This window comes from Chrysemys picta, chromosome 10 (genome assembly GCF_011386835.1).
Source record: "Chrysemys picta bellii isolate R12L10 chromosome 10, ASM1138683v2, whole genome shotgun sequence".
In the NCBI taxonomy this organism is placed as follows: Eukaryota; Metazoa; Chordata; order Testudines; family Emydidae; genus Chrysemys; species Chrysemys picta.
Window position 1 is genome coordinate 1,143,481 of NC_088800.1, and position 53,113 is coordinate 1,196,593.

Sequence of the window (53,113 nt, forward strand, 5' to 3'; positions counted from 1 at the left end):
GTGTATGAGTTATTACCAGTCCACCACTTCCCCAAAGGAAAGTGGACGTGCACCAACTCCTGTTCGTGAGCTGAGATCTGTCCCCCAAGCACTTCCCTTGAACTGCACTGTTTTAGGTTAAATATAAAACAGATTTACTAACTACAGAAAGACGGATTTCAAGTGATGACAAGTGATAGCAAACAGATCAAAGATGGTTACCTAAGAAATAAACAAAATTGCAATCTAAATCTTATAGACTAGATAGGATTTGAATCAAGCAGTGTCTCACTGTTAGATAGTATAAACAGTCCCTCAAGCGTCCTTACACAGGCAGGTTTCTTTCTTCCCTGCCTGGGACCCCCCTTCCCCCGTTCAGTCTTTGTTCCTCTGGTGTTTCCAGGTGTTCTCTTGTGCAGGGAGCGAGGCCCAGACATGATGTCACTTCCCCTTTTATAACTTCTTCCCACTTGCTGGAAAGCTCTTTTGCTGTGACCTGGGTCAAACTGTTCCCATTGTGTAGGGCTCTCTCTGAGAGGTTTCTGTTGCACACAGTTCCCGCGGTAACCCTTGTGAGTGTGTGTATTTCCTCAATGAGCCAGTAACATTGTTTGGCCTTTTATTGTTGTACCTGAAAGGCTGCTTGTGGGTGTTCCCACCCTCACATGTTTCAGTAACACATACATAGCCAAACTTCATAACTTCACATACGCCGATAGCACGTACAACTCAGCAGGATATGAATGTTCAACAGATTAAGACTTTTAGAACGACACCTCCCAAGGCATACTTTGTACAAAGCACATCATCATCATCTCACCATGGTGAATATGGGGTGCAGAGTGTCTCTTTGGGGCACAGAGGGTCACACTCCACTCTACTGCCACCTGCCTGGTGGAGATCAGGAGAGCAATACCTGCGCGGACGCAGAGGCTATGATGTGGGTAGGGTTAAGGCGTCTGTAATATAGCGGCAGGCGGCGTTAAGTACAGGGTCTAGGGTCTTTGCGTGAGGGGATTGTGCCCACACCGCGCTGGCGTATTCAGCAGAGAAGTAGCAAAGTGCCAGTGCTGTTGATCGCAGAGTGGACGGGTCTGCACCCCACGTTGATGTCACTAGCTTGCTGAGAATGTTGTTTAATCTGCTAACTTGGCTTTAGTCATCTCAGTGTGCAGTCGAGAGTAATGCCACAGTGTGCAGGATTTATGGAATGAGGATGTTTCGTCCCAAGCCAGCTGATGTTGAGTTTGCATTTGGCCGCTCAGCGTTTGAGACGGAACGTGCTCGCCTACATCTTTGCTGGGTTTGCGTGCAGTTGGCTGGCTGCATAGTAATTGTCTAGGGTCTTGAGTGCAGTCACCAGGGTAATACGCCAAACTCCTTGTGCTGTGTTGATGCAGAGATCGTCTGCGTAGATAAAGCAGCTTGTGCCGGGACAGCTTGGCTGGTTGTTTGTGTAGATGTTGAATAACGTAGGTGCTAAAACATTACCTTGAGGGAGGCCATCCTTTGGTCCAGCTCCATTTGCTACAAAAGTTCACGAAGACGCTTCTGTTCTCCAGGATGGTCATATTAGCGTCAGGAAGTGGTGGTTCTTTGTTACCAGTAGTGCCTTGGCGAGGAGCCCAGGACGACTGACTCTACCAGGGGTCGGCAACGTTTGGCACGCGGCTCGCCAGGGTAAGCACCCTGGCGGGCTGGGCCAGTTTATTACCTGCTGACGCGGCAGGTTCAGCCGATCGCGGCCCCCACTGGCCGCGGATCACTGCTCCAGGCCAATGGGGGTGGCGGGAAGCGGTGGCCAGCACATCCCTTGCCCGCGCCGCTTCCCGCCGCCCCCATTGGTCCAGGACGGTGAACCGTGGCCAGTGGGGGCCGCGATAGGCCGAACCTGCTGCGTCAGCAGGTAAATAAACTGGCCCGGCCCGCCAGGGTAGGTTGCTGACCCCTGGACTATACCATAGGCAGCTAAGAGATGAACAAACACTGCTCCCGGCCGTATCAGTCTCCTTTCGTACCCAGCTCGGGGGTCTTGGGTGGTGTTCAGAATCTGTGCGGTGCGTGCCCGACCCGGCGAAAGCCAGCCTGTAACAGGGATGGGGGAAACAGAGAAAAGGTCACAGTTTGTGGTTTTGTGCTTATTTTAGGAGAGGGGATGGCACGAGAGAGGGAAATGATTCAGCGAGGAACGTTGTCCAAGGTGACTAAGCAGCCATTTGAGCAGTTTGCCCAGAACACGGCTGAACCGCTGCCGGGGAAACGGGAGAGGAAGTGCTCATGGAGCAAGATACATCACATGCCGAGCAGCCACCCCCCTGGGGAAGAGATGCGGGTGTGGGGCATGCAGGCCCGGGGCGGCCAGCCTGGCACCGGCTCAGCAAAGCAGCTATTCAGCTGGTGCTGGCCAGGTTGGAGCTGGCAGAAGTGGGGAAACGGGCAGAGGGAAGGAGCAGGGGCTCGCGGCGCCCAGGGCGAAGTGCCTGTGTGGCTGGGGAGGGTTTCCACGGCTGGGCGCAGGCAGAGCAGCTTCCCGCTGCGAGCAGGTGGGAGTGACTTGCCCCAGACCCCTGGGGTCACCCCGGAAAGGGTCAGCCAGGGCCACGGGCTTGCGAAGGGGCTGCACTGGGAATGGCCTCCTGGCCGGAAGCTATGGCAGATCCCACCGCCGCCAGTGGGGGCGCTAGAACATGGGGCAACGCTGTGTAATGGGCTCTAATTCTGCACGTGCCTCGGAGCGCCCCATGGGACTGGGTCCCGAGCTGTGGGTCTGTGTTTGGGGCAGGGCCTAGAGCGGAGCCCCCATTCCCGTGCCCACCAGCCAGTGCCGCTCTGTGAGAGGGCCTGAGGAGATGGCGGGGCTGGGCCTGGGGCAGGTGCTGTCCTGACCCCCCCAGCACGCACAGCGCAGTGACGCGGGCTCAGCTGCTCTGACGGCAGCATGGGGGCAGGACGATGCGCGTGTCCAGCTCTCCCCACACTGACTGCTCCCAGGGCGAGGTGTGGGGCGGGGGGTGCAGCTTGGCGTTCACATAAGCGGGCTGGGCAGATCCTGTCCAGGCAGGGCGACAGGGGTGGTAGCGTCCAGGATGCTGGGCAGGGGCCAGGGACTTTCCCACCAGCTCTGCCTGGAGCCTGGGGCTTGGTGCCATCGGTGGCACAGGCAGCATGGGGCACAGGCAGTGGATGTGAGGGTGTTGGCGAGGGTTTCTCGCTCTCCCATCTGCTCCATTCCCCCGGGCCTGGCTGCCCCGATGCCGCGGCATCTCCAGCCCAGCCCCCCTGGCTCCAGCCCCATGGAGGGGGAGCGGGTCTCTGTCCCCAGTGAGGTCCCCACGGCCGGGTACTGCCTCTCCTTGGGGGCAGGGGCTGGAGTGGACGTGTGCTGGCAGGGCCACTCGGTCCCTCCCCCAGGCGGGGCCCAGCTCCCCTCCGGGCTCTGCCTCCATTTCCCTCAGGCAGGGAAGAGATGACTCTGTTTGGAAGGAATTTTCCTGCGGTTTCCTCCTCCGCTGCCTGCCCCTCACTTCTCAGCCAGGCTTAACCCTTCCAGCGCCAGCCTGGACAGAGCCACTCGAGCGCTGCAGGGGCTGGGCCGGGAAGGGCCATGGTGACACCAAGCCCTCGTGCTGCGAGGACAGGGACCTGCCCCTGGCCCCGGGGTTGGCAGGGAGCTCGGCCCACATGAAGGCAGAGGAAGGGCTAGCAGGGGCGGGGGGCAGAGGGCGCTTGGCACCAGCCCCAGGGTGTCCCCACGTGCTCCCCGTCCCTCGCGGCAGAGAGCAGCGCCCGGCCTAGCCGCACGGAGCTGCCCACAGCTGCACGTGCGGGAAACGGGAGGCGTGTGCGTGGACACGGGCGGTGTGGGCAGCTGATGGGAGATGGGCAGAGGTGTGGGAGGGGTGTGGGGGGGGATACAGATGCAGCACAGCTGCAGTGGGCGGGCTGCTGGCCCGGCGCCCTTGGCTCTTTGCCATTCACATGACCGGCTTTTCCTTCAGGGCTCAGCTCCCCCCGCTGGGCCGTCTGTGAGAGTCTGGCTGGGCGTGGGGGGGGCCCACGTTGGCAGAGCGTCCCCACCCGTCTCCTCCTGGTGCCCCGCTCGCAGCAGCTGGCTCCTGCGCTCCCTGGCCGTGCGGACACATGGGGGTCGCTGACATGGCAGCAGGCTCCTCCCTGGGGCAGCAGCTTGCCCAGGCGGGGCCTTTGGGAGCTGGCTGCAGGGTGGAAGTCAGCGAGCCAGGGCACTGCCCGCTGGGTGCTCTGTGCCAGGGCAGGCAAGCCGGATCCCGCACGGGCTGCCTGGGGCAGGGGGGTCCTCGGTGGAGGGTGGTTTGCTAACAACTGGGGGGTCCCAGCCCTGCTCTGTGCAGCCGGCTCAGGCTTCGTGTGGGCAGAAAGACCCCTCCCCCCCCCCCGCCCGCCCTGCTTTGTCTTCATTCCCATCGAGGATTCTCCGGCCTGCTCTTGGCCAGGCCCGTCTCCAGCAGAGACAAATAATTGTGCAACCCAGCCGCAGCGAGCCGTGCGTTAACCCCTCGGCACCCAGGCTGCGCCCAGTGAGCAGCAGGCGGTGCCCCCACACGCTGCCCCATGCAGCCGGCAGGGCCCTGCAGTGGGCAGGCCCCCAAAGGGCAGCGAGGCTGGGCAGGCCCTGGCAGTGACGGCCCTGCCCCGGGGCACTCTCTGGATGGCACAAGGTGCCTGGCTGAACGATGCTTTTCTCCAGCCCTCCTCGTCCCAGACCGTGAGCCTGGGGGTCCCCCACTGCCCCCCGTGGCCAGTGCAGGAATCAAGGGCCATGAGCCAGCAGCTCCCACCATGGGCCAGGGAGGGGCCGCGCTGAGGGGAGGATCCGGAGCCGCTCCTCAGAGCCAGCTTCGGGCACCGCTCCCTCCGGCCCCGGCTCTGCGAGGAGAAGCCAACGCACTGGGCTGCCTTTGCCGCCCGCTGCCTGTGCCCTGCAGCCGGAGCCCCGGGGTGGGCAGCGTGAGCCCCGCGGCAGGGCTGGTTCCCAGCCGCGGCTCCGGCGCTGGTGGCAGCTCTGTGGGGATGCAGGTGGGGCTCAGGCCAGGTTCCGGGAGCATAAGCCAGGCCCCCTGTGCTGCCCGCTCTGCTCCCAGGGGTGCAGGGAGGGCAAGGCAGTTGGCGGGGTCCCTGGGCAGGGCAGAGTGAGAACTCAGGGGAATTCACCTGCTTGTCCAGGGCTGGGGCGATCTCATCCTCAAGCCTACATGGCTAGAAGCTGTGCTCTAGGCAGGGCCGGCTCTGGCTTTTTTGCCGCCCCAGGCTAAAAAGCCTCCCGCCGCCCCCCCCAGCGCGGCAGGGGAGGGCGCCGAGCCCGGCCGCGGGCCGCTCTCCCCAATCAGCCGGAGCGTCGGCGGGAGGGTGGCGAGCCCGCCGCGGCTCCGCTCTCCCCGGCGTCCAGAGCCCGGCCGGGCTCTCCACCCTCCTCCCGGGGCTCCGGCCGCCAGCGGAGCTGCGGCGGGCTCCCCTGGCAGCCGGGGCCGGAGTGCCGCGCCGCGCCGCGCCGTCCCCCTCCAGGTGCCGCCCCAAGCACAAGCTTGGTGGACTGGTGCCTGGAGCCGGCCCTGGCTCTAGGCAGAGGGGAGCAGGCCGGGGCAGTCCCTGGCTGTGCTCTGCAGGTCAGGCTCTGCCCGGCTTGGACTCTATAAGGGTGTGGGGCCATGGGGCTGAGCAGGGCCCAAGCACAGATCCATGCTGCACAGGGGCTGCCCTGGGAGCCGAGACTCATAGACTCATAGACTCATAGACTTTAAGGTCAGAAGGGACCATTATGATCATCTGGTCTGACCCCCTGCATGCTGCAGGCCATAAAACCGTCCCTACCCCTTCCCTGGACTCTGCTGTTGAAGTCCCCAATCCTGTGTTTTAGTGACTGCAATCGGCAGAGACCCTCCTGCTAGAGATCCCTGCCCCATGCTGTGGAGGAAGGCGAAAAACCTCCAGAGGCTCAGCCAATCTGCCCTGGAGGAAAATTCCTTCCCGACCCCAAATATGGCGATCAGTAAGACCCCGAGCATGTAGGCAAGAGTCTCCAGCCCGACCCCGTTTGCCATTATACTATTTACTCACCATTGCTTGGCTTTCCTTGACTACTATGTTTTACCATTAAACCATTCCCTCCATAAACTTATCTAACTTTATCTTAAAACCAGACAGGTCCGTCGCCCCCACCGTTTCCCTCGGTAGGCCGTTCCAATATTTCACCCAGAGACCCACCCTGCGGCCCGAGGAGACCCCTCTGAGCGCACCTTGGTGCTGGCGTGGGTCCGCTGCAGTCCCCAGGCCCTGCATGGGGCAGGGCTGGTGGTGCATTACTGTGGGGCGGCATGTGGGGCAGGGCTGGTGGCGCATTGCTGTGGGGCGGTGTGTGGGGTGGGGCTGGTGGCGCATTGCTGTGGGGCGGCGTGCGGGGCAGGGCTGGTGACAAGGCCGGCTCCAGGCACCAGTTTACCAAGCAGGTGCTTGGGGCGGCCACTTCAGAGAGGGGCGGCACGTCCCGCTGTTCAGTGGCAATTCGACAGACAGACCCTCACTCCTGCTTGGAGCGAAGGACCTTCAGCCGAATCGCCGCCGCAGATCGCGATCGCGGTTTTGTTTTGTTTTGTTAGTTTGGCTGCTTGGGGCGGCCAAAACCCTGGAGCCGGCCCTGGCTGGTGACACATTGCTGTGGGGCAATGCATGGGGCAGGGCTGCTGGGAAGCTCTGCAGGGAGTCGGTGCTAATGCCAGCAACATGTCCTGGCATCACCCACTGCAGCGTCTGGGTAGGTGTGTGCATCTGCTGGTCTTTGCCAGGCGAATGACCTGCTCCAGGGTCCCCTGCCTTGGGAGAACTCCCCGTGCTGCCCCACGGACCAAACTGCAGATGGATCAGGCCATGGGGGGCTCCCTCCTGATGGGCAGCCGTAGAGTGACCCGACAGCAAGTGTGAAAAATCATGACGGGGGTGGGGGGTAATAGGAGCCAATATAAAAAAAGCCCCAAATATCGGGACTGTCCCGATAAAATCGGGACATCTGGTCACCCTAGGCAGCCGCCTCATGGTATCCCCGCTGGCCGCAGGCTGTGACAGGGTGACCGGTGCTGGCTGGGGCTCGGTCCCTCCTGGGGTTGGCCCAGCCTCTCTCGCGGCTCCCCCTGCGGCCTGGCTCCGCCCACGGCCGCAGTGCCCAGCGCTGCCCTCCCTGCCACGGCCTGGCTCCGCCCGCGGCCCCGGTGCCCAGCGCTGCCCTCCCTGCCATGGCCTGGCTCCGCCCACGGCCCCGGTGCCCAGCGCTGCCCTCCCTGCCACGGCCTGGCTCCGCCCGCGGCCCCGGTGCCCAGCGCGGCCCTCCCTGCCGCGGCCTGGCTCCGCTCGCGGCCCCGGGTGCCCAGCGCTGCCCTCCCTGCCGCGGCCTGGCTCCGCCCGCGGCCCCGGTGCCCAGCGCTGCCCTCCCTGTGCGGCCTGGCTCCGCCCGCGGCCCCGGTGCCCAGCGCTGCCCTCCCTGCCACGGCCTGGCTCCGCCCGCGGCCCCGGTGCCCAGCGCTGCCCTCCCTGTGCGGCCTGGCTCCGCCCACGGCCCCGGTGCCCAGCGCTGCCCTCCCTGCCGCGGCCTGGCTCCGCTCGTGGCCCCGGTGCCCAGCGCTGCCCTCCCTGCCGCGGCCTGGCTCCGCCCGCGGCCCCGGTGCCCAGCGCTGCCCTCCCTGCCGCGGCCTGGCTCCGCCCGTGGCCCCGGTGCCCAGCGCTGCCCTCCCTGCCGCGGCCTGGCTCCGCCCGCGGCCCCGGTGCCCAGCGCTGCCCTCCCTGCCACGGCCTGGCTCCGCCCGCGGCCCCGGTGCCCAGCGCGGCCCTCCCTGTGCGGCCTGGCTCCGCCCGCGGCCCCCGTGCCCAGCGCTGCCCTCCCTGCCACGGCCTGGCTCCGCCCGCGGCCCCGGTGCCTAGCGCTGTCCTCCCTGCGTGGCCTGGCTCCCAGTGTGTCCGTGAGCGAGCTGGGGCGAAGGCCTGTCTCGCCTGTCCCCAGCCAGTGCCTGCACTCCCGGGGAGCTGCTTGGCGTGAGGCCGGCCCCAGGCCTGGGCCGTGGCCCCTCTGCTGTGCGTCGCTGGACCCTGGGGGGCTCCTCCGGGCACTGGCTCTGTTGCTCTGCCAGCCCCTGCTCAGTGCGACAGGTGCAGGCTTGTGCTCCCTCCAGCTCTCGCTGTCCCCTGCCGGGAGCTGACCTTGGCCCAGCGCTGAGCCCCGAGGCGGCTTGGCCGCCTGCCCTGGCTGCAGTCCCCTTTCACGGCTCCCCTGGGGTTTCCATGAGCCCAGCAGGGCCCGTGGGATCAGTCACTGCCCTTGTTTCCATGATGATTGTTTATGCAGGAGGCTAGTTCCACGCCGGGGAGACCAGAAATGCCTGATTCAGCCAAGGGCCAAATGCTCTCGTTGCTTGAAACCTGCCGGAAAGGCCTAAATGAGTGAGACTACCCCAGTGAGTGAGACTACCCCAGAGTGAGACTACCCCAGTGAGTGAGACTACCCCAGAGCGCAACAAACCTTCTAGCCTGTGACCAAGATCCGGCCCAAGCGGCTAACCCAGGAGCACCCTCTTGGGGGGCTCCAGCATGGGAAGCAAAGGACCCTTTCCGCGTTTGCTTCGTCTGGCCCCGCTGGAGCCGAGGGCCGATCATTGGCAATGACCCACTTGTTCGTTACAGGTTATGAAAAAGGAGTTCCTTATGCAGCCAGTGATTGACCACACCCGTGTTTTAGTTCTGTTACGTCAGCCCACAGCCCAGCCAGCAGTGGTGTTTCACAGGGTCACTCCACGCTAACACAATAACTCGGTGTGCATCCTGTTCGGTCGTGTGCTTTGGGCCCGTTCCTCGTGCCGTAACGTGACCTATATTCTTCCAGCCCTCCTCGCTGGGCCCAGAGTCCCGGTGACTGGGCTCTTTGATGTGGGGGTGGGGCGCGGGCCTGTGTCCTGGCCTCTGGGGCATCTCCGGCATTGGCCCTCTGGTTCTCTGATGTGAAATCCCCTGGCGCCGGTGGCTGACGGGCGCCAGGGCTGGGCCCGGGGCAGCAGAGGTGGAGGGTATGTTGTTAAATCCATCCAAGCAGCAGCTCTGGCTGGGTTCTGGGATCTGCCCCAAGGCCCAGGAGAGCTGGAATCACTTTAAAGAGCCTGGAACAGCGAGTTGAGCAGATCTGGAAAGGCCCCTGGTCCCCCAGTGCCGTACCCCCCTTGGCAGCAGTGCTGAGTCGGCCCGGCCTGGCCACGCAGGGGCAGGGCCGCTGGAATACAGGCACGGGGGCAGGGCCCATCAGAGTCCCATGGAGCCGTGCAGGGCATGCCTGGGGAGAGGGGCCCATGTGGGGTTCTGTGAGCAGCCGACTGCTCCCGGTGCAGTTGGGGGTCCCCGGCTGGGCACTAATCTCCAGGAAGTACCTGTGCCAAGGTCATCAGCGCTGGCACAAACGGCTGTGGCTGGAGACTGAGGCAGTGGGGTGGGGGAGCCTGGCCACTGGGATGGGACTCGCTCCCACAGCCATTTCACACTAGACCTGGGGTCGCAAGAGACAGATCCTGGCAGAGCCCAGTCCCCCGGCCTGGCTCCCAAGCAAGCCCAGTTCCCACGGATCCCAGCTCCGTACAGCGCCCTGGCCCCAGCCCCCGTACGGCACGCTGCACTGTGCGCACGAGCGTGAGCCACGGGTCTCGGCTGCAGTGCTCTGCACAGGCAAGACAACAGCCCAGCAGCCTTTGGGATGGAGGAGCTGGGATCCATCCCACGACGCTGCATGTGCACGGAGCCCCGCTGACGCCTCCTGCTGGCGGCCGGGGGCGTGTTGCTCCAGGGAGTTTCTCCGGCACAGTGCCGTACGTTTCCAGAAAGCCCCTGGCATTGCCAGGAACGGGGTAAGGGCTGGCTGGGCCGGCAGGGACTGGAACACGCTGAGGCTGGAGCGGTGACTGACGCTGTGGCGGGGCCCATGGCCCCAGATGTAGCAACCAGGGCCGGCTCCAGGCACCAGCTTGTCAAGCAGGTGCCTGGGGCGGCCACTCCGGAGAGAGGCGGCACGTCCAGCTATTCGGCGGACGGTCCCTGGGGAGCAGCGGGGGGGAGGCACCGTCCCTGGGCAGGGGGACTCCAGCACCACAAGGTCTGTGTGTCAGAATCCGATGTCCAGCCTCCATCTCGGGCCCCCGCTCAGCAACATGGGCACTGCCCAGGCCGTGGAGCCGATGCATGGCACATCCCTCAGTGCAGGGCTCTGCCAGCCGTGCCAGGCCCGCTCACGCTGTGAGCTTCCCCAGGGCAGTGCCCTGTTGGCAGCCGAGCCTGCCTGGGGCTGGCCAGCAGTGCAGGGGTTAAGGTGGTGAGTGTGGTTCAGGTCCTTACTTCCCCTGGAGCACTGGGAGGAAACTTTCTTTTGCTGCTGGTTTGGGGCCAGCTGAGGGGAGGAGGCAGATTCTGCAGCCCTGTGGATCCACATCCCTGCTTGGGCCAGGACTGGAGGCAGCAGCCCCTGTGAAGCTTGGAGCGCGCACCCTGGGGATGAAGCCCCAAAGGTGAGTGGGAGCCTCCTGCTATGGCTGTCCCTGCTTCTCCACACCCCCTGCACCCTCCTATGCACCCCACCCCCTGCGCCCCCCCAATCCATATCCCCTGCACAGCCCCTATGCACACCCCTCCCACCCCCTGTGCCCCCCCACAATCCATATCCCCTGCACAACCCCTATGCATCCCACACCCTGCGCCCCCCCACAATCCGTATCCCCTGCACAGCCCCTATGCACACCCCTCCCACCCCCTGCACTCCCCCACAATCCATATCCCCTGCACAGCCCCTATGCACACCCCTCCCACATCCTGCACACCCCCACAATCCATACCCCCTGCACACCCCCTATGCACCCCACACCCTGTGCCCCCCCACAATCCATATCCCTTGCACACCCCCTATGCACCCCACACCCACAGCCTGCACTTCCTCCTACACACACCATGCACCCTGCACAGCCTGTAAATCCCCTACACCCCCCCGAACACCCTCTTACGCACACGTCATACCCCCTGTACAGCCTGTACACCCCCTATATACACCATATACCCTGTGCACACACCCTACACCCCTGTACGCACACCCTGTACATCCCCAGGCACACCCCTGCATACCCCTTACAGACATACACCCGGCATACCCTGTCCATTTCTCTTTCACACACACCATATACCTTGCACACCCCACATGCCCCTTGCCACACATACATCCCCTTACACCCACCCACTCACACATCCCATACCTTCCTCTCCACCCTACCCACTCCTACACCCTGCGCACCCATACACACCATAACCCTGCACAGCCCCTACACATACACACACCCTATACACACCTTGTACACCCCCTACATGCTGGACACACGCTTACACCCCATCCATCCTGCACACCACATAGGCACCCCCTACACACACACAGCCTACACAGCTCCAACCCCTGCACACGAGCGCTTTCACCCAGCGCCTTCTCCCTTGGAAAGGGTGGGGCAGAATAGGGTCAAGTGTTTGGGGCTGATGGGGGGGGGCAACCCACAAACAGCAAGTGATCCGTGGGTGGGGGGGGGTGTCCTTGCCCCTGACACAGACCAGTGGGTTAGGCTTTTCCCTGCACTTTGGCAACACTTGTTGAATTCATCCTGCCAGTAAAGTTTCTTTGAATGGAACTGTGCGGGGTGGGGAGCAAGGGTGTGTGTGACAGAGGGGTGGGGATTGTTCTGTGTCAACAAGTTGTTGGAGGTGTTTGTGTGAGCTGGCTGGGAGGGCTGGGGGTGGTGTGAGCTGAGGGGGATGGGGGGCTGGCCTGGGTGTGCGAGCTGGGGGTGGGGGGGCTGGACTGAGCGTGCGAGCTGGGAGAATGTGGGGGGCTGGCCTGGGCGTGGGAGCTGGAGGGGTGGGAATCTGGACTGGGTGTGCAAGCTGGGGGTGGGGGGCTAGCCTGGGTGTGCGAGCTGGGAGAATGTGGGGGGCTGGCCTGGGCGTGTGAGTTGGGGGGGGGGCTGGACTGAGTGTGTGAGTTGGAGGGTGGGCCTGTGGGTCCTCACCCTTCCCAGCCCCAAGGATCGACTCCAGAGATCGCTCCGGCCAGGGCTATTTGCAGCCTAACCTTGCTTCTGTCCCCACAGCTAATCTGTGGCGTGAGCTCCATGCCTGCGGAAACATCTGGGGCTGGTCCCCGGGCTGGGGGAGCTGGGGCTGCGGCAAGGGGGCAGAGAGCTGCTTCCCAGCTGGTGGGGGGTCGTGATATTTTGCATCTGGAAACTGTCAGTGTCTTTTGCCAAAGCAAATCTCCCCCCCGTCTGAACACGTCTTTCCAGCCTGCGCTCGGCTCCCGGCTCCCGGCGTGGGAACCGCTGCAGGGGCCCTTCGCGTCCAGCCCGGCTGCTGGGAATGGCCACACTGCGCCAGGCTGGGCAGCGGGCTCCGGGAGAGCCTGGCGGAGGGGCAGGCCATGGGTGTGGCTCCGCCATGCAGCAGATAGCCAGGGGAAGCTGGGAATGTCCCCCCTCCCCCCCCCCCAGCATCGGTTGGTTCATTCACAGAGCTGCCGTCTGCCCAAGCCAAGCTGCAGGCTGGGGGCTGGCCCAGGAGTGCCGGGGCTGCATGCGTTTGCCCTGCTCTTCAAAGTGCAATGTTTGCTCCACACAACGTCCTCTCCAAAGTCCTGCTGGCCCTGCACTGAGGTCTGGGCCCACTCGCTCCCCACTGCCAGCTGCCCCAGGACCTCAGTGCACTCTCTGGGGTGGCTCCAGCAGGGCCCAGAATGGAGGGGCGCCCCCGGCTGCCTGGCCCCACGCCCTGCACTGTTCTGAAGGCTGGGTCGTGCTGCTGTCCTAGAGCTCAGACAGGGTCGCTAAGCACCCCGGCTTCCCAGTGAGAGCTGCCTCGCAGACACGCCCCACACGACTTCCCAGCTCCCACACCTGGGCCCCATGCTGCAGGCTCAGGCTGTGGGGCACCGGGAACCGAGCGGTTTCCGCTGAGGAGGTGGACAGCGCATTGCTCCATGGCGTGGGTGCTTGGCCTGTCTCTGCAGGTCCAGCAGCAGCCACTCAAGTTCCTTCACCTACAGACCTGCCTAGGCCTGCTCTGGGCACTCTGGGCGCTGAGGCTGGGAGCGTGCTCCTTGGCTTGGCTTCTCTCTGCCCGGGCCCCTGGCTGGCACTGAAATGTGGGAACTGAGAACGCACTTCCGGGAGCCCTCGTTCAGGGCCTCTGCAAGTTATTCGCTCCCCCGATAAGCTGATAAAGTTTATTACACGATGCAGCAGATCATGGACTTTGTAAGCCTGGCAGGTGGCTGGCAGATCCCGCAGCCCCCACACCTGTCAGCTCCACTGCAGCCGGCAGAGGCTGTACCCCCAGGATCCCCCATGTCAGGCTCCCAGAGCAGGCCAGGGCTCCTGGCGTCATGGTGGGTGAGACGCTGGCCTGAGCCCGCCCATTCAGTGTGGGCAGGTGTGCACACCCAAATGCACACCAGCCAGGGAGGTGCACACACCAACATCCTGACAATGCCTTGTGCTTTTCCTGTGCCTCCCACCCCGCGAGCGCGAGGTGCTTTGCAAACAGCCGGGCGGTGGCCTGAGCGCTGCTGAGGTAGGTGGCTGTAGAATCCCAGGGCTGGAAAGCCCTCGAGAAGCCACCAAGTACATCTCCCTGCGCTGAGGCTGGCCCAAGAAAACCTAGACCAGCCCTGACAGGGGTTTGTCCAACCTGCTCTTCAAACCTTCCCGGGATGGGGATTGCACAACCTCCATTGGCAGCCTGTTCCGGAGCACAATGATCCCTGTCCTCTTTAGAACAGCCCTTTGCAGATGGGCAGGCTGTTCTTAGCTCCCCTCGCAGCTAAACATGCCCAGTTTTTAACCACTCCTCACAGGGCAGATTTCCCAAACCTTGTGCCATTTTCGTTGCTCTCCTCTGGGCGTGCTCCACTTTCTCCACATCTTTCCTAAAGCTTGGTTCCCAGACCTGGACACAGCTTCACTAGTGCTGAGTAGAGTGGGCCAGTGACCTCCTGTGTCTTATATATGGCACTGTGGATGTGCCTGTGAACATGTCACATAGGGGAAACTGAGGCACAGAGAGGCTAACGGGACCCTGGAATGGGGTTACCTCAGGAGGTGGTGGAATCTCCATCCTTAGAGGTTTTTAAGGTCAGGCTTGACAGAGCCCTGGCTGGGATGATATACTTGGGGATTGGTCCTGCTTTGAGCAGGGGGTTGGACTGGATGCAGGGCTGGCTCCAGGCACCAGCTTGACAAGCAGGTGCTTGGGGTGGCCGCTCCGGAGGGGGGCGGCACGTCCAGCTATCCGGCGGAGGGTCCCTCATTCCGACTCAGAGTGAAGGACCTCCCGCCGAATTGCTGCCGCAGATCGCGATCGCAGCTTTTTTTGGGGGAGGGAGAGGGGGGGCTGCTTGGGGCGGCAAAAACCCTTGAGCCAGCCCTGACTGGATGACCTCCTGAGGTCCCTTCCAACCCTGATATTCTATGAGTCTATGACCCACGGTCCCATAGCAAGCCAGAGATGGGTCTAGAACCCTGGAGTTCTGATTCCCAGACCTGCCTGCTTTATCCATGAGCACCCACTCCCCTCCCAGATTGAGGGTAGAACCCAGGAGTCCTGAGTCCAGGCCCCTGCTCTAACCAGTAGCCTCTCCTCCTAGGGCTGGGGAGAGAACCCAGGAGTCCTGCCTCCAGGCCCCTGCTCTAACCAGTAGCCCCCACTTTCACATGTGGTGGGAGACCAGTGCTGGTCCTTTTGGAAGGAGACTGATCCTGTTGCTTTCCCCCAGACAGGCGCTATCACAGACGCCCTGTTTCCCATTAACTTCCTCTTGGAGCGGGGTGGGGGCGCGAGGAGCTTGTCCCAGATGCTGCGAAGCTGCAGTGACCTTTGTGAGCCTCCCAGCCATTTAATACTTCACCCATTAACCCAGAGCTGACAGCCCCTTGGGAGCCGGATAAAAGGCTGCGGTGAGCCTGGCACTGCTACTTGCCCTGCGTCTCCCTCGCCAGCAGCGCACCATGGCAGCCGGCTTCTTCATCAGCAAGACCCTGGGCATCGTGGCATAATCCTGGGCCTGGGCGCCGTGGCCACCATCATCGCCCTCTCCGTCGTGTACTCGCAGGAGAAGGAAAAAAATGCAGCGACTTTGCTGCCCAGCATCTCTTCCACCGCGGCCACCACTCCCAGCAAGGCCACCCCGGCCACCACTCCCAGCAAGGCCACCCCGGCCAACGTGACCAGCACACCCCCCTGGCCACCACGGCCGCCCCCGCCCAATCCCTGGAACAACTTCAGACTCCCCAGTCCCTGATCCCGGAGCACTACGCCGTGACCCTGCAGCCCTTCCTGACCCCGGACGCCTCCGGCCTCTACATCTTCAAAGGAAACAGCACCGTGAGCTTCTCCTGCCAGAGTGCCACCAACCTCATTCTGCTCCACAGCAAGCAGCTCAACTACACAGAGCAGAACGGCTTCCTGGTCTCGCTGCAGGGGGTGAGTGGCTCCAGCCCCCCGCCCATCACAAAGACCTGGCTGGAGACCCAGACCCAGTACCTGGTGGTGCAGCTCCAGGGGCAGCTGGAGAAAGGCAAGAGCTACGAGCTAGTCAGCAGCTTCACAGGGGAGCTGGCCGATGACCTGGCTGGCTTCTACCGCAGCGAGTATGTGGAGGATGGAGTGACCAGGTATGGCCCCGGGGGGGCAACCGGCTAGTGGGGGGCAAGGGAAGGGGCAAAACTGCAGCAGAATTTGGGGTGACCCGCAGCACCCGGGGGCGTGCCAGCTGCCCAGGGTTCCCTAGGCATGGGGCTGGCTGCAGCTGTGGGGGCAGAAGCAATGTAAATGCCTGAGGGGCAGGGTGTCCCCACGCCCCCCAAGTCCAGCTCCCCCCATACACTGCCACGGACCCATACCGTGTGCAGGAGGGGAGCTGCAAGATACTTTGGGGCTGGGGACCCCCAGGGCCGCCGAGAGTGGGTTCGGGCCCCGGTGAAATTTTTTTTTCGGGCCCCCCAGCAAGGGCAGACCGGCTAAACAGGGCCGATGGGGTGGGGGGGGAAGCCGGGCCCCGAGCCCCTTTCCGGACCACCGGGCCCCGGTAAGGTGACGAGAGGGGGGGAAGCCAAGCCCTGGGTCCCCTTCCAGACCGCCAGGCCCTGGTAATTTGTACTGGCATCCCCCCCCCCGTCAGCCCTGGGCACCCCCCTCCTATGGACTGAGTACGCCAGTCTGACAGCAGCTGCTGGTGCCGGCTAAAGCCAGGTGAAATTTGGAAATCCTACAAGCTGCAGCTGGCAGCCTGGAGCCCCAGACCCCCCACCCACATCCCTAATGTCACTGGGGGGAGCTCTTTGGGGTACGGTCGCCTCTCCTGCTGTCTGTGCCCTTCCTCCCATTCCCCCTCCCTCCCGGGCCCAGCCTGCCTGGCTGGGTCCTTCCTCCCTCCCATTCCCCCTGCCCCAGGCTGGGTCCTTCCTCCCCCGCAATTCCCCCTCCCCCAGGCTGGGTCCTTCCCCGTCCCCCAGCCCAGCCTGCCTGGCCCTTCCTCCCTCCCATTCCCCCTGCCCCAGACTGGGCTCTTCCTCCCCCGCAATTCCCCCCTTCTCCCCCCCCCCCCAGCCCAGCCTGTCTGGCCCTTCCTCCCCCCCATTCCTCCTCCCCCGGGCTGGGTCCTTCCTCCCCCCCATTCTCCCTCCCTCCTGGGCCGGGTCCTTCCTCCCCGCATTCCCCCTCCTCCCCCCCCAGCCCAGCCTGCCTGGCTCTTCCTCCCCCCCATCCCCCCTCTCCCCGGCCGGGTCCTTCCTCCCGCCATTCCCCCTCCCCGGGGGCTCTCTCTCCCTGGGTGGCTAATGCCCAGCCAGCCGGGGCTAACAGTGCTGGCCAGGCCCAGTGCAGGGCAGGCAGGGTCTGCAGCTCCCCTCCCCAGCCCGCAGCGCTGTGTGGTTCCAGGCTGGGGCTCGCCTGTGCAGACAGACCCCGCCGGGGCTCAGGGCCAGCCCAGGTGTGAGCAGCCCCCTTGGGGCGCCAGCGGCAGGAGGTCTGGGGAGTCCTGGGCCCGCCTGCGGGACCCCCAAGCCGTGGCTGCCGGGGGTGGCAGGGCTGAGCGGGCTGCCTTTGCTTGCAGGGTCGTGGCCACCACGCAGATGCAGGCTCCCGACGCGCGGAAAGCCTTCCCCTGCTTCGACGAGCCCGCCATGAAGGCCAACTTCACGGTCACGCTGATTCACAGCCCCAGCCACACGGCGCTGTCCAACATGCCTGTGCAGAGTGAGTGAGCCGGGGCCGCGGCAGCTCTGGGAACAGGGTGCCCTGCGCCAGCAGCCTCCACCCTGCCTCCTGCCCCTCCCCACGGGCTGCGCCCACTGGGCTTCCTTGGCCCCCCACAGCTCCAGCAGGGCCTGGGCTGAGTCTGCACCCGGGCCCCCTGGGGATGTTCCCTGGCTGGCCGGGTCACTGGGCGAGATGGGGCCGAGCACTGAGCGCACACGGGGCCCCCGGGGGCAGGGGGAGCAGCCAGCAGAGAAGAGGAAGGGGCTGGGAAGTAGGGAGTGGGATGAACTCACACGTGGGCTCCCCTGAGCCTGATGCCCACACGCAGCCCCACAACGTGGCCAGGCAGCCCCCCCTGAGAGCCCCTCCGCTCATCACAGGTTTGGGGCAGCTCTGCTTGAGCTCGGCTGCCTGCACTTGCCGTGGCCGTGTGGGGGCAGAGGGACCGGAGCCCTCGTCCCCCCAGGGATGGGAGAAGGGGGTGCAGGGGGAGAAGCATGAGGGAAGCAAAGCAGGAAACCAAACTGGTGTTAGGGGGACTCCAGCTCTGCCCCACGCTGGTGGCTGGGACCAGTGCCGGAGAGATCTGGGGGGGGGGAGGGCAAGGAGAGGGCCACGCAAGGGGCCCACTCCCCAGCCATGCCAGGGGACTGCAGCCCTGCTTCGGGGGCTGGAAGGAGCCAGGCTGCCGGGGAGTGAGCTACATGCCTGCTATGGGGGAGGAAGGGGCTCCCAGGAGAGCACTGCGTCCTGCTCTGGGGTGGGGATGGAGGAGCATGAGCCTTGATGATGGAGCTGTGGCTCTTCTTTCAGGCTCCGTGCAGCAGACCATCGATGGCACCACCTGGAACATCACTAAATTCGAGACCACCCCCAAGATGTCCACATACCTGCTGGCCTTCATCGTCAGCCAGTTTGAGGCAGTGCAGGCCATGCAGGACGAAGTGCTGGTAGGGAGCAGGACAGGGTGGGGGCGGTTTGGCTCGGCTGTGGGGTAGGGGAGCCTTGACTGAGCCTCGAGTCTCCTCTTGCAGATCCGGATCTGGGGCCGGCCAAAGGCCATCGCAGACGGGCAAGGGGACTATGCACTCAACGTGACCGGGCCCATCCTCAAGTTCTTTGAAAACCATTACAACACGTCATACCCACTGCCCAAGTCTGGTGAGTGCCAGGGCAAAAAGCCGTGTTCTGCTGGGCTGTCCTGTGGTGGGAGCGGGGGGTTCTGTGCTCTCCCGTGGGGATGGGGGGTTCCCAGCTCTCCCGTGGGGATGGGGGGTTCCCAGCTCTCCTGTGGGGATGGGGGGTTCCCTGCTCTCCCGTGGGAATGGGGGGTTCCCAGCTCTCTCGTGGGAATGGGGGGTTCTGTGCTCTCCTGTGGGAATGGGGGTTCCCAGCTCTCCCGTGGGAATGGGGGGGTTCCCTGCTCTCCTGTGGGAATGGGGGGTTCCCAGCTCTCTCGTGGGGATGAGGGGTTCTGTGCTCTCCCGTGGGAATGGGAAGGTGTCAAGCTGCCGGCAGGGACTCAAGAGCGTGGGGACCAACCTCAGGGCAGGCTGGTAGGAATCAGGGCACAAACCCCAGACAGGCGGGGAGTTCTGTACCTAGATTGCACCAGCCAGTTATCGAGTGTAAACCCCTCCGGCACTGTGACAGCCGGAACATGGAGCTACGGACAGTCCCCGTGGGTGCTCCGATCCGCCTCACCACCCAGGTGAGCCTGCCTGTGTGGTAGATGGGCCCTTACACCAAGGATCCCAGCAATGTTCAGGCTACTCCCAGTCCCAAAGGACCAGTCACTTACCCCAGGGCAGTTGCACCTCAGATCTCCCACCACAGACAGCACTTGTAGCCAATTCGATAATAAACTCCATACCGACATATTAATAGGAAAAAGAAACCAGAGAGTTATTTTCAAGGTTAAAGCAAGTAAACATAGATACACCAATGAATTACAATCTTAAGTTTCAAAAGGTAATAGAAGCTTCTATAATCAGTAAGCTCGAGATGTGCTTTAGGGCTAACCCTGGCTAAGCAGCTGGGGATCCCTTGCTTATGCCTAGAAACCTTGCTCCCCAGAGCCCAAGCAGCCCAGAGATCCAGTTCCTCCTTGTTCAGGGTTTTTATTCCCCTTCTCTCTCGTGCTCTGAGCTGTGAACTCAGCTGACGGGAGGAATCCACTTGCATGACTCGTTTTCATGGGGGGATAAGAGGGACAGTAACCAACAGTCTTTTGTCCTCTTTAATGTTTCACTCTCCTCCGTCTGCTGTCAATGGCCCGTCCCTGCTGGGGAGGATGTGACCCCTGCTGGGGGGGGGGGGGGTCAGTCCTTTGCTCTAGTTAATGTCTCTCTCCTGACTGGTCATTTGCAGTCACAGGAGCTCAGGATGCAAACGCTCAGATAGCCCCGTGCAGTATTGTAAGTGCAGTCGGTGCTGCAGCCGCTCACAAGCATTCCAGAACCATTCCAGAACGTCTACATGCTAGACACATCTCATCGTTCTAACGCCTGTTTTACAACCCCCCCAGCTTGTACCTGTCAGCGTGCACCTGAGACACGGGCACCGTGGCATGAGCTGGCACCTGGGCTGCCAGCATCACTCTCCCAATGCCCAGATGGGGTCAGAAGGGGTGTCTCTGGCACTCCCGAATAAGCCTCAGGGTCCCCCTTTTCCTACAAGGCATCAGGATTATTTCCAGCTCTTACTCCTGAAGAGCTAGACTCCAGCGTACTCGTCTGGAATTGGTCCCTTTGGCCCGCTGCAGACCCAGATTAGCAGGGTGCGGCCTGTTAAAACCAGGCTTAAATCTTCTCTTAAACAGATAAGGCTTAAGTTGTTGAATAGCCCAAACAATGGCCCAGGATTTCCTCTCACTGCCGGCACAGTCCTGTTCAATGGGGTCAGTTATTTACCCAGGAAGATGATGGGGGCCCCTTGTCCCCCGCCCCAGCCTGCATTAGCATGTGCCTAGCTGTCACGGAGTCCCCGGGCGATGCTCTGGAACTGCTCCCCACAAAACCAGTCAGGACTTTGGGGAGCCTCCTCTCCCTTGGAGCAGACTGTCTTTGGGGCAAGAAGTTCACACAGCTTCACCTCCTGGGTGTCTCCTGGGAGCCCTCAGCATATGCCCCTCCGTGCGCTTCCCACAGCGAGTCCGCCCAGGCGGGATCCTGGGGAAGCCAAAGGCTCCTGCACCCCCACTTCGCAGTCAGACGTGACTCTCAGCCAGCCAGTAAAACAGAGGTTTATTAGATGACAGGAACACGGTCTAAAACAGAGCTTGTAGGTCCAGCGAACGGGACCCCTCGGCCGGGTCCATTATGGGGTTCAGAGAGCCAGACACCCACGTCCGCCCTCACTCCTAGTCCCCAGGTAGCTCCAACTCTCAAACCCCTTCCAGCCCCTCCTTCTCTTGGCTTTGTCTCTTTTCTGGGCCAGGAGGTCACCTGATCTCTTTGTTCACCTTTAGCTATTTCCTTGCATGGGGGAAGGGCCCTGGCCATTTGTTGCCAGGAGACAGAGTGTCAGTGATTTATGCACACTGGCCTTTATCCCACCCCCTAGAGACTTAAGAAATGCATAGGGGAAACTGAGGCACCCACACAGTATTCAGAGGAAACATTAAGAACAGTCCCACTTCGTCACACTAGCTCAGTGTTCGACGTCAGGGCACAGCTGAAATCAAGGCTGGCAAAACTGGCTCTTTAGACAAAGCCTCTTTGATGTCCTTTAAGCCTTTCTCCCAGGCCTGTCCCTAGCAGCCAGGCTGGCTGCCCCTTTTTGGTAAGGTCTGTTGTGGGGGCCACAAATCCCCTTTGCAAACCTCCGGTGATAGCTGGCCAGACTGAGCAAAGATTGGCCCTGCTGCTTGGTTTGTAGGTCTGGCCATAAGAGCCTCGAATCAAATCTAGGGGTCCCTTCATTTGTCTCCCATAAAGAAGATCAAAGAGGGCAAGCCCTGTAGATTCCTGGGGTGCATTCCTGTATGTGAATAACAAATAAGGGAGCAACACATCCCAGTCATTCTCCTGCTGGGTAACACACATCCTCAGCCTAGACATCAATGTCCCACTGAATCTTTCTACCAGCCCATCTGTCTCTGGATGATGGGGGGGAGGAGGGGCAGCCTTTACGTGTCTCCCTCCACACAGCTCCCATCACTTTCTGAAAACTACAGACATGAAATTTGCACCATGGTCTGACAAGATTTCCCCGGGAAAACCTACTCTGCTAAAATGGGGATTAGGGCAGTAGCCACGGTTTCAGCTTCTGCGATAGACGAAGCTGTGGCTTCTGGGTGCCTGGTGGCAGAATCCACCACAACCAGTAGATGTGTCTTCCCATTCCTGGAAGGGCTGGGTAGGGGTCCCACAATGTCTGCAGACACTCTGGCAACACCTCCTTAATGACGGGCAATGGCTGCAAAGATGCTGCGCAGGGTCCCTTTAACCTCTGACGCGTCTGACGTAAGACACGACTCTTACAGGGATTTTTTACTGTCTCACACATGTGAGGCCAATAGCAATTCTGTCCGGGCCTCTCACAGGCTCTCTTCACTCCTGAGTGTTCGGCAAAGGGACAGTCGTGACCCACCTGAAGCACCTCTGCCCTGTGCTTATAGGCACAGATACCTGTTTGCAAACCTCCCCAGGACTCCTCTTTTCCCTTGTGGGAGCCTCCCTGGACAGTAACCACCTCCTAGGAAAGAGTGACCCTTTCCTTCCCTGGCTGGGGCGTGACTGTGAGCCGCATTCCTCTCCTTGGCCAGGGAAGGCACAGCCTGTTGAGCCCCCATAACGGCCTTTGGGGTCTCCCTGAAGTTAAGAGCAAAGCAATGGTGTCTCCAAACCCCGCTGTGCTGCCCCTGATCTCTAAGCTGGGCTTTGCTGCTCTAGCCTCCAGTCCTGGGCCGCTCGCAAACAGCCTCCAGCACGCAAGTCACTCCCCACATGGACTGTGAGCCTGCTGCAGCCAGCCACCCCTTGGCTCTTACCAGCCGGGTTTGTATCGCAGGGTGACCCTGGATTTCCCCCCAGGGACTGCCCAGCCCTCTCCTGGAAGTACAAGCTATACGAAGTCTGTGGTTTTATTAATAGAAAGGACAATGCACAAATCCTCAGGCTGCCAAACCCCAGATTTATTCTGGAGCTTCCAGGAATTAAAGACGAATCTTTAATTCAAGATTAGGACGTGATGAAATTTCCAGGAATCCGTCCAACCCAAATTGGCAAACCTACAAATCCTGTTATCCCAAATGCAGTTTGCCAAACACTTCAGTTCAAACACACTGGATTAGTTCAAACAATAAAACCAGTTTATTAGCTACAGAGAGGGCGATTTTAAGTGAATACAAGTAATGAACCATACAAGTCAGAACTAGTTACAAGAAAACTGAAGATAAAGCACAGCTAAGGACTAACTCAGCAAACTAGGGGAAATTCAACGCCAAGGTTTTCTCACCACATGCTCTCAACAGTCTTGCTGGCCAAACTTCTTAGGCAAGGAGCTCTTCCTCAGCGAAATGGCGGCTTCCTTTGTCCCTTCCGGTGCAGTGACTCATTGGGCGGGGGGGGGGGGGGGGGGGAGGGGTACACTGTGTTGTCTGCCCCTGCTTTTTATAGTTCTTTCCCCCCTCTGAGAAGCATTTCCAGCTGGGAACGAACAGCAGGCAGGCTGTGTGGATGGGAAACCCAGGCTGTATCTTTGCTAAGATGTAGGTTTTTCGCCCCTGCCCCCTTTCCTGCCAAGGACTGGCCAGGTAGCAGGTAAGGGCCCATTGGCCTTGTTTACGGCTGGCTGAGGCATCACCTGGCCCTTTGTCTCTGAGGAACTGGTCTGGCTCCTCCCCAGCCTTGGAACATGTGTTAGGCCATGTCTACACTGCACTTTCATCATTAAACTTTTGTCGCTTAAAAACACCCCCATGAACGACAAAAGTTTTACCGAGGAAAAGCGCCGGTGCGGACAGCGCTGGGTGGGTGGAAGCCGCGCTCCCATCAACGGGGCTACCGGCCCTCGCTGGGGGTGGGCGTATTTTGTCCCGGCGGAGTGGCTGCAGAGGCACAGCCGCTCTGGGTAAGGTGTGCTGTGGTAACAGCAGACAGTGGCATCTTCCCGTATTTGACCAGGAAATGGGGAGTTTTCAAGCGATACCTCCCCAGGCAGCCTTTGTACAAAGCTGGTTACAAGCGTGGGTGGGGCACCTTCTGCCACACCCTGTACTCCCGGCTGACAAAGGGCTGAGGGCGTCCGCCCCCCGGCAGCCCTCCCTGCTGTCCACAGACAAGCCAGGCGAGGCAGAGCCGTGCTCTTCCTGGCGTGAGTTACGCTATTAGTCTGCCTGGGAGTGTCTAGAGGCTCCTGATCTCGTCAAGGCTCAGTGGGGAGCAGATCCGAATGCCCACAACACGATCTCCCTTACAGCCCTCGCACTGCAGGTGGAGCTCGGCCAGAGTGCAGTGCCGGGGGACGCAGCCAAAGCTGGTTCACGTACGTTTTCACCAGGAGGCCTGTCTTCCTCCCATGCTCAGCTTTCCTTGACCAAAGTGACCTGGGACACGGGGTCCCTCCAGCCTGGGCAGCGTAGGCCATTCACCCTGGCATTTTAATCAATGCTGCACCACCCTCCCCAGGCTCAGTCCTAATACAGTTCACCGGGATTCCCTGTGGCTCACCGCTGGGGCATTGGGAGTGGTGTTCACTGCCGCAGGTGGGGCGTGGATCAGGGGGTGACCTTGTTTTGGGCTGGTTGGTTTTAGATGGCCGGGAGGCCCACAGGGATGTCAGCCTGCCTGCCTGCCTTCCCCTTTGCTCCGCGCTCTAAACCCTGGGCTGCCTTGGGGTTTTATCAAAGTTGGGGTTAGGTTTATTTCCAGTCCCCTCTTAAGCTGGGTGATGGGGATTTCCCTTCCCCTGGGATTTCCCGCCCCCCGGGCCCTTGATTCAACATATTCATCCACTATTTCTGCAGCCTCTAAAACCGTGGCTGGTTTTGGTCCCAGATGATCACCTTTGCAGATGACCCAAAACTGGGAGGAGTGGTTGATAGGCTGGAGGGTAGGGATAGGATACAGAGGGACCTAGACAAATTAGAGGATTGGGCCAAAAGAAATCTGATGAGGTTCAACAAGGACAAGTGCAGAGTCCTGCCCTTAGGACGGAAGAATCCCATGCGCTGCTACAGACTAGGGACCGAATGGGTAGGCAGCAGTTCTGCAGAAAAGGACCTAGGGGTCACAGTGACGAGAAGCTGGATATGAGTCGACAGTGTGCTCTTGTTGCCAAGAAGGCTAACAGCATTTTGGGCTGTATAAGTAGGAGCACTGCCAGCAGATCGAGGGACGTGATCATTCCCCTCTATTCGACATTGGTGAGGGCTCATCTGGAGTACTGTGTCCAGTTTTGGGCCCCCCACTACAAGAAGGATGTGGAAAAATTGAAAAGAGTCCAGCGGAGGGCAATAAAAATGATTAGGGGGCTGGAGCACATGACTTATGAGGAGAGGCTGAGGGAACTGAGATTGTTTAGTCTGCAGAAGAGAAGAATGAGGGGGGATTTGATAGCTGCTTTCAACTACCTGAAGGGGGTTCCAAAGAGGATGGATCTAGACTGTTCTCAGTGGTGGCAGATGACAGAACAAGGAGCAATGGTCTCAAGTTGCAGTGGGGGAGGTCCAGGTTGGATATTAGGAAAAACTATTTCACTAGGAGGGTGGTGAAGCACTGGAATGGGTTATCTAGGGAGGTGGTGGAATCTCCTTCCTTAGAGGTTTTTAAGGTCAGGCTTGACAAAGCCCTGGCTGGGATGATTTAGTTGGGGTTGGTCCTGCTTTGAGCAGGGGGTTGGACTAGATACCTCCTGAGGTCCCTTCCAACCCTGATATTCTATGATTCTTTACCTCATCTGTAACTACACTAAACAATTGCTCCGGAGCCATCCGATCAAAGATTTTCCATAATCACCTTCAGCCCCTCCCTCATTGTCCATTTTCTCATAAAATGACACATGTTATCTGCATATTCCACACGAGTGACATTGTCAAACACTCTGAGGTTTCTCCACTTCAATCGATGGGGCTCAGGGGAAATCTTACACCTTTTCAATACGTTTGCTTTACATTCCTGGTACACGTACCTCACCCTCCTCCATCTCATGAAAGACTTGTCTGGCTTCCCCTGTTCCTCTGGTTCAGAGGAGAGGCGGCTGCTTCTCTGCTGGGATATTGCGCATCCCACATCGTCTCCCAAGGCCGACAGGAATCCTTTTATGCATCTGTCTGGGTCTCAATGGGGCAGGCTTGCTCCCCCTCCCTCGTGTCATGGCGAGGGCACTCCCTGGACGAGGACGAACGTCTATCAGCCTCCTGTGCGCCGTCTGCTCAGCTCCTTCATTTGCGATAACTGCTGCTGTTTGTTCCCTGTGTCTTTGGTGGCTTTCTCCTCCGCTGCCTGGGCTGCTTGGTCTCTGATCCGCAGTTCCGCCGGCAGTCTCTGGGGGTCGCTGTCTCCCTGGGCTCCCAGGTGCTGCAATCGGGCCAGTTCCAAGCTGAGGTTCCTCTGTGGCAGGTGGGTCTTCTCCTCCCCTGGGCACCAGATCAGGAGCAAAGCTCTCAGCTCTGGAACTGGGGCTTTCGATGGATCGGACATGCCCCTCTGCAGACTTGGCTGGCCAGGGGCTTTTCTCACAAGCCAGCAGAGCCTGTGGCTCACTCATGGGGTCAGTTCTTTAACCTTTACAAGGCTCACTGTTGAGTTTAAATTTTAACAGCACTGGGGTTCTAATCTACGAGCTTAATCGACCTCTGGTATGTGAATCCTGTCAAGCTGTCTGCAGGGACTCAAGAACGTGGGGACCAATCTCAGGGCAGGCTGGTAGGAATCAGGGCACAAACCCCAGATGGGCGGGGAGTTCTGTACCTAGATTGCACCAGCCAGTTATCGAGTGTAAACTCCTCCGGCACTGTGACAGCCGGAACATGGAGCCACGGACAGTCCCCGTGGGTGCTCCGATCCGCCTCACCACCCAGGTGAGCCTGCCTGTGTGGTAGATGGGCCCTTACACCAAGGATCCCAGCAATGTTCAGGCTACTCCCAGTCCCAAAGGACCAGTCACTTACCCCAGGGCAGTTGCACCTCAGATCTCCCACCACAGACGGCACTTGTAGCCAATTCAATAATAAACTCCATACCGACATATTAATAGGAAAAAGAAACCAGAGAGTTATTTTCAAGGTTAAAGCAAGTAAACATAGATACACCAATGAGTTACACTCTTAAATTCAAAAGGTAATAGAAGCTTCTATAATCAGCAAGCTGTATTTGTGCTTTAGGGCTAACCCTGGCTAAGTAGCTGGGGCTAGAACCCTTGCCCCCAGAGTCCAAGCAGCACAGAGATCCAGTTCTTTCTTGTGATGGTTTTTAACCCCTCCTGCCACGTGCCCTGGACTGGGCAGTCCGCTAATGGGAGGAATCCACTTGCATGCCTCGTCTTCACAGGGGGCGGGGGGCGGGCTGAACAACACAGGGCTGTTGTCCTCTTTATCGTCCCACAACAGTCCCGGTGTCAACTGCCCATCCCTGCTGGGCAGGATGCGACCCTGCTGTTGGGGGTCAGCCCTTCCCACTGGTTAGTCTCTCCTGTCTGGTGATCTACACAGTCACAGGGGCTCACAATGCACCCGCTCAGCTATTCCCTGACAACATGGGAGCCAGCTGCTTGGAGTGAGCTGCAGCCACTCACTGTCCTTATCACTCTCCTACCTGTTGTAACCGTACTAACGCCCGGCTGAGCCAGACCGATCCCAGCTATGTTATTTGTCCATGTTCAGTGAGGCATGGAGACCTTGGCATGAACTGGCCCCGGTGGGCCAGCACCACAGGGGGGCCTGTGGTCTCCCATGGGGGTGGGGGGTTCTGGGCTGTCCCATGGAGGTGGGGGCTTTCATGCTCTCCGGGGGGGTGCAACCCTGCTAACGAGGCCTGTACCTCTCCCAGACCAGGTTGCCCTTCCAGACTTCAACGCAGGTGCCATGGAGAACTGGGGGCTGGTGACGTACCGGGAGAACTCGCTGCTCTACGACCCTCTCTTCTCCTCCATCGGCAACAAAGAGAGAGTGGTGACGGTGATCGCTCATGAGCTTGCCCACCAGGTACCCAGTGTATCCCCCCCTCTGCCTCCCTGCCTGCCCTCAGCTGGGTGTAGAGAGACTGAAGGGCTGACACTAGTCCGGGGTTCCCTGGGATTGGGGCTCCCTGGCTGTGTGTGTTGGCGGGGGATGACTCTGTCCTGGGGCTCCCTGGGCTTGGGGTTTCCCTGGCTGTGTGTTGGGGCGGGGGGCTCTGTCCTGGAGCTCCCTGGGCATGGGGGCTCCCTGGCTTTGTGTGTTGGGGGGCTGTAGCTTGGGATTCCCTAGGATCGGGGCTCCCTGGCTGTGTGTGGAGGGGTGGGGGCTCTGTCATGGGGCTCCCTGGGTGCGGGGGTTCCCTGGCTTTGTGTGTCGGGGGGGCTCTGTCCCAGGGCTCCCTGGGCGTGGGGGCTCCCTGGCTCTGTGTGTCGGGGGGGCTCTGTCCCAGGGCTCCCTGGGCGTGGGGGCTCCCTGGCTCTGTGTGTCGGGGGGCTCTGTCCTGGGGCTCCCTGGGCATGGGGGCTCTCTGGCTTTGTGTGTTGGGGGGCTGTAGCTTGGGGTTCCCTAGGATCGGGGCTCCCTGGCTCTGTGTGTCGGGGGGGCTCTGTCCCGGGGCTCCCTGGCTGTGTGTGGAGGGGTGGGGGCTCTGTCCCAGGGCTCCCTGGGCGTGGGGGCTCCCTGGCTCTGTGTGTCGGGAGGGCTCTGTCCCGGGGCTCCCTGGCTGACCCTCCCCGTCTCACTCTCTCCGCAGTGGTTTGGGAACCTGGTGACCCTGCGCTGGTGGAACGACCTGTGGCTGAACGAGGGCTTTGCCTCCTACGTGGAGTACCTGGGGGCGGACTCAGCTGAGCCTTCCTGGCACATCGTGAGTAGCCCCAGCAGGAGGCGCTACCCAGCGGGCTGCAGCGGCAGGAGGCGCGTGGGAACTGGCACGCCAAGGTGGCAGGCTTCGGTCCAAGCAGGGTCACCTGCGGCCCTGCAGGAAGGAGCTGCGTGCTCCCGGGGAGGGGGCCCTGCTCTCCGGCTGGCTGCAGCCTTTCCTGGCGCTGGGACCGGGGGATGGAGGCCAGGGGGTCTCTGTCGTCCCTCCGGAGGGGCAGTGTGGAGCTGCCGGCAGCAGTGAGCGAGCGCTGCTTGCCGGGGCAGCTCCTGGTGCTGCTGGGTGGGGAGGAAGTAGCCCCCATCCTGCAGGTGGGTGAGAACGCGGGCGGGAAGGGAAGAGACGGCACCGTGTCCGGGCTGGCGGCAGTCCCCACACGCCCACGGAGGGCCGGTCGGTGGCTGGGTGCTGAGGGCCGGCACCGCCCCGGGCAGGCTGTAACCTTGTGCCTTTGCAGAAAGACCTGATAGTGCAGAGTGAGATGTACCGCGTGATGAAGGTCGACGCGCTGGCCTCCTCGCACCCGCTCTCCTTCCTGGAGAACGAGATCAACACACCGGCGCAGATCAGCGAGGTCTTCGACGCCATCGCCTACAGCAAGGTGAGGGACCCCCCTGGGGACTGCCTGGGGTTGGCAGCAGCCCCTCCTGGGAAGCTGCTCGGACCCTCGCTCAGCGCCTCTCTCTGATCTCCCTGCAGGGGGCGTCGGTGCTGCGGATGCTCTCGGAGTTCCTCACCGAGGACAGCTTCAAGAAGGGGCTGCAGGTGAGGCCCTGGCGGGGCTGCGAGCCGAGCAGAGGGCTTGGCCGGACGCGTCCTGCATGGCTCCTGCTCCGAGGCCGGCGTCGGCCTGGGCTCCCTTGGGAGGGCGCTCTGCCTTAGGGGGAACCTGCCAAGCCTCCCCACACTCTGGCAGCGCTCCCCAGACCCGCGACCAGTCTGCAGGAGGCAGTGCAGGAGGGGCAGAGGAGTGGGTAGTGCCTGAGGCAATGGATGGTGCTGGGGGAGTGCCCACTTCACACACGCAATGCCCTGCGCAGCGTGAGTTACATGCCCGCTCTGTGCCAGTGCACAGGCTGCAGGACCGGGGCAGCCCCTGGCTACAAAGACTGGCAGTTCAGTCAAGCTTTGGCTCGGAGGTCCCTGGTTCAATCGAGCGTTGGCCAGCATGGCAGCCGTCATGCCCATGGTGGCCGTGCCTGGGGAAGGGCCCAGCCTGTACACTCGTTCCCATGGTCTCAGTGCAGCGCCTGGAGGCATGGCCCTGCGGTGCCCACGCCCGCCCAAACACCCTGCAGGGGAAGCGTGTGGGCGAGCAGCAGGGAGGGCTCTGCTGCTGGGAGCATTGGCCTCTGCCTTTGAGAGCCGTGCCCAGAAAGTCTGGGGCTTTGCTCAGTGCAATGCCTCTGCCTTCGCCTGGCAGCGGGGGAGCAGATGTACTCTTGGGGAGGCGGCTCCTCTGGTGAGACCTGGCTCTGGGATCCCCATCTCATCCCAAGCGAATAAGAACATCAGAACGGCCAGACTGGGTCAGACCAAAGGTCCATGTAGCCCAGTGCCCTGTCTACCGACAGTGGCCAATGCCAGGTGCCCCAGAGGGAGTGAACCTAACAGGCAATGATCAAGTGATCTCTCTCCTGCCATCCATCTCCATCCTCTGACAAACAGAGGCTAGGGACACCATCCCTGCCCATCCTGGCTAATAGCCATTGATGGACCTATCCTCCATGAATTAATCTAGTTCTTTTTTGAACCCTGTTATAGTCTTGGCCTTCACAACATCCTCTGGCAAGGAGTTCCGCAGGTTGACTGTGCGTTGTGTGAAGAAATACTTCCTTTTGTTTGTTTTAAACCTGCTGCCTATTAATTTCATTTGGTGGCCCCTAGTTCTTGTGTTACGAGGAGTAAATAACACTTCTTTATTTAATTTCTCCACACCAGTCATGATTTTATAGACCTCTATCATATCCCCCCTTAGTCATCTCTTTTCCAAGCTGAAAAGTCCCAGTCTTATTAATCTCTCCTCATATGGAAGCTGTTCCATACCCCTAATCATTTTTGTTGCCCTTTTCTGAACCTTTTCCAATTCCAATATATCTTTTTTGAGATGGAGCAACCACATCTGCATGCAGTATTCAAGATGTGGGTGTACCATGGATTTATATAGAGGCAATATGATATTTTCTGTCTTATTATCTATCCCTTTCTTAATGATTCCCAACATCCTGTTTGCTTTTTTGACTGCTGCTGCACATTGAGTGGATGTTTTCAGAGAACTATCCACAATGACTCCAAGATCTCTTTCTTGAGTGGTAACAGCCAATTTAGACCCCATCATTGTATATGTATAGTTGGGATTATTCTTTCTAATGTGCATTACTTTGCATTTATCAATATTGAATTTCATCTGCCATTTTGTTGTCCAGTCACCCAGTTTTATGAGATCCTTTTGTAGCTCTTCGCAATCTGCCTGGGACTAAACTATCTTGAGTAGTTTTGTATCATCTGCAAATTTTGCCACCTCACTATTTACCCCTTTTTCCAGATCATTTATGGATATGTTGAATAGGACTGGGCCCAGTACAGACCCCTGGGGGACATCACTATTTACCTCTCTCCATTCTGAAAACTGACCATTTATTCCTACCCTTTGTTTCCTATCTATTAACCAGTTACCAGTCCATGAGAGCGCCTTCCCTCTTATCCCATGACAGCTTACTTTGCTTAAGAGCTTTTGGTGACGGACCTTGTCAAGGGCTTTCTGAAAATCTAAGTACACTATATCCACTGGCTCCCCCTTGTCCACATGCTTGTTGATCCCCTTCAAAGAATTCTAGTAGATTGGTGAGGTATGATTTCCCTTTACAAAAACCATGTTGACTATTGCCCAACAAATTATGTTCATGTCTGTGTCTGACAATCTTGTTCTTTAGTAATAGTTTCAACCGGTTTGCCTGATACTGAAGTCTGGCTCACTGCCTATAATTGCCGGGATCACCTCTGGAGCCCTTTTTAAAAATTGGCGTCACATTAGTTATTCTCCAGTCATTTGGTACAGAAGCTGATTTAAATGATAGGTTACAGATGACAGTTAGTAATTCTGCAATTTCGCATTTGAGTTCCTTCTTCCCTTTCCCTGTGTTTTCACAGTCCTACCTCCACGCCTTCAGCTACGGAAACACGGTCTACGACGATCTGTGGACTCATTTGCAAAAGGTACGAAGCTCCTCCCACCGGCTGGAGGAGCATGACCAGGGCTGGGTTTCTGTTGCATGGCACTTAGTGTAAGAAGCCTGTTATGGTCAGGGACAGGGGGGCTGTGGCCCACCCAGCCATGATGAAACTGAAATTCAGGTCCCGCAGCCACTGTCCCTCTGCCCCTTTGGCACATAGGCTCCATTTGCACAACACGCTCCCACACAGGGCACAGTGCTGGCTGCATGCCTGGGCCCAGCAGGCACATGGGTGGACTCGGCGCACGGCTCTGCTGGGCACAGGAGAGGAATCGGTGCCGTTCCCTGGCAGGGGCCTGATGGGCACTTGTCTTGCCTTGTCCGTGCTGCACGAACACGGAGGATGGCATGGCTCCTGCCCCAGAGAGCGCCCGATCCTGCCAGCCCTTGCGCCGGGCTCATGTGAGCAGCACCTGGGAACCCTGCTGAGACCAGCCGGGACGACCGTAAGATACTGTTCTTTCAAGAGCTGGTGAACGGCGTCCTCGTCGCTGGGGGAGGCTGGCGTGACGCCGCCGGTGACTCTGCCAGAGCTCTAGACAGGCGGTGAGGGGGGAGCATCCATGTCACAGCACGTGAAGCAGCTGTGGGGGTTCGACCCAACCTCCCAAACACCCAGCTCTGGGCACTTCTCTCTGCCCCCAAAGGTGCCCTGTAGAAGGGCAGGGGGTGGGGGCGGAGCCGGGACTCCCTGGCCTAGCCTCTGCGGGAGCCGATCTGCAGAGAACAGCAGGCAATAGCCCCTTACCGCCCCCTGCACAGGTGGTGGATGAAGACAAAATTCAGCTCCCCACCACTATCAAAGGCGTCATGGATCGCTGGACACTGCAGATGGGCTTCCCCGTGGTGACTGTGAACACGAAATCTGGCTCCATTAGCCAGAGGCACTTCTTACTGGACACCGAATCCATTGTCGAGCGGCCCTCGGCGTTCAAGTGAGTGATCGAGCGGCCCTTTCTGCCCCCCGAGGTCCCACGCTGGAGAGGCCGGCTGTCCTAAGGGCAGTGGGGCGTGAGCCCCTCCCCTGCCACCACAGAGCCCCACGGCAGTGCCTCTCGGAGGGGGCCTCTGCGGGATCGTGGCCAGGGCTGCACTGCGGCACCCCCAGGTAGAGACCTTGTGGTGCTGGGTCCCCTGGAGCCCCATGGGCCTTCTGCCTCCGAGAGCCCAGAGGCCCGAGGCCAGCCCTATTCCTCTGTGCTCTTTGCAGGGCCCTCCCCATGGGGCGTCGCCCCTTTGAGGGGTGAGGGTGTGATACGGGTGAGCCCACACTGATCGCCGGGGGGGGGATCCATCGCACTGGGGGGCTGGGACTCTGCCGGGGGCAGAACCAGCAGAGTAAGGAAGAGCAGGAGAAGGCCCCAGTGTCTGTCTGTCCGTCTGCAGCTACACCTGGATAGTCCCTGTCACTTGGATGAAGCAGCAGGATGGGGCAGAACAGATGTACTGGCTCACCGAGACCTCAGGTACGTGCTGGTCCCTGGCCGTGTCCCAGGCACCGGGACTGCTGCAGGAGCAGGATATGCTGCTAGCAGGCGACAGGCTAGCAGTTGCCAGGTTTGCCAGGCCAGTGCCATGGTCAGTGCCCCGGGGAGCTTTCAGTGCGGTTACTGGGGGTGTCACATCCCCCTCTTCAGCCCAGGCAGGTCAGCAGGGGGAGAGTCTTTGTAGGGGAGCAGCCCCCGGAGGGGCTCAGTGGGGAGTTCTAGGGGGTGGGCATCGGAAGGGGTCGGTGGGGGGGTTAGGGGGATGTCCCCAGAGGGGTTCGGTGGGGGGTTCTAGGGGGTGGCTCCCAGGAGGGGCTTGGCAGGGGGAGTTTTAGGGGGAGACCCCCGGAAGGGGCTCAGTGGGGGCTTCAGGGGATGGCACCCGAAGGGGATCAGTGGGCGGGGGTTCTAAGGGGTGGCTCCCAGGAGGGCCTTGGCAGGGGGGTTCTAGGGGGTGGCCCCCAGAAGGGCTCAGTGGGGAGGTTCTGAGGGGTGGCCCCCGGAGGGGATCTGTGGGGGGTTCTAGGGGGTGGGCCTCGGAGGGTATCGGTGGGGGGGGTTAGGGGGATGCCCCCAGGGGGGCTCAGTGGGGGGTTCTAGGGGGAGGCCCCCAGAGGGGCTTGGCGGGGAGGGTTCTAGGGGGAGGCCCCCGGAGGGGCTCAGTGGGGGGTTCTAGGCTCAGGGACTCTCTGCTGTAGACTTGAAGGGAGGGGCCCCACTTATGTGCTTCGTTTTCCTTTCTCAGCCATGAACCCTTTGTTTGAGGTGACTGGTGCCTCCGACTGGCTCCTGCTCAACATCAACGTGACGGGGTATTTCCGGGTGAACTACGACCAGGACAACTGGAACAAGCTGCTGACCGAGCTGGGCACCAATCACGAGGTACCCGAAAGCCCAGCCTCTGCCCCCGCACCAGCACTCTCAGCCCAGGGGACCAGGCCCCTGCTGTGGGGCGGCCGGACCCCAAGCTGGGCCAGGGACCCAAGAGCCAGCCCAAGCCGAGTCGCCCATTCCATGGCTCTTCTCCCCCATGGTCTGCTCCTGCCCCCGCGTAATCGTCTTTGCTCTTTTCCAGGCCATCCCGGTGATAAACCGAGCCCAGATCATTGACGATGCCTTTAACCTGGCCAGGTGAGTCACCCGGGCCGCCACGGGGTGACAACCAGCCTCTGGCCTCCTCCCTCAACCCCACGGCGGAGTCCTCTCCCCACGGCGCCTGAGCAAGGCTGGCAGGCCGGGGAGACGTCTGTCCTCGCACACGCCCCTCAGGCAGCGAGAGGGAGGCCCCCACACCCTCCGGTTCCCCCTCTCTGGGCTGGGCAGCTAGGAATCTCCCGCTGCGTCTCGCTGGCAGCTCAGGGCTGGATGGTGCAGGAGCAGGTGCCGCAGCGGGGCTGAGGGGCCGGCAGAGCTGGGCGCTGAGATCCCAGCAGGCCCACGGGCAGGCGAGTGGGCTGCTGAATGCCTGAGGTGTTGCGGGCCCGGCTCTGCGCCTACCCCAGGTACACAGCCAGCCTGTGCCGGGCTCTGTCCTGCCTGGCACCCTGGTGCCAGGGGGTGCGAGGAGAGTCCAGCTGGGGGCTTGTGTGGGGAGCTGGGCTGCACGTCCCCATCGCCCGGCCAGGCTGGCCCCTGTGGGTGGGGCAGCAAACATCCAGGGGGCAGGGAGGGTAACAGAGCAGGCCCCGCGGGGGGTCTTCGGGATGGACTGGCCACTCTGCTGGCTGGCAGGCAGGGCTCAGTCTGTGGGGTATTAGCAACAGGGGATGGGGGGGTCCATTGCCGGGGAGGGTGGGAGGGGGCGGGCGGGGTCCATTGCCGGGGGGGTGGGGGTGGGAGGAGGCGGGGCCATTGGCAAGCAGGGAGGGTGCAGAGGGCACGTCTGGTGCTGTGGCGGGAGGACGTGAGCTTTGCAATTGGCTGTTTAGGGCTAAACACATCAGCATCACGCTGGCTCTGAATACCACCACCTACCTGGACAAGGAGCGGGAGTACCTGCCCTGGAGCGCCGCCCTCGACAACCTGGGTTACTTCCGCCTGATGTTTGACCGCAGTGAGGTGTACGGCCCCATGCAGGTGAGCCCCCGCCTGCCCCAGGCCAGGTGGATTGCGGGCAGCATGGCTGGATGGCGCTCGGATGGCCACTCTGCCGTTCCCGCCTGTGCGGGGTCAGTTCAGCCGTGGGCCTGGCACAAACGCAGGGCATAGGGTGGGCTCTGCAAATCGCCCCAGCGAGGCGGAGAGGCGGGCCCCAGAGGGTCGGAGCTGCCCGGGGAAGGGCATGGGGTGGGGGGAAGGAGGCGGCAGGAGCCGGGGGTGCGCTGGGTGATCGTGGCGTGACGGGGGGAAGGCTCAGAGCTCCTGATCCTTCTGGCAAGTGGTGCTCACCCTGCCCATCTTCCCCCAGAAATACATCCGGAATCAGGTGACCCCCTTGTTCCAGTACTTTGGAAACATCACCTCCAACTGGACCAGGCTCCCGGACGGCTTGATGGAGCAGTGAGTCCCAGCGCGGCACGTCCTCCGGCCAGCCACAGGGCAGGCCCTGCTCACCCGGCGCCCCTGGGGCCTGGAGAACTGGCTCCTCCCGTGACTGCTGCTGCCTCTTTTCCAAGGGGAGGGCTCTGGGCCCCCCTTTCCTGCCCCACCCCTCAGCCAAGGGGGGTACTGGGCATGGCTCCCAGAGTGCGGGCACGCTGGGGCCGGTTGGGTGGCCCTGTGTTACGGGCATATGCCACTCTGTGCCCAGTCCCAGGCACCCTCCAGACCCTGCCTCTCCTCTCGCTCTTCCTCTGCTCCAGCGGACCCCGAGAGGCCGGGCGTTCCCCTCCCCACTGGCGGGATGGCTGAGCTGGGCAGTGGCACCCGCTGGCAGGAGGCAGAAGGAGCTGCCACGCGGTGCCCGGTGGGAACTGCCCAGGGTGCACCTAGGCAGCACTGTCCCCGGTAGTGCCCACTGCTCGCAGCCTCAGAGCGAGGTGACCCCCACCCAACCTGTACGGCGCCTGGCAGATGGGGCAGTGGGAGAGACTCCTCCTGGGCCCGGCTGGTGACGGGCCGGTGGGCGCCTGCCTCTGTCACGGTCATTCTGCCTGGTCTCCCTGCCCGCCAGGCCTGGCTCCTAGGGCCCCTTCGCCGGGTCCAGCCGTTGACACGGCTCCTCTCCCCACTCAGGTACAACGAGATCAACGCCATCAGCACGGCCTGTTCCCAAGGTGTCCCTGAGTGCGCGCAGCTGGCGGCCGCCTTCTTCAACCAGTGGAAGCAAAACCCCAGCAACAACCCGTGAGCCCTTCCCCGTGGCCTCTGGGCAGGGAGGAGGTGGCTGGGGGGATGGGCCGGGCTGGGCCATGGCGCTGTTCTGGGCTGGGGGGCAGGGCTGGACGGGCCTTGGTTCCCCCCTGGGTTGGGGCGCTGGGCTGGACCGGGTCGTGGCGCCCCCCTGGGATGGGGGGCAGGGCTGGACCGGGCCGTGGCGCCCCCCTGGGTTGGGGGACTGGGCTGGACCGGGTCGTGGCGCCCCCCTGGGTTGGGGGGCTGGGCTGGACCGGGTCGTGGCGCCCCCCTGGGTTGGGGGACTGGGCTGGACCGGGTCGTGGCGCCCCCCTGGGATGGGGGGCAGGGCTGGACCAGGCCTTGGTTCCCCCCTGGGTTGGGGGGCTGGGCTGGACCGGGTCGTGGCGCCCCCCTGGGATGGGGGGCTGGGGCAGGCCCAAGGGGGAGTGCAGGCAGAATTTGCCTATTTCCAGCTGGTAAATACCCAGCTCCCTGGCGCTGCCTGGACCCTAGTGAGATGCTAGCCCTACGCATGGGCCCGCTCTCTCCGGGTGGGGGGTGCCCCCCCAGCACTCCTCCATGGGAGCCTCTCCCCATGGTCTGCTGTGCCAGGGCTCTGCTGAGTGGGGCCCGGTGCCTGAGTGCCGAGCGCGTTCCCCGGCACGGCCCCCGTGACAGGCATGTTCCCCCCCCAGGATCCCCCCGAACCTGCGCTCCTCCATCTACTGCAGCGCCATAGAGACGGGCAGCGAGGCAGACTGGGAGTTCCTCTGGCAGATGTTTAAAAACGCCACGGTGGTGGCCGAAGCCGACAAGCTCCGCTCGGCCCTGGCCTGCAGCAAGGAGCCTTGGATCTTGAAAAGGTGTGTGGGGGACACAGCCGCCTTCGGGGAATGGGGGCCGTGGAGCCCATCGGCGTAGGGATGGGGAGGATCCAGGCTGCCATGGGCACGGGGAAGGAGAAGGGTCTGGGGCTGCCTGCAGCGGTAGGTGGCCCTGCGCCTGCCACGGGTGCCGCGTACCAGCCCTGCCTGCCCCCTCCCCAGGTATCTGCAGTACTGCCTGGATCCCAGCAAAATCCGGAAGCAGGACGCCACCTCCACCATCAACAGCATCGCCAGTAACGTGGTGGGGCAGAGCCTGGCCTGGGACTTCATCCGGGGCAACTGGAAGACCCTTTTCAGCCAGTGAGTGCCACGGAGGGGCAGCCCGTGGGAGGGGGCTGGGGAATGCAGGGGAGCGATGGGGAGTGGAGGAGCGATGGGGAATGGGGGGAGCAATGGGGAGCCTGGGGGAGGGGGAGGAGCAAGAGGGGATGGGGAATGGGGGGGGGGGCGCTCTCAGTCTCTCTCCCCACACGTTATGTGCCCTTCGTGCCATCCTGGGCTCCTGTGGCTGCCTGGCGAAGAGCAGGGGGTGCTCCCTGCTCCTATGCCCGGGGCAGCCCCTCTGCTGAGCCTTGGTAGCTCTTTCCGGGATGCTGCCCCTTTGGGAGGAAGGCACCTCCCCCATGCCCGCCTGCTCACCCCGCCCCTCCCCTCCACAGGTACGGCGGGGGCTCCTTCTCCTTCTCGGGCCTGATCCAGGTGGTGACGCAGCGGTTTGCCTCTGAGTTCGAGCTGCAGCAGGTGAGGCCCGTCCCAGGCCTATCCGTGCGCGGGGTGGTGGGGCCCCTCGGGAAGGGAGAGCCCCGTCCGGTCTGCTCTAGCCCTCCCCAGGGCCCGGCCGTCGCTCCCTGCAGCCTCTCCCCAGGGCCTGGCCCAGGTGGGCTGGGAGCCACCCGAGTGCAGGGGCTGGCACCATTTCGCGTGGGGTCGTCGGCGCTTCACAGCCCCAATCCGTTAGTGCAGCTCTGTCGCCCTTGCCCGGCCACCCTGCAGCAGAGGGATCCTGCCTCCCTGCCGGGCGGGCGAGTCCGTCAAGCCCCGTCACTTGGGGGCGAGCCAGGGCAGGTCTAGGGAGAGGTCCAGCTGTGATGCCAGCCCCAGGGATGGCAGCGCCCCGCTACCTCCAGACACACATAGCCTCTGCCCCATTTGTGGGGCCGCAGCCGAGGAACTGGTGCTGCAGGAAACCTCGCGTGTTACCGAAGCACCCCAAGGCTGCATGCCTGTCCCTTGGGGTTCACATCCTGGCCTCCCTCCCTGCGTGGCCGAGCAGCGCACAGACAGCTGCTTTCCTGCTCCTCCTGGGTCCATCCCTCTGGGCCTGCAGGTGTCTGGGGCTGCTTGGCGCCCTCCCCAGGTTTGGGGTGCCCGGGTGGTGCCAGGGCTGCATGAGGGCACCGCAGTGCACCGGCGCTGTCCTGCGGCCGCCCTCACTCCCTCTCGGGCCCGCTCTCTCTCGGCAGCTGGAGCAGTTCAAGGCAGACAACGCCGACGTGGGCTTTGGCTCGGGCACGCGGGCGCTGGAGCAGGCGCTGGAGAAGACCAAAGCTAATATCAAATGGGTGGCAGAGAACAAGCAGACGGTGCTGACGTGGTTTGAGACGGCAAGCAGCTGAGAGGGTGAACTCAGTAACGCCAACCCCTCCCACGTCTGCCTCCTCCCGCTGCTCGGGGGGGCTGTGCCCCGGTTCCTGAGCCCCACACCCTGGGCATGCAGCCTCCTGAACTCTCCTGTCATTGGGCCCATGTCCCCGCCCCAGAGAGCCCCCCGCCCCCGCCCCCCCCCCATTCTGCCTCCACTCCCAGAACACCCTGCACTGCCTGGGGCTCAGCCTGGCCGTGCTCCCACAATGCTTTGCACACGGGCCCCATTGACAGGGCCTCGCCACAGCCCTTGTTGCAGTGACTGTCCCAGGGAAGCCCAGGTGCCCGTGGGGTGGTCATGGGCAGACAGGAGGGTGAGGGCAGCGGGGCTGCTGACTGGGGAGCCCCCCAGCCCCGCCGCGGGCCAGGACATGTGTCTGCTGTATAGTCCTTCTCAGCCCCAGACATTGTAAATAAAGGCTTAATGTTAAATGGTAAAGCCATGGGGCTGGGGCTCGGCCCAGCGCCTCCTGCACTCCCACAGCTCACTCCCACGCTCAGCTTGGGCAAGTGCCCGGGCCGTTCCCTTTGCCACCGGCATGGGCAGTGGTGGAGGAGAACGGGGGGGCAGGATGTGAGCAGGAGGTAAGGCGGCTCCGGGGACCGGGGAGTGGACATGCTGGGAGAACAGGAAACGAGCCACTCCTCACAGCCGGGGTGTCAGGCGGAGGGGCCAGCCCCTGCCTCAGGTGAGCTCTGCCCAGCCCGCTGAGGCTGTTAGGAGCCGGGGCGAAGTGGTGACGAAGGCCTGGCGGGGGGCTGTCTGACGGTACATGTCAGCGATCCCCAGGGGTAGTGCCGGTCCCAGCTCTGCTCCCAGACAGGGTCGGGAGGGCCGGCAGTGGGAGTCGGGCAGGCTGGCGCAGAGCGGGTGCCAGGGCGGGGGGGAGGACCAGCCCCGCTAAGGCACAGGAGCAGTGGGCCCTGGGGGCAGGGGGCACAGGCCCCATCACAGAGGCTAGAGGAGAGTTCCCTCCCTCCAGTCCATCCCTTCCCTCCATGGTGCCCGCTGGCACATCCAGAGCTCAGCCCAGCCTGGTTGTGAATCTCCCCCAGTGACGGGGCTCCCGTCCCTTCCCCGGCTGTCTACCCACTGCGCTGTCTGCTGGGGCAGGAGGCTCTGGCCGTGACCACGGAGCTGCAGTACCCGCAGGGCAAGGAGCTAGGGCTGCTCCGGGCAGGCCCAGAGTGGCAGTGGCAGGGCACAGGGCGTATAACGCAGGAGGTCCCAGCTATCTGGGGTAGGTACTTGGCCATCTCCTCCAGCTCTGGGCTGGAGACACAGGCTGGGGGCAGGCGGGGGGCAGCAGGGACACTGGTTCTATGGAATAAGTTGTCCCAAAGGGATTGTTACCCTTTTCTATGGGTGTAGAGCCTGCAGATCCCAAGACACCTCACTCTGAGCCCTGGGACTTGGGCTGGGGGCCAGCCAGGGAGAGGCTGCTTTGCCTGATGATTTTGGCCCCGTCCCTGAGGATCTCAGCGGCTGGCAGGTGCCGTTGTCAGCGCAGCCCTCGGACCCGGCCCGGCAGGGACACAGCTTTGCAGCTTGGCGATGGGGTTGGTGCCCAGGTCTGAGCTGGGCTCTGGGTGCAGCGACCATTTGGAGAAGTGGCTGGGGCTGCAGGGCGTCTCTGGCTGCATCGGGGGGCAGCTCGGCAGCCCGGGGCTCTGGGCTGAGGCCGGAGGTGTGATGTGGCACCTGTGCAGGTCCAAGCCCGGGGATGCGGGAGGCAGCGGGTGGGGAACGGGGGGTACTCGGAGGCAGAGCATAAGAACATAAGAACGGCCATACTGGGTCAGACCAAAGGTCCATCTAGCCCAGTATCCTGTCTACCGACAGTGGCCAATGCCAGGTGCCCCTGCGGGAGTGAACCTAACTGGTAATGATCAAGTGATCTCTCTCCTGCCGTCCATCTCCACCCTCTGACAAACAGAGGCTAGGGACACCATTCCTTACCCACCCTGACTAATAGCCATTAATGGACTTAACCACAATGAATTTATCCATTTCTCTTTTAAACCCTGTGATAGTCCTAGCCTTCACAACCTCCTCAGGTAAGGAGTTCCACGGGTTGACTGTGTGCTGTGTGAAGAAGAACTTCCTTTGATTTGTTTTAAACCTGCTGCCTATTAATTTCATTTGGTGACCCCTAGTTCTTATATTACGGGAACAAGTAAATAACTTCCTTATTCACTTTCTCCACACCACACATGATTTTATAGACCTCTATCATATCCCCCCTTAGTTGCTTCTTTTCCAAGCTGAAAAGTCCTAGCCCCTTTAATCTCTCCTCATATGTGCCCTGTTCACCTGACTGCACGGTTCTGGAGTCACTTAGACAGCAGCACAATTTCCTTGCCAGGAATGTGACACCTCCATCTCTGTGTCCCCCCAGTGACCCCCGGCCCCAGGAGTCCCCTTGACTGCCCTCTCCCTGTGACCCCCATGACCCACTGTGATTCGCCTGGCCCCATTGCCTCGTGACCCCCATCCTTGTGACCCCCATGACAACCCCACCCCACCCTCATGATTCCCCTGTCCCCGTGAGTCCCTGCCCATCTCCCTGAACACCCAGGTCCTCTGGCTACGTCTGGGGAGCAGGCCTGGAGCTGGGCTAAGGCCAAGACAGAGGCGCGCTGGGCTGCCGTTGCTGTTCTCCAGGCTGCAAAGGGGCTCGTGGGGCGAAATGGGTCCAGGGTGACTTCGTGCTCTGTGCAGTTGCCTCCAAGAAGTACCATGGGCAGGGGCTGCCCACGTGTGAAGCGCGCTTGCCTCAGTTCTGGCCTACATCCATGGCTCATTCTCCAGGCCACTGCCCAAGGGATGGTGAGACTTGTCAGCCCCACACAGCACCGGGCCCTGCCCAGCACCGCGCTGGGTCCCCCATCCCCACACAGACCCAGGCCCTGCCCAGCACCGCGCTGGGTTCCCCCCCCCAGCCCCACACAGCACCGGGCCCTGCCCAGCACTGCGCTGGGTCCCCCCGCTCCCAGCCCCACACAGACCCAGGCCCTGCCCAGCACCGCGCTGGGTTCCCCCCCCCAGCCCCACACAGCACCGGGCCCTGCCCAGCACCGCGCTGGGTCCCCCCGCTCCCAGCCCCACACAGACCCAGGCCCTGCCCAGCACCGCGCTGGGTTCCCCCCCCCCCAGCCCCACACAGCACCGGGCCCTGCCCAGCACTGCGCTGGGTCCCCCCGCTCCCAGCCCCACACAGACCCAGGCCCTGCCCAGCACCGCGCTGGGTTCCCCCCCCCAGCCCCACACAGCACCGGGCCCTGCCCAGCACCGCGCTGGGTCCCCCCGCTCCCAGCCCCACACAGACCCAGGCCCTGCCCAGCACCGCGCTGGGTCCCCCATCCCCATCCCCACACAGACCCAGGCCCTGCCCAGCACCGTGCTGGGTCCCCCCCTCAGCCCCACACAGCACCGGGCCCTGCCCAGCACCGCGCTGGGTCCCCCAGCCGCACACAGACCCAGGCCCTGCCCAGCACCGCGCTGGGTTCCCCCCTCAGCCCCACACAGCACCGGGCCCTGCCCAGCACTGCGCTGGGTCCCCCCCCTCAGCCCCACACAGCACTGGGCCCTGCCCAGCACCGCGCTGGGTCCCCCCCCTCAGCCCCACACAGCACTGGGCCCTGCCCAGCACCGCGCTGGGTCCCCCCCCAGCCCCACACAGACCCAGGCCCTGCCCAGCATCGCGCTGGGTCCCCCCGCCCCCAACCCCACACAGACCCAGGCCCTGGCCAGCACCACGCTGGGTCCTGCCCCCAGCCCCACACAGACCCAGGCCCTGCCCAGCACCGCGCTGCCCCCCCCCCCCCCAGCCCCACACAGACCCAGGCCCTGCTCCCAGACAGCATATGAAGGGACTGGGTAATTCCCATGCAGGCAGCCCAGCCCTGCCCACACAGCCGGGTAGGGAGCTGACAGCGCCAGTGGGGGAGCTCCCCGTCCTGGCAGGGGACTAATGAAATCTAGGACTGCTGAAGAAATGTAACGCGAGTGTGAGTCAGATCAGAGCATGGGAGGAGCAGGGACCCTGGTCATGCGGCTCCGTGCCCATCACCGTTCACCCACCCTGCCTTCAGAAACTGTGTCCGCCTGCTCCCAGAGCCGCCCCACCTCGCCTGCTCCCAGAGCCGGGCCCTGCCTCCCGCAGCACCTGCCTGCTCCCAGAGCTGCCTCCCCAGCCCCCCTGCTCCCAGAGCCGCCCCACACAGCGCCCACCCGCTCCGAGAGCCGTCCCCCCAGCACCCAACCGCTCCCAGAGCTGCCCCACACAGCATCCGCCTGCTCCCAGAGCTGGGCCCCCAGTCCCCACCCGCTCCGAGAGCCACCCCCCGCTAGCGCCCACCCGCTCCCAGAGCAGGATCCACCCAGTGCCCACTCGCTCCCACCTGAGCCACTCCACCCAGCACCTGCCCATGCCCAGAGCCACCCCTGCTCCCCAGTACCTGCCTGCTCCTAGAGCTGTTTCCCCCGCACAGCACCTACCTGCTTCCAGAGAAACCCACCCAGCACCCGCCCGCTCCCAGAGCTGGGTCCACCAGCCCACTCAGTGAGCAACAAACCCGGCAGAGTGACCCTACAATAACAAACCAGCACGAACAAGGGCAGGATGTAAAGGGTTTAATCAGAAAGGCATTTCCCTGCCAGGCACAGCCGGTGTGACGAGCGGGCCCCGGCAGGGACCTGCCGAGAGCAGAGCTGCTACACTGAGCGCTAGTCCGTGAAGAGCCCCGTATCTCTGCACCCAAACGCGGCCGATGTCCTGCTTCTCATCACCTCTTCCGTGCCAGCTGCCCCCCATTCCTGCTGCTGGGCCGGCTCTGCCGGGACGCCCCTGTGGTGGCTGCAGGCTGGCTGGGGGCTGGGGTCAATGGACCAGTCCAGGGCTGGAGACATGGGCCCTGCCTTGTGCCAAAAGAAAAGCCGTGTTTGACAAGGTGCCAGGCGGGCTGGCCGGGGTGAGGCGCACTGCAGGCCCCGCCAGACTCCACCGGCCCCAGTTCTCAGGCACCCCCTTGCCCAGGGCGCCGCAGGGACAGATCCTGTGTGCCTCAGCTGCATTCTGAGGGAGCATTTCCCCCTCCCCGCTAGGCTCCGCATTGCCCCAGGCTGAGGGGCCCCGTTGCACAGCCCCTCGGAGGGGTGTGCGGGGCACTGAACATTATACTAATGGGCAGTTCCCCTGGCCAGGCCTGGGAAGATCCTGGTGCCCCCACATTGCTGAGGGATCGCCCACATCCTTCCCTGGGCTCCCAGTGCAGAACCCGCCTCACCCCGGGCAGGGCACAGCTCCAGGTGCCCTGGTAGCACCTGGCTGTCACGGCAGACCCTTGGGGCTCCATGCCCAGCGGCACGGGTGGTTCAGCCCTGGCACTGAACACCAAGGGGGGGTGCTTTCTGCCTGGCCACCCTGCCAGCGTTGCTTGGGCAGAGCGGCCTAGGGGACCCCAGGGGGCAGAGAGAGGCACATTAAAGGGAGGCTCCTGGTTTCCAAGCTGCTGCTCCTGGAGGAGTCCGAGGCACCAGCCCAGATCTCTCTGGCATGGCATTCCAATCGGAACCGTCCCGCCAGGGCCCAGTGCCCCGGGCAGAGCCCACTGGCTGCAAGCAGGCACTATGGTCCACCGGCTTGGATCCCCTAGGGGAATCTGACCCGGTGTGGATGCTGCCGGCCTCCTGCCGGGGCCTCTGTAGCGTATGGGGCAGGGAAGGGGCCCCCCAGAGTGCAGTGCGTACCTGGTAGAAAGCAGCCAGCAGGGGGCAGTGCGTGGGTGATGTCCAGTGCCTTGCGTCCGTGGCTCCGATCCCATTGGGCTCCGGGGGGGCTGCCGGGTCAGTGCAGGATCCCCAGGACGCTGTGCCATGGGGCTCTGGAGGGCTCCCTGCCTTGGGGCGGGAGGTGGGTGAGCCCCAGGCCATTATGTCTGAGATCTGGGCCCCACGGAGCTCCAGGGGAGTCCCTGTTTCAGAGCAGGAGGTGGGTGACACCCAGGATGCTGCTCCAGTACTTTGAGTCCAAACCAGCTCGGGGGGTGTCCCTGGGGCAGGGCAGTAAGGGGGCGAAAGCCAAGAGGCTGTGTCTGTGCCGAGTGCCCTGTGCGGCTCGGGGGGTGTCCCTGCGGCAGGGCAGCAGGTGGACGACATCCAGGACTCTGCGGCCGGGGGGGACCCCTCCCACGGGGCTGGAGATGCTGCCTGGAGGCCAGGGGTCCTGGCCTGGCAGCAACCCAGCCCCTCGGGGCAGAGGGGGCAGTGCCGGCGTGGGCCCCCTCTCCTCTGGGCCAGCGTCTCCTCGTTGAGCCCCAGCAACTCCGACAGGTGGGAGATGTAGCGGATGGCGAGGCGCAGGGTCTCGATCTTGGTCAGGCTCTGGCCGGCCGGTGCCACCGAGGGGGGCAGGTAGCGTCGCAGGGTGTGGAGAGCCTTGGACAGGTTCCTCATGCGCAGCTTCTCCCGCTCGCTGGCGCTCTGCCTCTGCCCGCCGCCTGCCCTGCACTGTGCCCTCTGGCTGCTGTGGCAGGGATCTGCCCGGTGCTTGGGGGGCAGAGCGGGTGCTTGCCCCGGGAGGCAGCCGTGGAGGGGCTCCCGGGAAGCCAGGAGTGCAGAAGAAGGGGACAGGCTATAGGAGTCTGAGGAGGAGGTGGGAGAGGTGGAGTCTGAGTGGGCCCAGCCCCACTCCTGCAGCAGGGCCTGGCTTGGGAGTAGCTGGAGGTCCTGGGCTAGGAGCTGGGCAGGACAGCTGGCCATGGTGTCAGGGCTTGGGGCTTCTCAGGCTGCGTGTGGGGAGAGCGCAGCAGCCCTGGGCTTTATGCTGAGGCTGGAGGTGTGAAGTGGCACCTTCCCAGGTTGCATGGAGGTGTCAAAACCCACAGAGGCCTGGCTGGGGCTGAGGCAGGAGGCCCCTGGGAAAGCCAGCCCCATTTGCAGAGGTGTCAGTTCTGACTCCTCTGCCCTTTAATTGGGGCTGCCTGAGCTGGGAAGTGTGCAGGGGCCAATTCACATGGCAGTGAGAGCTGCTAATTTTCTTACCATCCCTCCTTGAGTCAACCAGCTCAATCCCACAATGCCCCGGGCTGGGCCAGCGGGAGCTCCTCAGTGCGCAGGCTACGCTGGGACCTTGACCTTCCCCAGGAGAGAGACCCCGAGTGTTTTGCCATTGCTAATGCTGGGTGTGCTAACCTCCTGCTAGAGTGCAGTGCTCAGAGGGCAAGGCTGGGCTGGCGGTGAACGCCCAGGATGCCTGGGTCCCATTCCCAGCTCCATCAGACGCACATTGCTGGAGTAGGCAGACTGGGAGATTTAAGGCCAGAAGGGACAGGTGTGGTCACCTGTCTGCGTGACACAGGCCGGAGACGTCCCTGAGTAATTCCTGGCTAAATGGAGGGGGTCGGTTACATTAAATTCAATGATGAGAATCCACCATGCCCCTTGTAAGTTGTTCCAGTGGTTAGTTACCTGTCCTGGGAAACACCCACACTGAATTTCCAGGCTGAATTTGTCAAGTTTCAGCTGCCAGACGTTAAATCGTGTTAGACCTTCCTCTGCTAAATTAAAGTGCAACAAGCACTGGAACGTGGGGTCTGGGGGGGCACCTGGCCCAGCTTTCCCAGCCCCAAACCCAGGGTCCACATGACTTCTGGCCTGGCCTCCCCTACCCCCACAGAACCCGGGGTCCGCGTGGCTCCTGGCCTGGCCTCCCCTACCCCCCCAGAACCCGGGGTCCGCGTGGCTCCTGGCCTGGCCTCCCCTACCCCCCCCCCCAGAGCCCGGGGTCCGCGTGGCTCCTGGCCTCCCCTACCCCCCCAGAACCCGGGGTCCGCATGGCTCCTGGCCTGGCCTCCCCTACTCCCCCAGAACCCGGGGTCCGCATGGCTCCTGGCCTGGCCTCCCCTACCCCCCAGAACCCGGGGTCCGCGTGGCTCCCGGCCTGGCCTCCCCTACCCCCAGAACCCGGGGTCTGCGCCTGGTCTCAATCCCAACCCAGTAGCCCAGGCCCTGCTTTCCCTATTCTCCCTTCCCCCAGTGCTGCTGCTCAGCGGTGGTGGATCCAGGGGGACCCGGGCCCTGGTGTCACGGGGTAGCTCATACTTCAGCTCAGCCCTACCGCCCCTGGCAGTGCAGGCTGGGGTCAGGGGCCCTCGGGCCTAGTTCTCCCACTGGGGCAGCCCCTGCCTGTCTAGGGGAGGTTCCGGGGGCTCACACTCATGCTGCCCTGGGGCGTCTCCGCTCGGTGTCTCGGGTGGTTCCTGCGTGAGCCGGGCCAGGCTGCTGCCCGCGTGGGTGGACTGGCTTGTGTCTCCCTGTGAGTGCAGAGCAGGGTGAGCAGGGCCTGGCCGCTCTCGCGTTGCTGATTCGCACACCGCACTCAGCTGTTTGCACAAGTGCCACCTCGCCCGGCCCGCGGGTAGGGTTGCCAACCCGCCAAGATTGGCCGGGCGTGTCCCGGAATCGGCATTGCTCTCCCGGTGACTATTGAGAGCCATCTGGGAGATCTGAATGTGTACAGTACAATTCATGACATCACGGCATGCTGGGAAAAACCATCTCCCAGAATAGCTTTAGTCAGAGCTGGCAACCCTACCCGCGGGTCAGCTGGGCCACGGGGCAAGATACAGGCCTCCCGCCACCTGCGGAGCTGGGCCACGGACCTCCTTCCGGGGCGCTCCTGGCCCCCGTGCCCCACGCCGACCTGGCACAATGGGGCACTCGGGCAGGCTCTGGGCGGGAGGAGAGCTCAGAGGATTAGGGCCGGCGCAGGCGCCCCAGCGGTGGTTGGGGTATGAGCCCCTAGACTGACAGGCTGGGCTGGCAGGGGCTGCGCCTCCCACTTTGCGGCTTTTCCAAACAGCATTTTAGGAACGTTTTAGGTTCGTCTCCCCTCCACCCTTCCCCCGCCCCCGGCTGGGCACATTTCTCGGGGTGACAAGTACATTGCCTGGCCTCCAACCCCTCCTGCTGCCGGGCAGGGGCCCGTCACTGCCTGCCTGGGCTGGGGGGACCCCGCTGGGTGGGTGGGACCAGCATCGTCCATGAGGGGCTCTTGTTCCTTGCCCTGCAGCAGCTGGTGCCGGCTACTGTCAGAGAAGGACGCGGCTGGGGGGGCCTCTGCTGAGCCACGCTGGCAATTCCTGTGCCCCGTGTCACCCCACCTAGCGCTCTGTGATCGGCTTTGTGCTGCCACCTGTCTGGTCCGCACCTGAGGGGCCTGGCCAGTGTGTCTGCGACATGCCCAGCACACACGAGCTCTGAAACACGCCTGGCACACATGTGTGTTGTGACACACCCGGCGCACACATGCTCTGAGACACGCCCGGCACACACATGCTCTGCAACACGTCCAGCACACACGTGCATTGTGACACACTCTGCACACACATGCTCTGTGACATGCCTGGCACAAACGTGTGTTGTGACACGCCCTGCACACACGTGCTCTGAGACACACCCAGCACACACGTGCGTTGTGACATGCCCTGCACACACGTTCTGTGACACGCCCAGCACACACATGCTCTGCGACACACCTGGCACACACGTACTCAGTGACCACCCTTGCACACATGTGCTCTGCAACATGCCCTGCACACATGTGCTCTGCGACACGCCCTGCACACACGTGCATTGTGACACACCCTGTACACACATACTCTGCGACACGCTCGGCACACACATGCTCTGCGACACGCCCTGCACATACGTGCTCTGCGACACACCCGGCAAACACGTGCGTTGTGACACGCCCTGCACACACATGCTCTGTGACACACCCAGCACACACGTGCTCTGCAACATGCCTGGCACACATGTACTCAGTGACAACCCCTGCACACATGTGCTCTGTGACACGCCCCGCACACACGTGCTCTATAACACATCCTGCACACACGTGCTCTGTGACACGCCCCGCACACACGTACTCTGTGACTCACCCTGCACACATGTGCTCTGTGACACGCCCCGCACACACGTGCTCTGTGACATGTTCTGCTCCTGAGCGGCCCAGAATGGTGCAGGCCCCGAGGGACCCAAAGGAATAGGCAGGCATCAGTTCCTGATCATGCCGCTGGGAAGGGGAGGCTCCCGTGTGCATGAGCCTGGGGCAGTACGGGGTGGGAGGGAGCCCCAGCCGTCAGCACTGTGCAGAGCGCTCCCCTGGAGAGGGGCAGGGGCTAGCGCTGGCCGTCCATGCAGGGGGAGATAAACCTACCCAGGAGTGCAGGGAGCGGGGGGCGAGGAATGGGGCAGGGGAGCCCTCAGTGGCCCCTCGCCAGCCCCTCTTGGGCACACGCTGCGTTTGCTGGGAGGTGTCGCTGCACGCAGCCCCCTGCAGCGCTGGGCTCGGGCTGGGCGCATAGTGAGGAGCTCCCCAGGGAGCTCCCAGCTTGGGGAAGAGGGACGAATAATTGATTCCATATGGTGCTGCAGGCCTGGGGGCTCGGCAAGCTTCCTCCTAAGGCGGGGGGGCAGAAGCCATAGGACTGGGGTTGCAGCTGAGGCCAGGGGCCGAGCCCTGGCAGCGCGCAGGACGGCGGGGAGAGGTGAGGGCTCAGCGCTCCTGGTGACTGTGTTTGCCAGTGGGGGGCGACTGGACAGACGACCGAGCGCAGATACCCCAGAGTTTCCGGGAGGTTTCCGGCGCTGGCGAGGGGCATCCCAGGACTCCCCAGGAGTGAGGGGCCAGGGCCTCCATTCCCTGCCCTGCCCTGCCCTGTCGAAATGGCTCCGAAGTGCAGATCGCCGGCAGGTGTGCAGGGCCCACAGCGGGCAGGGTGCCTCCCGCACTCCCTGTCTGCCCAGCTCCCTGCCGCCCTTCTAAATACCGCCCCCCCCCCGCAGGGTCCCCATAGCGTGGACGGGATGGACCCTGGAGCCAGCATCACACCCCTGCAGGGGCCCCCCTCCATTGCAGGGGGTGGGGGGCTCTGACCTTTCACCTCCGGCTGGGAGAGCTCGGGCAGACCCTGGCAGGGAGAAACACCAGCACTTGTCAAAACCCGGGAGGGGGGGGAGAAAAGCCCCCCCCCCCCCCCCAGCTCCCTGCCCATGGAGTCACCAGCCAGGGCATCCACTAAGGGGCTACGGGTGGTGGGACGGGGACAGAGAAGGGGGCAAGTGGAAATGAGAGAGGGGAACAGGCAGGAGACCCTGAGCACTGGGGCTGGGACAGGGAATGAGACAGGTTTCCTGGCCTGGCCTCCCCTCAGTCCCAGAACCTGTATTAGTGTGTGTGTGTGTGTGTGTGTGTGTAGTGCAGGGCGGGGCTATGTACATGCCTGTAGTAGTGTGAGGTCCATGGACATGCCTGTATTAGTGCAAAGGGGGGCACTGTCCATGCCTGTACTTGTGCAGGGGCGTGCGTGTCTGTTACATGCCTGTATTCGTGTGGGGGTTGTGCATTCCAGTATTAGTGGCTGGGGTGCATGTACACGCTGTATTGTGCGGGGTTGCGTGTGTGTGTACACATCTGTGTCAAAAAGAACAGGAGTACTTGTGGCACCTGAGAGACTAACAAATTTATTAGAGCATAAGCTTTCGTGGACTACAGCCCACTTCTTCGGAGGCATATAGAGTGGAACATATATTGAGGCGATATATATACACACATACAGAGAGCATGAACAGGTGGGAGTTGTCTTACCAACTCTGAGAGGCCAATTAAGTAAGAGAAAAAAAACTTTTGAAGTGATAATCAAGATAGCCCAGTACAGGGCTTCAAAAGTTTTTTTTCTCTTACTTAATTGTTGGTAAGACAACTCCCACCTGTTTATGCTCTCTGTATGTGTGTATATATATCTCCTCAATATTTATTCCACTCTATATGCATCCGAAGAAGTGGGCTGTAGCCCACGAAAGCTTATGCTCTAATAAATTTGTTAGTCTCTAAGGTGCCACAAGTACTCCTGTTCTTTTTGCGGATACAGACTAACACGGCTGCTACTCTGACATCTGTGTCAGTGCGGCGGGTGCCTGTGCACACACCTGCACTAGTGCAGGGTGTGTGTGTGTCTGTGTACACACCAGTACCAGTGTGGGGGCCCTGTATTTTGGAAGCACGTCTCACGCCACATTCCCTTGAGAGCCTCTCCCCCTTCTGTTTTCTTTTCCAGAATTGCAGCACTGGGTTTCCCTGGTAACCTTTACACCAGCCGTGTCAAGTGCCAGCTGCATTGGGCCTGGGAACGCAGCCCGGGGGTCCCTCCCAGCTCTTCACACCCTCCCCCCCCCGCCCCGTAGTGAGAACGTGCTGGCTCCAGGGGGACGGGGTGTGTGTGGAGGGGGCTGTGGTTCCACCCGTGACACTGCCTTGGGTCTGGACTTCTCATTATGAGCGAGGGGCCCAAACTGGTTGGGGAAATCCTGGTGTAGCCCAGCCTGAGAACGCCCCAGCAGGGGTGTCCAGCCCCCCACCCAGGCTGGGGTTTGTCCTATGGTAACTCTGGGGGGCCCCAGTCAGGGACCAGGGCTCCACTGTGCCAGGTGCTGACAGACACCCTAAGGGAGACACAGCCCCCACCCTGAGAAGCTTACAATCTAGCGCCATGTCACAGATGGGGAAACTGAGGCCCAGAGCAGGGACGTGCTGTGCTCAGTGAGTTAGTGGCAGAGCTAGGAGAGGAACCCAGGAGTCCTGGCTCCCAGTCCCAGGCCGAACTGCCCAGCTGCCCTGCGCATCACATCTCTGTGCCAAGGCGGTTGGGGGTGTGAGTGCCAGGGCTGGCCAGGCTGCTCCAAGGGAGGGAAACTGAGCAAGGAGAAATTGTGCCAACCTCAGCCCCTGCCCCCCAGCTGGCGCGTTGGCCTGTCAGGTGCCCGTCCTTCTGGGGAGAGACGCTGGCAGGGGCATCATCCCCGGGAAGGGCTGGGAGCCCCATGGCTAGAGGCTCTGACTGCTGGAGGGCCTGGCTGTGACCCCGGGGCTCCCCCCTGGGTGTTTATCTGGGGGTCTGTGCACCGGGCTGGGCTGCCGGGGGCACCTTGTTTCCCTCTTGCCACCCTCCCACAATGCACTGCTTCACCCCCTTCCTGCCGAGCCCCTCCCGCCCCCCTGGAACCAGTGTCCGGCGGGGGGGGGGGTCAGGGGGTGTTTAATATTCTTGCTTCACAAGTGCTCCAGATCCCTGGGCACAGGGTCCCCGCAGCTGATCTGTCTGCCTGGGACGGCCACAGGATCTGGGGCAGCGTCTCCGAACTGCTGGGCCGAGCCCACGCTGCCCCCGGAGTGGGGGGCTCCGGGATCCTTCCAGCCCTGCTGTCTGGTGGCTGCCCCCTGGGCACAACGAGCCCCTCGGTGGGGCAGGTGCTTGGTGGAGAGGTGCCCCCACGTTCCCAGCCCTGGGGAGCTGGGTCTCCCCTCCCCATGGCAGCTACCCCAGCGAAGAGCCTCTCACCCCCGTGCCCCCCCCCCCCACATGCTGATGGGCAGCAGCAGACAGACAGACAGACAGGCAGACAGACCCTCCTTCCTGGCCCCCTGCAGCCAGCAGGCCCAGGTGGGGGGCAGAGCCCCTGAGCCATGGCCTGGATGTGAGAGTGCGGCTGCTGGGCTCATTAGTGGCAGGGTGTGAAATGCCATTAGCCTGGGCTGGGAGGGGCAGGCTGCTCCGGCTCCCTCGCTGTCTCCCGCCCCCTTAGCCCGGGGTGCCCAGCGCCTGCTGGCAGCCTGCAGTGCCCCTGCCCAGGCCCGGGCAGGGGCACGTCCCTGGGTTGCTGGGCCCCTCCCCAGAACGTCGCGGCTTGGGCTCCGGAACCGGCTGGGAAATCAGGGCCCGGAGTTGGGGTTGGGCCCGACGCTCCAGCATCCCCGGGGGATGGGTTTTGGTTCGGGTCCCGCTCTAGGCGGCACCTGCCCCCTGCGCCCCCCGGCCCAAGCCCTGCCCCTCGCCCACACTGAGTGAGGACGAGTCTCCTGCCCCATCACTCAGGGCAGGGCCCGGACAGGTTTGAGTAGTGTGGGATAATGCTTAGCACCCGGGCATGCAGCCCGGACTCCTGGGTTCTTTTCCTCCCTGTGTGGCTTTGGACCTCTGTCCCCCACCGTGTAACATGGGCTGCTAGCACTGCCCCTAGGAACACATACACACAGCTGCCGGGACGCCCTCCCGCATATAGCTTCATCCTGCCCTTGGCAGTGGGGTGCAAGCTGCCCCCTCTGAGCGGGTGGGGGCCCAGCCCAGACACACAGAGCCACTCTGTGCCCTCGCCAGCCCGCTGGGCATGGGACACCTGGGCAGGCTCCGTCGCAGGCCGGCAGCTGGGG

General features: G+C 62.4%; 2 protein-coding genes across 2 annotated transcripts; one reads left to right on the forward strand and one right to left on the reverse strand.

The window, feature by feature from the left end:
* The first annotated feature begins 10,407 nt into the window (after nt 1-10,407).
* Nucleotides 10,408-39,279, forward strand: ANPEP (aminopeptidase Ey). Its single transcript, XM_005300662.5, is given in 23 exon segments — nt 10,408-10,538; nt 14,972-15,096; nt 15,099-15,341; nt 15,344-15,725; nt 17,165-17,307; nt 18,124-18,260; nt 18,345-18,471; nt 27,303-27,457; nt 28,185-28,298; nt 28,771-28,914; nt 29,013-29,078; nt 31,464-31,529; nt 32,309-32,481; nt 32,933-33,012; nt 33,779-33,915; nt 34,109-34,164; nt 34,962-35,109; nt 35,441-35,532; nt 36,208-36,318; nt 37,005-37,172; nt 37,356-37,496; nt 37,856-37,937; nt 38,660-39,279. Coding segments are annotated over 22 exon segments (2,955 nt in total). The 5' UTR covers nt 10,408-10,538; nt 14,972-15,059; the 3' UTR covers nt 38,813-39,279.
* Nucleotides 39,280-43,360: 4,081 nt separating this feature from the next.
* LOC101931884 (mesoderm posterior protein 2) lies at nt 43,361-45,936 on the reverse strand. The gene is made up of 2 exons (XM_042856527.2): nt 44,593-45,936; nt 43,361-43,761 (listed from the first exon to the last, which is right to left on the reverse strand). Exons 1-2 carry the CDS (start codon nt 45,601-45,603, stop codon nt 43,570-43,572), a joined length of 1,203 nt encoding a protein of 400 aa, XP_042712461.2. The 5' UTR covers nt 45,604-45,936; the 3' UTR covers nt 43,361-43,569.
* Nucleotides 45,937-53,113: the final 7,177 nt, after the last annotated feature.

Coding starts and splice junctions, on each gene's coding strand:
- LOC101931884 (XM_042856527.2), bottom strand. CDS start 45,603: ATGGCCAGCTGTCCTGCCCAGCTCCTAGCCCAGGACCTCCAGCTACTC. Junction 43,762..44,592: donor TGCTGGCTGCTTTCTACCAG/GTACGCACTGCA, acceptor TTTTGGCACAAG/GCAGGGCCCATGTCTCCAGC.